We start from the raw sequence: 71,685 nt of genomic DNA, 5'->3' as shown, positions 1-71,685 counted from the left end.
TTCTCTGTCCATGGGATTGTTAGGTAGTTAGAATAGGAAAAAGGAGTCCAAAATGGCAGTGGCTAAAAGACAAGGAAAGGAAAAGCCCGTGAAAATAGAACAAAGGAATGTCCAAGGACCAGAGTAAGGACCTCAGGTAGAACAAACAGCACTCCTGGCTAGCCCAATTTACATAGGGCAGGCCCAGCAGGGAGGAAAGAACATATAAAAAGAGGAGCCAAAGGGCCAGAGGTCTCTCTCCTGCGCTTGCATGCACTCTCTGTCTCTCTTTCTCCCTCTCTCTCTCACTTCTCTTTGTGTCTTTTGGGTTGGCATGCCCTCATGCCTCAAGGATGTATTTTCCTTTTATTTTCTAAATAAAACGGAGCTGTAACACGGAGCTGTAACACAGACTGTCTGAGAGCTGTGATGCGCCGAGGGGTTTAACGTCCGTCGCTTCAAATTTTTGTTGTGACAAGACAGAACTGAGGGAATTACATGCTCCCCTGACAGGATTCTCCAGGAAAGAATACTGGAATGGGTCGCCATGCCCTCCTCCAGTGGATTTTCCCAACCCAGGAATCGAACTGGCATCTCTTATATCTCTTGTATTGGCAGGCAAGTTCTTTACCACTAGCACCACCTGGGAAGCCCAACTAAGACCTGGTGCAGCCAAGTAAATAAGTAAATATTTATTTATTTAGGCTGTGCTGAGAATTAGTTGCTATTCAGGCTTTTCTCTAGTTCTGGGAGTGGGAGATACTCTCTAGTTGCAGAGCCAGGGCTTCTCATTGTGGCGGCTTCTCTTGTTGCAGAGCAAAGGCTCTAGGGCACATGGGCTTCAGTAGTTGCAGCTCCTGGGCTCTAGAGCACAGGCTCAGTAGTTGTGGCACATGGGCTTAGTTGCTCTGGGATCTTCCTGGACCAGGAATCAAACCCATGTCTTCTGCATTGGCAGGCAGATTCTTTACCACTGAGCCACCAGAAGTCCCTGAATAAAATAAATAATAATAAAAGGATGTCAGGCACTCCTTCTGTTTACTTCTGGAAACTTTCAAGGGTATGATTTTAACAATGCTTTTTTATTATTTTCTTTTCCTTTTAAGAAAACATGAACATAGCTAATAGTGGGTTGGAGAAGGAAATGGTAACCCACTCCAGTATTCTTGCCTGGAGAATCCCATGGACGGAAAAGCCTGGTAAGCTACAGTCCACAAGGTCGAAAAGAGTCGGACACGACTGAGCGACTTCACTTTCACTTTTCAATTATTTCATTGTATCAAGTGAACATTCAGAACCAATGCCTGGGTGACGTGCTCCAGACAGTTTTAACAGGGAAGGCACCTGTATTTCAGTCCATCAGGGTGACCAGGTGTACTTTAGAGAATGATGGTGCTGCTTCTAAAGGCTGTCATTTATTCCCCTGACAGCACAGATTTCTATTTTTATAATAAGAGTTTCCAGCTGGTGGAGGCATTGTCTTGTCCAGATGAAATTAATGTATCATGAGAAAGTTCCAATGCTGGGAGTAAAGTGTCTAGTGGAAAGGGCACTTCTTAAATTTTTACAAAGTAGGGGATAACTCTGGTTACCGAGGTGAGGCTCATGGTGGGTAGAACTCTTTGGGAAAAGAAAGATCTTGGGTTCCATGTTGATCTGTTAAAATAGTTCAGTGGCATAGTCAGAAGGACTTGAATAGATTCAACTAAAATTGAGTTAGAGATGAAGATAAAGGAAGAGCAGCACCTAGACCATGGCAGTGATGTGATGTGGATGGAACCACCCAGGGACAGAGTATAGAGTCATAGGAGAGGGCCAGCTTTGGAGGAGATCCAGAATTTTATACAGAGCAGAGGAGGAGTCAACCAACAAGTCAGGTTGCAGGTACAACCAGAGTCAGGAAGAAGAGTCCTAGAGGGCTTCATGGAGGAGGTGGGAATTGAGCTTGGTCTAGTGTGTATGTGTGTATAGTTGCTCAGTTGCGTCTGACTCTTTGTGACCCCATGGACTGTAGCCCGCAAGGCTCCTCTGTCCATGGGATTTTCCATGGAGTGGGTTGCCATTTCCTTCTCCAGGGGATCTTCCCAATCCAGGGATTGAACTTGTGTTTCTTATGTCTCCTGTTTGGCAGGTGAGTTCTTCACCCTGTGCCACCTGGGATGCTCTCAGCTTGGTCTTAGTGGATGGTTAGTATCTGAGCACCTGGAGAGGAGAACAGAGGGAAGGCACTGGAGACATGGAATGAGATAAATAAAGCATGGAGGTGAGCAGGGGTCTATGTGCTTGTTTTAGGCAATCCTGATGAACCCAAGTGATGAATTCAGAACTGCTCCCTGTGGAGGCCTCCACCCTCCAGGATCCCAGGCCTGGAGGCAGAGGACAGACAACAGAGGAATGAGCTCAGCCCTGTTTCAGAGGAAAGGCTGATCCACAGCAGGAGATGCCGAGGGGGAGGGCTCTGTGGATGTAGGGATGTTCAGGCAGGGACCGTGCTGGGCAGATGAAGGCAGTGAAGGGTGGGGTGTGGGAACAGTGGGATCAGAGGCGCGGAAGCCATCAGAGCTTAGCCCAGTGTGTGCATCACCCAGAGAAAGGCAGCTCCCCCCAAGTCCCTCCCCAGGAGGCAGGTGGACAGAGGCCAAGCTGGAGACATAGGCTCAGCACTGGGCTCGCACCTACATTTCATTAATCCTTGAATAGGTCAAATCCCTTTCCCACCATCCATGGGGCTCATCGATTTTTGTGGTACAGAATTTCGCTGTGTTACAAAAAATCCATTTCCAATTTATAAGAGCAAGAGATGAAACAGCTGTTACTCAGCTTTTCTTTATTGACTGAGGAAGTGGGAAAAAAAAAAAAAAAAAACTGCTTCAGAAAACAGGAGAAGAGGAGGAAATTGCATGAATTCTTCAAACAGATCCCACAGACAAAATCCTTTCTCTATCTCCACTTTCCAAGTATTTGGTGGAGGGTCGGGGGGCGAGGTTTTGTCTGCTTCTATTTCATCTTTCCCAAGCCCATTTGACTCTGATGCTAGAGGTGGGCTGAATGGGTAATTTGTGCTTTTGGAAGAACATCAAACAGATGCAAGTAGCTCATTCCATCCATCTCTGAAAGACAGGGAGCTAATTAGGATGGGCCTGCGGCTTTGATGTGAGGCAGAAGAATCATAAGGAGTTCAGAACTTCTCAGTTCAGAGACATTTTCAGGAGAGCTAGCTCACAGTTGTGCTGTGATTCCAAACAGCAAAAAGAGCTGGACCATCGGGTCAACCAGATCTGAGAACCATGGCTTTAAGATGTGGGTAACTGCCTGAGTGCCCCTCCCCAAGGAAATGGCAATTCATGCCAGTATTCTTGCCTGGAGAATCCCATGGACAGAGGAGCCTGGTGGGAGTCAATGGGGTTGCAAAGAATTTGACATGACTGAAATGACTTAGCCCGCATGCACATAGCTGATTAACAACCTCGTGGTAGTTTCCAGTGAACAGCAAAGGGACTCGGCGACACATGTACAGAGACACAGGGATTTTTAATGATGTTGCAACTTTGCCATCAGCTTGTAGGTTGAGGAACCTTGATTCTGTAGGCCCATTTTACAGTTAATCCTAGCCCGAGAGGAAAAACCTTCATTATGATCCCTAGAGTCTGGAATGTTGGAGCCTGAAGGCATTTCTTTCCAAGAGCCCACAGTCCTGGAGGAGGGTTTGTCCTTCTTACTCACATACAGGACACCTGGCTGTTTGGGTTTTTCTGGTTTCCTAGTTGGAGAAGGCAATGGCACCCCACTCCTGTATGAGTTTGAGTGCTGCCTTCTCCATTTCTACAGAAAAAGGCGTTGATATTTCAGTAGAGGTGGCATTGAATCTGTAGATTGCTTTGAGAAGTGTTATCATCTTGGAATTTTGCTTCTGGAACATGTTTTTTTCAAGGTGTGAATTATTGAATTACTTGAGTTTTTAATTTCATGTTTCCATAAATACAACCTCACACTGATGACTAATCTTTATCTACCAAGCAGCATGTTCAATGACGCGGTCGACGTGTCAAGCACATGTAATAAGCTTCATAAAGTTACTGCCGACATAATTTACAGGGGAAAATCAACTCTCAAAACCTTCCGATAGAAGCAGAACATATTATGTCTTTAAAAGTAGATGTCTTTTCACAATGGTTCAGAAATTTTCAAATGGAGAGAAGAAACTCAAAAAATTGTTTACTGAGGTGTCAGATGTTCATTAAATGTCATGTAAAATTAGCAGGATGATACATCTGATTCTGAAGCTCTGGAAAAAGTACAAGGAAATCTGTGTTTGGGAGGAAAGTATACAACCACACACACACACACACATACACACTTGTATATGTACACGTGTATGTAAATTATATACATAATTTATATAGTTATTTGTATTGTATATGTAAGTTATACTTGTATATGTAATTTATACCTTATCTCATTTCTGATTTTACAATAGCCAAAGTATTTTAGCTTTCCATCAGCCTACTCTGAAATTTTGAAGCAAATTGTAATTTATATTTATAATACTAACTTTAATAAACGTTCTAATTTTTCCATTTAAGTTAATTTCTTACTTACAAAAACTTTTCTAATGAACATGATGTCAAATGATGTTATCAAAATATTTCAATAGCTGTGATTAAAAGTGGTTGCTAGAAAGATACAGAAAAAAATTTTTGCTAGAAAATTGTCTAATTTTTGAGGAGCGCTTTTGATTGATTGGGATACTAGTCAATCCTTGGTTGCAAGAGATAGAAACAGACTTAGGCAAGTTCATCAGAAGAAGAAGGATGTTGAGCTGTTGATGACAACAGTGAGAGGGCTGAGAATCAGTCCTTTTTTAAAATTGGAGGATAATTGCTTTACAATGTTGCATCAGTTTCTGCTGTACAACACAGTGAATCAGCTACATGTGTATGTATGCACCCCCTCCCACCTGGACCTCCCTCGCATCCTCTTCCATCCCACCCTCTAGGTCATTGCAGAGCACTGAGCTGAGCTCCCTGTGTTTTACAGCAGCTCCCCACTAGCTATCTGTTTTACACATGGTGGTGTATGTATGTCAATGCTACGCTCTTGATTCGTTGCACCTTCACCTTCCCTTGCTGTGTCCACAAGTTCATTCTCTACACCTGCGTCTCTGTTTCTTCTCTGTAAATAGGTTCATCAGTACTATTTTTCTAGAGTCCACATATACGCATTAATCAATAATTGAAAATGAACCAACTGATGAAGAATTAATCTCTCATATATATGAAGCAGCTCAGAGAGCTCAGTATCAGGGATGTAGTCCTGAGAAGTAGGAGGTGGGGCTGTGGACAGAGCCCAGCTCGGGGCCACTCGTGACCTGGCCAAGATGCTGTCACGGCTCATGTCTCAATGATCTTGGGGAGTTTGTGCCACAAATGCAAACCTCAGAGTCCAGGGGGAGGACATGCAGTTGGTCAGTGCACGGCTGTGTGCCCACCCTCTTGGTTGTAGGCTGGGAGAGGAAGCACGTGGTGTTGCCAGTTTCCCTACTGCTTCCCATGAAGACTTGTAAGGAGGCATTCCTCCCAACTTGAAAGAATGTGTGAATCAGGTGGGCACATCCTCAAAACTGTGAGCTATTTCCTGCACCCACACCTTGAATCGTCCCGAAACCATCCCTGTCCACGGAAAAATTGTCTTCCATGAAATTTGTCCCAGGGACCTCTGCCTCATACAAGGTGGGGAAGAAGGAAAGGGAAGAGAAAGAAGACCATTAAAATTATGAACAGATGTTCCTCGAGGCAGGGAAGGAAACATGCACAGAGGCCACACTCCCATTCCATTTTCCCGAGGATAACTCAGCTTTTCATTTGCATCTTAGCCTCAGTGAACTGGCCCATGTTCAGGTGTCACACAAGGCATGGCAGCCTAAAGACCAAGGGTTGTCTGGGCTCCATTCTCCTCTTCCTACTCCCATAGTGTAACAGCTCCCACTGTCTCCTCCATGGCAGGACCATGGTACCCCAGCAGACTCTGCAACCTCTCTTCTCTGCTCACTTTTTTGGCCACATGACCCAAGAATACGAATGGCCAAGATGGTGGTGATGTTGCTGTGTTCCCTGCTGGAAGCCTTCCTCTCTTGGTTAGGAAGCCTCCAAACAAGAAAAGCACTGACACTTCCCTGGCAGGCCAGTTGCTAAGTCTCTGCGCTTCCAGTGCAGCGACCAGCAATAAAAATATTTCACTGGGTCTGTCGAGAAGGCCAAGCTTTATCTTGACTGTCTTAGGGGCTCCAATTAGGCTGAGAATTAAGTTGACAAACAGTAGGTTTACAGAAGGGTGTGCAGATTCTTGGGCTTCCCTGATGCCTCAGACAGTAAAGAATACAACTGCAATGTGGGAGACCTGGGTTCGATCCCTGGGTTGGGAAAGCCCCCTGGAGGAAGGCATGGTAACTCACTCCGGTATTCTTTCCTGGAGAATTCAATGGACAGAGGAGACTTGTGGGCCACAGTCTATGGGGTCATAAAGAGCCGGACACATCTGAGCAACTAAGCACAGCACACAGCACAGTGCAGATTCTTGCAGGCACGTGGGAGCCTCTGGAGGCCTCGGTGCTCGTATAGCACGTTGAACAGAGTTTCCGTCATGGGGAAGAAACTAAAATACTCAGAGGCTAAAGGAAGGTCAAGGTATTTCATCAGAGTCTGTACAGATTTCTCTCCACCTCGACTCCCCTTCTCAGGGAATGGCAATGCTTCTTTTCTCTTAGAACCAGAGGGCATCATTCATAGAGGAGCTTCATTTCCTGCCTCCAGGAGGAAAATAGGTGATCTGAGCACACTTCTTGCACCTGCTGTCTTTCAGGTGCCTTTAGATCAAAATAATCCTTAAGCCAAAGTGGTCTGTTTGAAATGGCCTATTCTGCTAGCCTCCGACATGAGGCGTGATCATAAGATGGGTACCCTCGTTTTGACCTTAGATCTATTTATTTTGGCCAATGATGAGAAAGCACCATATACTGGTGGCTGATTCACCACATACATCAAAACCCTGGACAGTATCCCAAACTTGTGTCAGCACGAGTCTGTGTGCCCACACACAGTGAGGCCAAACAAATGGAAACACTGGAGTTTGGAGCAGAGGTTTGTTGCAGGGCCCTACAGGCAGAAGGGTGGTTCATGCCCTAAAAAGCCCCTAGCTCCCCCAAACTGCCTGAAGGGTTTCAGCAAAACCTTTTTAAAAGCAGATAAGGGAGGGGGTCTCAGGGTGTGTGATCAGCTAGCCCACAATTCTCTGATTGGCTGATGGGGAGGCTGCAGGTGGTGTCACGGGGTGAACATCATCAGTCCTTAGGCTATAGGAGGCCTGGGCTGTGTGCTCAGGGTCTCAAGTAGTTAACACCTTCCACTTGGTGGAGAGGGTGGTTAGTCTGCAAAACAGCTCAGGAAATGTGCATCAAATACTGCCGTCTATGTATTTCAGAGGAGCTGCAGCAGAGAGTGTTGGGGAGGGGTTCTGTCCCCACCCCATCCCCAAGGTCCTATGAGTCCTGCTCAGTAACAGTACCTCCAGCCGCTGCCCTGCATGTCCCCTGGACCGCACTCAGACCTTAGACCACATACCCCTGCTGGGACACAAAGGGATTGAACCTGGGTCTCCTGCATTGCAGGCAGATTCTTTACCACTGAGTCACCAGGGTGTAAAGGCTCAAAGCAGAAGCGATGTGCTGTTCATCCCACTCTTCAGGTCCGTTGGCCGGTTCCTCTGCTGGCTTCTCCTGGGTGGTTCCAGGGCTACATGCAGCCGTGGAGTCACCCAGACTGGATGGTTCACCTCATCCCCACGTCTGATGGATGGTGTCAGGCCAATAGGCCCTGATGTTTCTTGTAGGCCAGCATGACTGAGCGACTGACACTTCCTCTTTCACTACTTTCAGCTTGCTTTGCAGCACTTGCTCTGCAGATAACTGCTGTACCAACAGTGCAAATGTTCAAAGAGAGCGGAAAGCTGTAAAGAAGAGGAAATAAATAGGAACTGAGCTATTGACAACACTCCCCCGTTTGCCGATTTATTCTGTTTAGTGAGAGTTTGTGCAGATTCTGACCAGCATCGCTGAGAGGTGATTAGCTCCTTCCTGGGGGCAATACAATGCAGATCTCCTTATAGCAGTCACAGATCCTCTGTAGGCGGGAAAAGGGTCAGAAAGAAGAAAAAAATTTTCTTTCATATTTACCTGGGCTTCCTTATTTCATGCAAGAGGAGGATTCCTGCTGTATTTTGTTTAGAGAGACTTGAAAACAAATCATCCCCACAAAGACATAGTTTCATTTTACTTTAAAATTTAAACGTCTGAAACGTCTGTGAAAAAGCAACCATCTGCTCTGTTTAGCATCCATGAATGTCCTCTTCTATTAATTATTTAGATATATTAGACTGAAGAGATCAAAATATAAAAATAATAACAAGATCAGCAACGATTCGTTTCATTAGCTGTCAGACCCTGTGCTAAATAATTTACGCGCACTGTCTAAATTAATCATTGCAATAATTCAGTGAGTAGGTGCTGTTATGACCTCTTTTTTTGCACATGAAGAAACAAATGTCAGAGAAAATAAATGCTGTACTCAAGGTTGCCTGGCTAGTGAGGAGGTAGGCACTGACCTGGCCTTTCTCATCAATAACATGATCCCGTGCTGTTGGTGGTGACATTATAGGGTGCTGGGTGCTGAACTTACTGTATAGCAGTGAGCATCTGGGGGTTCTGATCCCCACCACATCTGGATCAATTAAATAAATAAAGCAAAGCAGGAGAGGGGTTCTCTTCTCTGACCAGCCACACTGTTGAAGCTCATCTCTTCCCACTAGACCACAAGATCTCCTGAATATTGTTAAAATTTGTTTTTTGTTGTTATGTTTATAGATCTCTCAAAAATATGTAAAGTATCAGGATAAGATAAGCTCCTCATTTTCTCACCATGCCGAGATAATCACTAGTTCTAATTATTTGGGCACTTAAAATTATTTTTAAGTCATGTATGTATTTATGTATGATATAAAGGTCTTCCCTAGTGGCTCAGAGGGTAAAGAATCTGCTCGACAATGCAGGAGACGTGGTTTCTATCCCTGGGTCAGGAAGATCCCCTGGAGAAGGAAATGGCAACCCACTCCAGTATTCTTGCCTGGAGAGGCAAGTATACTGAGGAGCCTGGTGGGCTACAGTCATGGGGTCACAAAGAGTCGGACATGACTTAGTCACTAAACAATAACAACAGCAGCCGGCAGTGCAGCCGTCTAGCAGGCCTAGTAGCTCAGAGGTGGGTGGGGAGGCCAGTAACACCGAAGCAGCACAGCAAAGTGAACAAAGGCTGAGGGACTAGAAGCTTGGATTAGATCCTGCTCCTGCAGCATACCAGTTTTCTATTTTTTTTTATTGCAGTATAGTTGCTTTACAATGTTGTGTTAGCTCCTGCTGTACAGTAAAGTGAATCAGCTATACACACACATATATCCCTTCCCTCTTCAGCTTCCCTCTCACCCCCAGCTTTCTCATTTTTGTTAAGTTATTTTGCCTTCCACTCTCTACAAATTCCCCTTATATCCATTGATTTTTCTGTTCCTTTGACTTTTGTGATCATTTCACACGTAGTGTCTCATTCTTCAAGGTGGTTTCTCCGGCACAACACCGAGGAGTTAGGATGGGAGCTGTGTATGTGTTGTGGGGAGTTTATGGGGTGTCGGCTTTCTCTTTGCATATGAGACCTGCTCCTTCCACTGGGCTGTGACAAACACAGAGACAGGCTGCTAATCAGGACGTAGAAATTGCGCTTGACACATGCAGTTCAGGGGTTTAGGGAACTGTTCTCGCCATAAATTTCAAAGCACAATTTCTCAAAATATTCAAGCAAAATGAGGCTCAAGAGTTGAGCCCTCAGGGTATGTGGGGAGTTCGGGGGGTATTTGAGCAGCAGAGTAGTGTCTCAGGGAGAGGAGGCTCTAAAAAGCCTGACACAGTACTTCCCTGGTGGTCCAGTGGCTAAGACTCCATGCTCCCAGTGCAGGGGGCCCAGTTTTGATCCCTATTCAAGGAACTAGATCCCATATGCCAGTACCTAAGACTTCACATTCTGTGAGCATGCTACAACCAGGAACCAGGGCAACCAAATAAATATATAAATATTGAAAAGAAAAAGAAAGCCTGACCTAAGAGTTCCAAGCAGAGGCTTTAAGTCAGATGGGGACTGCAAGCTGGACTCCGTCACTTCCTGATTGTGGGGTTGCAGGCTGGTGAATTAACCTCTATAATCCCAATATTCCTGAAGCTAATATAACTACTTAGAAGCTGGTTTGGGAGGACCACCTGTCCGCCATTAACACAATGCCTGCCTAAACGAGCTCTTGTATTTTGTATCTAAAATTGAGACTCCGCAGCTCCTTTCTGTAAATAACCAGATAATACATATTTTAGGATCGGTGGCTATTAGGTCTCTGTAGCAACTACTCAATTCTGTATGGAGTAGCCATGGCTAAGACATCAACACCTGAGTGTGGCTGCAGCCCAATAAAACTTTACTGACAAAAGGAGGCTGTGGGCTGCAGTTTGCCAACCCCTGCTCAGATGAGGGGTTGGTGGAGGTTTGCTGCCAGAGGACTTCCCTCCTGCCAGATTCTGTATACCTGGGGTTTTGTAAGCACAGCACGGAGCAGCCAGGGCTGTCTCCCCTGGCACCTCTGGCTTGAGGCAGGTGGAGTTGGGCTCCTGCTCCCCGCTCTTTGGCCTCATCTTTGACCCGGGCTGCCTCATCTCAGCATCCTTGCAGGGCTCCAGATCTGGTCTTCCCGAATCGGGCCTGCATTTCAATGACCTGGAAGCTGGCATCTTGTACCTTGTGAGGAAAGAAAACTGATGGCGAGCTACAGTGTGGGTCCCCTGTGACTCAGCACATCACTCAGAGGGAATTCAGGGCCTCCCGGCTGCTCACATCAGTCCTCACAGTCAACCCTGGACACTTCCCCTCCGGGATTCCTTCACATTCTAACCAGAAAATCTCTGGGAATTTCCTTCAGGGGCCTAACTAACTGATTTCCCTTCATGAGGAAAGGGCAGAGACACTAAGGATGACGTGACATAGTAGTGGGTAAGGTGACTTCAGTGTCTCCAGGCCTCCTCTAATCATTCATTTATTGTGTGTGCAGGCATCCTAAGTCACTTACTACTACTACTACTACTACTAAGTCGCTTCAGTCGTGTCCGACTCTGCGACCCCATGGACTGCAGCCTACCAGGCTCCTCCGTCCATGGGATTCTCCAGGCAAGAACACTGGAGTGGGTTGCCATTTCCTTCTCCAAAGTCATTTAGTTGTGTCTAACTCTTTGCAATCCCATGGACTGTAGCCCACCAGGCTCCTGTGTCCATGGGATTCTCCAGGCAAGAATACTGGAGCAGATTGCCATGCCCTCCTCCAGGGGATCTTCCTGACCCAGGGATCGAACCTGTGTCTCCTGTTTCCTGTATTGGCAGACAGGTTCTTTACCAATGAGTCACCTGGGAAGCCTTTATTTGTAGTCTCTAAGACTAAAAGCTCTGTCACTCTGGAGACAGTAAATTAATCAGTGTGCTGGCCTATAGGTAATGTTAGGACCCGTCTGCCTAATTTTGCCTTTTGTGCTGGAGGGCTTCCCTCCTGCCGGATTCTGTGCACTTGGGGTTTCCTGAGCATGGCATGGAGTGCCTAGGGCTGCCACTCCTCTGCATGTCCATGCCCTTTCTCCTGGTCTGGCAGGTAACCCTCTGGTGAGGACCGCTGGCCCTACCTCTGTTTCAGGCTGGCTGTGTCCAGGCTCAGAGTGGGAAGGCATACTGTTCTTACTCCTTTTACAATCTTCCAGTTAGATCTCAGCTCTGTGCCATTTTTTTTCTTGAGACGCCTCATGATTTTGCCCCTCATTCATTATTTTGTGCAACTTCTACAAATTAAAACAAAGGCGCATCTAGACAAATGAAAACATGTTTTATTTACAGGGAAAAAAGTCTGTACATTGTGTACACATAAAAATATACAAAACCAAACTAGAAAATATCAAAGTGTTAAACTGTGTACAAACACGTTTAAAAGGTGACTCCTGGAAAACCTCAAGCCTTAATTCATGTTGAAGAGTACACATTTCATTTTAAAAAGTATCATACAAAAAAATTCCCAAAGCTGTTAAAAAAGTTGACTGGTTTCCAAGGATTTTTTTTCCAAGAAAAATTTTACAAGGATTTTTATTTAGAGTATAACACGATGTGTGGTGTCATAAATGTTAGGTTTTAACAGTTCTGATGCAGTTAATTTGTGTGAAACCTAAGCTAGGAGACTATTTTCCATAGAGCCAAATAAGCATTTCTTCCCCTAATCTTGCAAAAACCATAAATTCTAGATCAACTTCTCATCAAAGGTCAGAGTTCAGTTAGGTTTCTGATGAGGACACAACCTTTAGGTTGTAATTCTACCCTCAGAGCACCTTGTAAATATTTCTGCCATACTTTTTAATGTAGCCAGAAGGTGTGAAATATGAGTGCATGGGAAAACTGGATTTTTTTGTTTCATAGAAAGACATATAACATTTGCTTACTTCTCTTAAAAAACTGGTGCTTGCATAATTAAAAAAATTTATTGTCAAGGTTTTAGAAATAAAGTTTGATGAAAAAAAATTCTTTAAAAGCAACCATGTATGTAGATACGTATATATACAATTATATAACTATATCTACATGCACACTTGTTATAACAAGAGTCAGAACTATATCAGTATCTTTCATTCCTTAAATTCCATTAGCCTGAGCTCATAGAGAAATTTTCTGGATTTCTTCTTACTAAAAGACTTCAGTTACTTAATAAAGCAAGAATCAGAATTTATAATTTATTCCCTCAACCGATTAATATCTTTCATTTACCAGTTGTATAAATAATGCCTGAGAGACAGACACACAGACACATGCAGAATAATTTCATGATGGAAGTATCCAGAGTATAACACACAAGTGTGAACTCAGGCACACTTTCCCTAAGCACTGAATTTCAATATACAACTGCCCTTGTTGGCTGTGGAACCTCTGGGTAAGAGTCCTAAACAATCAGAAAGTGAGAAGTCGACATATGCAATCTGGTTGAATATATTCAGACACTACGTGGCTTGCACACTCAGCCACGTGTTTCTTGGTCATCACCCTACCTCCTGGCTCTGCCTCTCGCCATAGTTAAGCAGCAGTGAGACTCGGTCACTTTGGCCACCAGCCTCAACCATGCACAGTGCCTTGATCTCTAAGAGAAAGGCTGGTCAGGGTGCTCTCATCATGACGTTATCTGTGCACACGAAATTCTCCATCACCTACTATCCCTCACGTGATCCTGATACCGCCAGACTGGACCTAATTAATTCTGTGGCTGTGAGTATTCCTGCCCCTAAGGGACAGCCCACAACATCAGGAATTAATCTGTTCCACCAGAAGGAACTGGCTCATGGTCATGTAACAGAGTGACCCCGGGTGGCTTTAAACACTTACTTTCATTTCCCAGCTTTGAGAAGGCTGATCATTATTTCAGCATGGCTTTGTCTAGATGCTATAGCTACTGTGATGACGATTACTGGGGAGCCCAAGGTTAATTAAAGGAGGGTGTGGGACATGTGGGGAGGGCAGAGCTGGGGTTCCCTGAGCCCTGCATACTGTGGACAATGACAGACCCTGGGACCAAAGTTGAACCAAAGCCCCTCGCCAGCCCTGACGGAGGAGGGTACTTATGCAATTCCTCCTGTCCACCTGTGGGCCCTTCGCCCTTAAGGTGATGCACAGGGCCAGCACTGGCATCCCAGGGGACAGCGTGGACGCTCTACCTATTAGACCCTCCCTTCATACCTGGGGAAGGGCTGGAGAGCCTCAAGGGGAGGACCTGAGACCTGGACCCGAGTGAGCTGTCATTTCTGGTCAACATTTCAGTATGACAACAGCAACAAAAGATGGAGTGAAGTTACCTCAAGAAGTGACGCAGTGTGACCTTCTTCAGTCCTGAGAGAGAAGAAAGGACCACCTAATGGCCTTGGTTTATGGAGCATTGCTTTACAGCAAGGGTGGAAGGTCTGGAAGGGGTGAAGCCTGAAAGAAATGCAGCGGGCACCATTTCCTTTAATTCCTTCATGGAAAGGCCGGTTGCTTATTGCAATGTGTGTATTTAGAGGGCTTAGTCACTGTCTGCTGACGAGAAGAGTCAACACATCAACTGTAACTGCCTAATAGATTCAAGGAGCTAAACAACTTAAACTCTTAAGCAGAAGAACGCCCAGCCTGCAATGTATGAATACTTGAACCACGTTGTCTCAGTGTTTTTTAACAGACCCTGGTTCCCAAGAGTCTTTAAGGCCATAATAAATCCAAAACCTTGAATTAAATGTTCTTTATCCTCTTCAGTCTTTCTTATAACCTCTGTGAGCTAAAGGTACATTTTAAAAGTGCTTGGGTTACAACAAAATGTATTTGGAGGCCTTTTAAGTGTTTTCTGAGGCTTCTGAACTTGAATATCTATGCTGACCCGCCAGCAAATTTCCTTCTGCCCAGAATCTCATGCCAGCAGAAGGGGCTGTTCTGGATACAAGGAGGCCCAGAGGGAAACCCAGTAGGAAGGTGAGTAAAGAAACTTCAGTGTCATGGGCATCTGAGGTCAGAGCCTGCACAGTCTGGGGAGGGCCCAGGGTGACTGGACCAGTCACCCTGCACCAGCCACTTCGCAGCGTCAGGACTCACTGAACACCGCACAGGGCTGTGTCCCTTCAGGAAACGAGGGAGAAAAGTGGCCTGCTCATGTCTGCTTGGATATTAGTTGGCAGGCTGGACAGAACTATCCACCCCTTATCATAAATCTGGAAGCGAGGCTCTCACAGTAGGCTTGTAGTGGATATTGTCACAATCAAAGCTTTTCGATGACCCCAAATTCACTGAGACAATAAGCCATAGGAGATGTCTGGGACTTGGGCCGATTTTTGCTGAGTAGACTGACCAGAGAGGCCAGTTTCTGTCAACCATTCTTGCTCAGGAAAAAAAAAAAAATCCTAGAACAAAAAAACCTTCTGTACTAAACTTTCCTGATGTTCACACACTTGTGGAGGACACATTTAAAGAAGCTGTGACTGTTCTGGCCAAGAAGTTGTAACTGGACCGTGGAGATAGGTGTTGGGTATGGATTGAAATTGTACGTTGAACTAAGGTATTCCATAATGTTTCTGTTTTACTACATTTATGGAAAAAAAATTTTTTTTTGATGCTTTTGTGACAAAAATTGAGATCACAACCAAATGAGCTGCTATAGCTAACACACTGGGCTGACTCTCCCCTCTCACTGTCTTTCCCTCTGAATCATATACTTTTATTTTTTATTTGTTAAAGAGCAGTGCTTTCACGCAAATGTATTTAATTATATGGCTTTGTTATGTTACTGACGCACAACAGATCTGTGAAGATGATGGTGGGATTCCTAAACATCTGACTGTAGGAAGAATCAGCGGAAGTCAGTGTATCACCGTCAGGATCCCAACAGATGATATGAACCTGTGAGGAAAACACATGGAAGAGACAGGTGTACAGCTCTAGAAGCACAGGGACAGCTCTAGGCTGGAAGGACCCCCACCACCACCACCATGGGGAGTCCTAATCGTCAGTGCCTGTAGACACGCAGGCCGTGTGGAGGGCTGGCGGGTGCTGAGGCCAGAAAAGCTGGGGCCTGGGGCCATGCTGCCCACAGCCGCCTGCTGCCCCATTCTGTGCACACCTGCCGCGATGTTCCCGCGTGCCTGGGGATTCTAGTCAAGCAAGGAAATGCTGCAGGAGAGCAAAGTGCCTCCCCTGGGTGCTGCCCGGGGCTGGCTTCTTCCTGGACTATCCAGGAAGGGGGCTTCATGCTTTTAGAAATGTGTCCTGATACACAAAACTGCAAAGCCTTCGGTGGCAGCTGGGAGCAGAGGTGGAGAAGACACCTCACAGGATATCCTGTGGGGTCTGCTGTTCCTATAAACAGGTCTGAGTGTAATCCAGACATTCGTCATCAACCCTAGGCTCTTTCATGACAAATGACATACAAATGACACAGCAGATGTGTCAGGTACTGTCCCGAAGCGAGGCTGCTTCCAGGTACAAACCACATCATCCATCAGGTGTGTCAGCTGAAAGCAAAGACCAACATTCTGGAGCTATTTATCCATTTCTTACACATTTTTTTTCCCTAGCTATCTTTGAAAATTTTTCTTTTGTATCTTTCCGGAGTTTCTTTGAATTCCATTTCTATGTTCTGAATGGTCGGACACACTCAATGGCTTAGAAAGGGAAGGATCCCCATGGTCAGCACAAAGTCACTGCTGCAGACACGGGGTCACGCCGCCTCCAGGGTGCCTTCCAGCATCTCCGGGATGCAGAGCCCGGCTGGCCCCTCAGGCACCTGGCGGGCAGCGCACGGCCTGCAACCCGGGCAGCACGACCTTGCCTTTGCGGTGCAGGTCACCATGGGTGCCCACGTTGAGCCGCTGCACCAGCAGCTTCTCGTAGAGCAGCGGGTGGTAGGCGCCCAGTGTGCAGGCGGCATCATGGTAGGGCTCGTGGTAGTGACACAGGTCTGTCTGCCGCACCGACGGAACGTATTCGTACACGTGCACCTCGCCACACAGGTTCATCATCAGCAGGATGCCTGGTGGGGGAGGGGGAAGCAGAGCCGTGAGCAACTCGGGGAGGAAGGGGCATCAGTCCTCAAGGTGGCGGATTCCACCGTCGTTTCTTCCTTGTCTACATGTCTCCCTGTCCTAACCATGTGTCTGCTTACAGTCTCTTTCCCACCAGACAGCAGAGGGTTTGAGGGTGAGGGCTGGGTCACTTATCCATCTTCTTGTCATTAGTGGCATGCACAGTATTGGTGGAGAGTTAAGGATCCATGTTTGTTGAATGACTATATGACCTACTTTCTTTTTTAAAATTTTAAATTTATTTTTTAAATGAAGGATAATTTGCTTTACAGAATTCTGTTGGTTTCTGCTCAACATCAACATGAGTCAGCCATAAATATATATATGTTCCCTCCCTCTTGAACTTCTCTCCCACCTTCCTTCCCATCCCACCCTTCTAGGTTGTCAAAGAGTCTTGGTTTGAGTTCCTTGAGTCCTATACGACCTACTTTCTTAAGGAGAAGTAATGGGGGGGGACATCTTTAGATGGGGTGGAGGGTCACAGTTAAGGCAGGAGATACCTGCTCTGTGCCCCCTGCCTTGTCAGCCCACCTTGTGACTCTAGCTTCCAGTGAGTGGCTTGTGTGAGGTCTGGGGACTGGGGCCGTGCTAAGACACGATGCTATTACACATTCACCCATCCAGCTGACCACTGGGGACCCGGGAATGAGAGAAGAAAAGACCAAGCAATCAAACTTAAGCAGAGGACAGTTGGGGCCAGATCTGCATCCCCAAGTCCAAATATACTATCTCATTCCACACCCAGATCCACCTGATTTACAACAGGAGGATTGTGATGTAACAAAGAAATGAGTGTAATGTGAAAAAAAAATTTATTATAAAATCATTAAAAGGAAAGAGATGGAGACACAGATCAAGATTCATATTAACAGTGTTTTTCTCACTGGAACTATCCATATTACTTTCTTTGATTTCTTTTATATTTTTAATATTTCAAATAGCTATAAAACTGCATCATCATAAGAGGAAGTCTCATCTGGATCTATGCTAAAAAGCGTTATTTTCCGAGCTCTGTTATTTTCCCCATCACCTCTGTTAACACTCTTTACATTTGATCTTAGCTGAAAGGGCGAGAAGCGATGTAGTAACACCTTTTAAACTTAAAATAATGTATGTGTGTGTGCTAAGTCATGTCTGATTCTGCGACCCTATGGACTGTAGCCTGCCAGGCTCCTTGGTCCATGGGATTCTCTAGGCAAGAATACTGGATTAGGTTGCCATTTCCTTCTCCCTTTTAGGAAAGGATAATCCTTGTTATGAAAAAGACATGAAATCACACAGTGAGTTCCTGTTACAGACAAGGCTGGTCTGCAGAGGACAAGCATATTTCTAAGTAATCAACTGTGTTTGCAGCATGAAAATGCTCACAACTGGGGAAAGTCCAGCACAAGGGCCTGGGGGAGCAGTGGGAAGGGCTTGGGGATGCAGAGAAAGGTTCCTGGGGGGCTGAGGGCTGAATCTGTAGGCACCACCTGGGGGGAGGGGGAGGGGAGACAGGATGACAGAGAGGCCCTGGTGTCCTGTTCAGAAGACATCAGGACGTGCTTTTACAGCCATGAAGCTGCTTGCGGCTGTGAGTAAACTCGGCTCCTTACAAGAGACACCGAGATTCTTCAGGTCTGCTTCTAGGAAATCAAGCTGTTCCCAAGAGCTATGTGGAAACATCAAGTCCCAGCTCAGTCCCCCTCCTTCCTCCCAGCTCCGCTGGCTCCCTCCTCCTCTCCCCCTTCCATGAGCCTCCCAGTGTGACCCAGATCCAGGTAGAGCCAGAGAGAACCAAGGACCAGTGCCTTCATATATAAATATATTTTAAAACAACTCTTAGAGCTTCAGAAATTTGCTAGGTATTTCATGGCCATCCCAACTGAAGGCCGACAGAGGTTTAGGAAGTGGGGTCCTTATCTTGAGTTATCTGCATTCTTCCTCCTGGTTTTTGCATCTCATTTTGTGTTCTTGTATGAACTTGCTTCCCTGGTGGCTCATGTGGTAAACAATCCTCCTCCAATGCAGGAGACCCAGGTTCAATCCCTGGGTCTGGAAGATCCCCTGGAGAAGGGAATAGCAACCCATTGCAGTATTCTTGCCTAAAGAATTCCATGGACAGGGGAGCCTGGCTGTAGTCCACAGGGTCACAAAAGAGTCAGCCATGACTGAACGACTAACACACACACACACACACATATGAACTTGTGAGTTCCTGTAACCATGAGCCTTGGTCCAGAGCATTCTAAAATTTAAGTTAGAGCCGATTCTGCCCCAAGTGTTTAAATGACAGGCAGTTGTAGCGGTGATATCAAATCGTCAGGGCAACACCTTCAAAGGGAGGGAAAAATCAGTTTGCAACTTGTAGGGTACATGTGAAGTGTGGGCAAGATTTAGAAAACCAAGTGGAGAATATTTTTAATTATTCAAAAATTTTTCAGACATCATGGTCATTTCATTTAGCATATGTATACTCTGCTTTTTAATTTACCAACCCTATATTACACATAAATTTGAGTTTAAATTTAAACTCTGCCATATAATAAATATTGAACATCACTATTAAATGTGGTTAAATCTGCACATCACTTTTCCTAGGAGTTTAGAGTACTTAGCCACACACAAAATCCTGAAATGAAATTTCTGCATGTGTTGCAAAGAGGAAGTGGGTGGACCATGATGTCTGGAGTGTGTGCCAGCCCTGGCACAGCTCAGGGCTAGAGTTGGGAGATGGGGTGTGAGGAGGAAAGACCGCAGGAGGTGGGGTTGGGACCACACTGGGAGGGACCAGGCTGTTAAGGACTGTTGGAAGCCTCTTCAGTTAAACTCACTCTGTATTCAACTGGGCACAGGCTGAGGACTGGGATTTATAAAAAGTTTCTTTAAGAAAAAAAATGTAGGGTCTACCCTGGTGGTCTAGTGGTTAAGAATCTGCCTGCCAATGTAGGGGACACAGGTTCGATTCCTGGTCCAGGAAGATCCCACATACCGTGGGGCAACTAAGCCTGTGCGCCACAACTATTGAGCCTGTTCTCTAAAGCCTATGAGCCGCAACAAGAGAAGCCACTGCAATGAGAAGCCCGAGTGCCACAACTAGAGACTAGCCCCTGCTTGTTGCAACTAGGAAAAGCCTGAAGACCCTACTAGAAGACCCAACACAGCCAAAAAATAAATACATAAATCTTAAAAAAAAAAAAGTAAACTAAACTAAAGAACGAATGTTTACATTAAAAAACAGGCAGCAGGCCCATGACCTACCATCCTGAGGATGACTGAAGAGAGTGTCTTCACTATGGTCTGAGACAAATGCCTGCACTGCCGGCAGCATCTCTTCTGACCTGCGGTGATGCTGCTCTATCACCATGGTGACGTCAACACCAACAACACGTGGGCCACAGACATTTTCTCTGCGCTATGCTGATGAGGGACCAGGTCTGAGTTCCCCAGCCTGCCTCTGGGTTTGATGACTTTCCAGAGGGACCTACAGGACCCAGCAGAGAGTCAGTGATTTATTACAAACCTGGCTCACACTGTCCAGACTCCAGAAGGATGCAGGTGCTGGGAAGAGGCCCCACTGCTGCATGAGCATCTGGGCACAGTGACCCACCCTGCCAGAAGGGAGGGTCTCCCCAAACCCGGGCTCCCAGAAGCCAGCCAAGGGTCAACCCTGCAGGCAGGAGTCCCTGGTGGTCAACAGGCAGGCCAGCGGGGCTGCAGCCTGTCTGCACAGATACCCTGTATGTATAAACTCACAGCATCACATTATTCCTCATCATTCCCCCAAGTCAGACCCATATGGGGAATTCACATCTGGCTACACTAAAAAAATTTTTTTTTCATTTCCTTTCTTAGGACTGTTCAGGATTACCCCAAGAGCAAAAATGAATACAAATCATCTCATGCTATCTTATTCAGTAAAGAATTTTTAGAAAAATCACTTAAGGAACTTTTATGTTACATAATTTCGTTTATGGACTATCCAAAAGGAACTGCTTTCAGCACTAATAAAATTTTACTGCTTTCAGTGTGGAGCCAGACTTTTTGATAAGTGGATCAATATTTAGACACTTTTTAATGTATTTTTCCAAACCAATCAAATGGGCATGCAGCCAGTTCCTAAAAATCTTTGAACATAATTCATGTTAAGTTTTTTGGCCAAGTTTTACAAATGAGTAGGGATTCATCTGAAGAAAAAAAAGTGCAACTTTTTATGGGCAATTATGACTCAAGAGCCATTCATCTGCCAAATTACAGGTTTTAAAATATTGTATAATTCAATATAATTATCTAACCAATTAAAAAGCATTTCCACTGGTCTTAATAAAAAGTCATAGTCTATGACTCAGCTTAACAAGCAGTGTGTACACTTATTTATTTTTCCAAAGCCTGGATAAAAAGCAAACTTCCACCTGCATGTTTGCATGTAATGTTCAGATGACCACAAATTCTGAATAAACAATTTTCTCCTAAAAAGACTCTACTTTTGGGGCTCCTCTGGTGTCCAGTGGTTGACAATCTGCCTTCCAATGCAGGGGACGCTGGTTCAGCACCTGCATGGGGAACTAAGAGTCCACATAAGCAACTAAGCCCACTCCACAACTAGAGAGCCCACACCCTGCAACAAAGACCCAGCCCAGTACAACCAAAAAAAAAAAAAGAAAAAGAAACCCAAACCTCTACTTTGCAGATACATAGATGTGTTTGATGTGTTAGAGTCTAACAGAACTTAATCATTTAGACTTTAATTGTGATCACACCAAATTATCTTACTTTGCACCTGGCAAAATATTTAAAATGATACCCCAAATTGTTAACAATAATAGGATTTTCTCCTTGATGAGTGTATCTTTTTAACATGGGGCAAAATAAGCTATGGACATAAATAGAACCTAATGCAAGTGATGGGAAAAATACAGGCTCTCATCAATTTTAGGTAATACTTGAACATAATTCAAATGAGAAATTTCTGAGAATATCCAATAAACCCTGCAAAACATGTTTCTGAATGAGGGGTGAGGGTGAAAAGTTAAGGGTATTGAATGTGCTGGTCTAATGGAAATGTAGTAGCTATTCTGTGGTTTCTCCATAAATTCATCATAAGATGGAAAATTATGAAAACTACTTAAGATTACTGAAAGAGCAAAAATGACATTTTAAGTGACATTTCCAGAAGATATCTGTAATTAAAATGTGGTTTCTATGGGGATGAGATGAATTGGGGAATTGGAATATATATACTATTGATACTATTTATAAAATAGATAACTAATGAGAACCTATTGTGTAACACAGGGAACTGTGGTGAATGGGAAGGAAATGGGAAGGAAATCAAAAAAAGAGGGGATATATGTATACGTATAGCTGATTCACTTTGTTGTATGGTAGAAACTAACAGGCCATAAAGCAACTATACTCCAATAAAAATTAATTTAAAAAAATATCAAAGACAATATTCACAATAGCAGCTCAACAAAATGAGTTACTTAAATTGTAAAAAAAAGTGGTTTGGAAATTTGCATTTCATGTAATAAAATAATAATTTAACAAGCATGTACTATATTAAGTAAAATCATGTAATGCATGAATAATACTTGAAAATCAATTTTTTAGCCCATTTATATTGTATTATTTGATGGTAACATACATTCGAGATTCACTGTTTATAGGGAAATGAAAAAGTTGTTCCTCGTCGACATAATAATGATTGGTTTTACACAGTCATGTATGAGATGTTAAGCGGCTTATTATTTTGAGTTAACGTGTTATTATTTTGTGTTACCATCTGAGTTTGGATGATATATTGGAAAATTAGAGTCCTGAATGCAAAATAAAGTGGAAAAGAAATGAAGTTATGACTTGTTTTTAAGCATATTATTCTTGCCTGTATATTCAATAGCCTGAAATTACAGCGTTTGCATCTCTGAAGTCTAGAAATAGTACTTATGCTATAAACAATTGAGGCTGCCTTTTCAAAAGGTGTGAGGGGGTGTTGGTGGTTTGTACAATGAAAGCAAGTCCCCTATTAGTGCTGGTCAGGCTGGTGCAGCAGGCCAGTCTGCCTGATGATGCTCAGCCCGAAACCCCCGGGGGTGAAGCTGGAGGGCCTCCTACATCAGACGGCAGAACCATCCAGCCAGGCTTCAGGACTCCGGATGAACTCACACGCCTCCCACACAACAATCAGTGTGTATGAAGGCAATGTGGAAACCATGGATTTCCTAGGAAATGACTCTCCATTCCCTAGGAAGGCCTCAGTGCTGTCAGAACCACCTCCCAGTACCAGGTAATGAGAGAAGGCCTCCAGCATCCAGACAGGGATGAAAAAGAGAGATGTTCTTGCCATGTGAACAAGTGGCTCCCAGTGGACTGAAGGGTCCTGACACTGTGGAACAAATGTTCCAAAGAAACGGGTCCTGTGGAGCATCCAAATTACCTGGATGTGTGCTGCTGCTGCTGCTGCTGCTGCTAAGTCACTTTAGTCGTGTCCGGACTCTGCGACCCCATAGACAGCAGCCCACCAGGCTCCCCCGTCCCTGAGATTCTCCAGGCAAGAACACTGGAGTGGGTTGCCATTTCCTTCTCCAATGCATGAAAGTGAAAAGTGAAAGTGAGGTCGCTCAGTCGTCCGACTCCTAGCGACCCCATGGACTGCAGGCCACCAGGCTCCTCCATCCATGGGATTTTCCAGGCAAGAGTACTGGAGTGGGGTCCCATACATCCCCAGGATGTATGCTATTTCTTTTTATAAAAAAAGAGTTTTTTTTAATGTGGATCATTTTTAAAGTCCTTATTGAATTTGTTACAATATTGCTTCTGTTTTATGTGTGTGTGTGTGTTTTTTTTTTTTTTTTTTGCCACGTGGCATGTGGGATTGAAAGCATACCCCCTACATTGGAAGGCAAAGTCTTCATCACTGGACCACCAGGGATGTCCTATGTTACTTCTTTTTAATTAAAAAAAATATAAAGCAGAAAAAACTCAGGTTGGTGCTCTGTGATGACCGAGAACAGTGGGATGGAGAGCAGGTGGGAGGAAGAACCAACAGGGAGGGGATATGTGTATGTTGTTTTGTCCCTCAGTCGTGTCTGACTCTTTGTTACCCCATGGATTGTAGCCCACCAGGCTCCTCTGTCCATGGGCCATGGACAAGCATACTGGAGTGGGTTGCCATTTCCTTCTCCAGGGGATCTTCCTGACCCAGGGATCGAACCCAGGTCTCCTGCATTGACAGGCAGATTCTTTACCACTGAGCCACCAGGGAAGCCCAGATACACGTATCAGATCAGATCAGATCAGATCAGTCTCTCAGTCGTGTCCGACTCTTTGTGACCCCATGAATCGCAGCACGCCAGCCCTCTCTGTCCATCACCAACTTCCGGAGTTCACTCAGACTCACGTCTATCGAGTCAGTGATGCCATCCAGCCATCTCATCCTCTGTTGTCCCCTTCTCCTCTTGCGCCCAATCCCTCCCAGCATCAGAGTCTTTTCCAATGAGTCAGTTCTTCGAATCAGGTGGCCAAAGTACTGGAGTTTCAGCTTTAGCATCATTCCTCCCAAAGAAATCCCAGGGCTGATCTCCTTCAGAATGGACTGGTTGGATCTCCTTGCAGTCCAAGGGACTCTCAAGAGTCTTCTCCCAATACCACAGTTCAAAAGCATCAATTCTTCAGCGCTCAGCCTTCTTCACAGTCCAACTCTCACATCCATACATGACCACAGGAAAAACCATAGCCTTGACCAGACGGACCTTTGTTGGCAAAGTAATGTCTCTGCTTTTGAATATGCTATCTAGGTTGGTCATAACTTTTCTTCCAAGGAGTAAGCATCTTTTAATTTCATGGCTGCAGTCACCATCTGCAGTGATTTTGGAGCCCCCCAAAATAAAGTCTGACACTGTTTCCACTGTTTCCCCATCTATTTCCCATGAAGTGATGGGACCGGATGCCATGATCTTCGTTTTCTGAATGTTGAGCTTTAAGCCAAATTTTTCACTCTCCACTTTCACTTTCATTAAGAGGCTTTTGAGTTCCTCTTAACTTTCTACCATAAGGGTGGTGTCATCTGCATATCTGAGGTTATTGATATTTCTCCCAGCAATCTTGATTCCAGCTTGTGCTTCTTCCAGCCCAGCATTTCTCATGATGTACTCTGCACAAAAGTTAAATAAGCAGAGTGACAATATACAGCCTTGACATACTCCTTTTCCTATTTGGAACCAGTCTGTTGTTCTATGTCCAGTTCTAACTGTTGCTTCCTGACCTACATACAAATTTCTCAAGAGGCAGATCAGGTGGTCTGGTATTCCCATCTCTTTCAGAATTTTCCACAGTTTATTGTGATCCACACAGTCAAAGTCTTTGGCATAGTCAATAAAGCAGAAATAGATGTTTTTCTGGAACTCTCTTGCTTTTTCCATGATCCAGCGGATGTTGGCAATTTGATCTCTGGTTCCTCTGCCTTTTCTAAAACCAGCTTGAAAAAAAAAAAAATAAAACCAGCTTGAACATCAGGAAGTTCACGGTTCACATATTGCTGAAGCCTGGCTTGGAGAATTTTGAGCATTACTTTACTAGTGTGTGAGATAAGTGCAATTGTGCAGTAGTTTGAGCATTCTTTGTCATTGCCTTTCTTTGGGATTGGAATGAAAACAGACATTTTCCAGTCCTGTGGCCACTGCTGAGTTTTCCAAATTTGCTGGCATATTGAGTGCAGCACTTTCACAGCATCATCTTTCAGGATTTGGAATAGCTCAACTGGAATTCTATCACCTCCACTAGCTTTGTTCGTAGTGATGCTTTCTAAGACCCACTTGACTTCACATTCCAGGATGTCTGGCTCTAGGTCAGTGAGCACACCATCGTGATTATCTGGGTCGTGAAGATCTTTTTTGTATAGTTCTTCTGTGTATTCTTGCCATCTCTTCTTAAAATCTTCTGCTTCTGTTAGGTCCATACCATTTCTGTCCTTTATTGAGCCCGTCTTTGCATGAAATGTTCCTTTAGTATAGCTAAAAAAAATTCTACTCTTTTTTTAAAAATAATACATGTGCCATGCATGAGGGGTAAGCATCTCTTTGCTGCTGCTCTGGACAAGGGGATGGTACACAGAGTACATCTCTGACACACATAAGGATGTCCTTCTGTGACCCGGAAGCACAAATATGGCCTTTGGTCAGAAGTCAGGGAAAAGGCAGTAAGTTGGTACTTCCAACGTGATCAACATACCATACCCTCTCCTCAGCACTTATATACACCTGGGAATTTATCTTAAGGAAATAGTTTAAAGGGAAGAAAAGTCTGCATGTTCACGTATAGAATAAATGATAGTATGTATTAGAATTGACACGTGGATGTAGTAACAATTCATCAATATGATGGATAACATCAAATGTCTTCCATCAGAGAGGTCCCTGCCCACAAAGCACAGTGTCCAGTAGGAACTGGTTGCTCCTCCAAAAGTTCCTTTTCTTCCTGCTGTCCTTCGTAACTTTCCCTGTGGTGAAGACGGTCTCCATCCACACTGCCCAGGGCCATAGCCACTGGGAACACAGGATTTTAAGAGCCTGAAATGGGGCTCAAGCACCGAGGGAGAGATTTTCCTCCTGTTTAATCCTAATAAACTTACACTTGAGCAGCCACCGGTGCCTAAGAGCTGCCAGCCTGGACAGGACGGAGCTAGAAAATGACCACAGGTGTGAACTGGCCCCATAAAAAGGTGTTGCTATGACTCTCCTTTCTCCCAGGACCGTGAGGACATTCACAGGAGCAAGTGACTCGCCTGCAATTGGAAAGCCAGTGACATCAGAGGACTGTCGTTCAGCCCAGCCCCCACTCCTGAAATGACCCCCAACTGCAATCCCCTCATCCTGGAAAAGAAGCCACACAGGCAAGCAGTGTCCCTGAAAACTCTAAATGCTCAGCACATAGCTGTGAAAGGAAGCTGGCCACAAGTGGTAGGATTTCTTTCAACAGCAAAAACACACGGAAATGTTGTTCCCCAGCTATGACTATGTCAGAGGAAACTTTCAAACTTCATATCGGTAGTAAGTGTGTCTGAGAGCCCCCACTGTGCTCCCAAGCTCTTGCTGTGATCAGATTTCCGCCACAGGAATTCCCAGGGAGACTTGATTGGATGGCCACGTCCCATTATGCTGTCTCAGCATCATTCCATCCTGTTTCACGTTCTTCCCTAGGTCAGCAGGATTCCGTGACACCACACGAAAGACAAATCATAGTCCACCCTGGTTTTTCTGACCTATTCTAATCCCAGATGTCTGCGCCTAAGACTGACACTTTGTAGTTTGTTCCACTCATACTGGAGCTCCAGAATCCTTATTTGGTAGCTTGGATTACTGTATCTAACCTGCCATTACTTTGCCAACAAAGGTCTGTCTAGTCAAGGCTATGGTTTTTCCTGTGGTCATGTATGGATGTGAGAGTTGGACTGTGAAGAAGGCTGAGCACTGAAGAATTGATGCTTTTGAACTGTGGTGTTGGAGAAGACTCTTGAGAGTCCCTTGGACTGCAAGGAGATCCAACCAGTCTATTCTGAAGGAGATCAGCCCTGGGATTTCTTTGGAAGGAATGATGCTAAAGCTGAAACTCCAGTACTTTGGCCACCTCATGCGAAGAGTTGACTCATTGGAAAAGATTCTGATGCTGGGAAGGATTGGGGGCAAGAGAAGGGGACGACAGAGGATGAGATGGCTGGATGGCATCACTGACTTGATGGACGTGAGTCTGAGTGAACTCTGGGAGTTGGTGATGGACAGGGAGGCCTGGTGTGCTGCAATTCATGGGGTTGCAAAGAGTCGGACATGACTGAGAGACTGAACTGAACTGAACTGAACCTGCCACTTGTGGTTATAATATAATTACGTATCTGTACCCTTTGCTCTGGGAATTTTGCAGTGTCTCCTAGCAGAATACCCAGAGTAATCGTTCACTCACAGAAAAAATAAAACATAACATGGACGTCCCTGGTGGCACAGTGGCTAAGAATCCACCTGCCAATGCAAGAGACACAGGTTCGATCCCTGGTCCAGGAAGATCCCACATGTCGCAGGGCAACTAAGCCCGTGTGCCACAACAAGAGAAGCCACTGGAATGAGCAGCTTGCACACCACAACTAGAAAGTATCCCCTCTTTCCACAACTAGAGAAAACCTGCACACAGCAATGAAGACCCAGCTCAGCTAAACATAAATAAATAAATATTAAAAAAAAAAAAACCTTAGAATCTGACAAAGTGCCTTGGAAACAAAGTGCATCAAAGGCATGACATAAAATGGGTGCGGGAGCTCTGCTTAAGGAAAATAACATGCAGTCATGAATTTTGTCTTGAGTTCTGCATAAAATATTTCATATTATCATAATACCTCAAAACTGCTCTAAACCCACAAGCCTCACTTTGCATGCTTCTTGGGCCTGTATTGCTGACCAACCCACGTCACTTCCATAAACATTCCTTTAGTCATGGTTACCACCTGTGCAGCCCAGTGCAGGTTGTATATTCATTAATACTAGGGTAGAGACTGCTATCAGTGTTTTATGGACAAAATTCCTATCCTGTGTTTCCACTGCAGCTTTCATATGCCAAGGGGAGCTAAGGTCTTTCTTAATATCACCCTATTCAGGTACCACCAAGACAATAACAGGACAAGAGGCTGAAACATGGGAAAAGAAATGGTTAAGACCACATTTGAGGATGAAAATCTGAGTGCAAACAATACACTAGGCCAAGTGTGATGCCCTTGTTACATGAAGTCCACTATCTTGTGGAGAGAGTGGTGCTCAGCCTGAGAATCCTGCTACTCAAAGCCCAGACCCACTGGTGACCTTGCAACCCCCGGAGGGTGGTCCAGTGGCCACGAACTCCCATCCTCGACCTGGCCCCACATCAATGTGCATGCGAGTGGTGGTGGTCCTGAGTGGCCCTGAGGTCTCCACCCCTTGAGTCTGGGGGGCCTCTGACGTCTGTGACCCACAGAGTGTCCTTGGGCTTCTGCCCTGAGAAAGCCTGCTTCCACTTCCTGTCACTGGAACACCTGCCAGGAGCCCTGAGCTTCCATCAAGAGTCCAATTACCATGAGGCCACCACCTACAGGCACATGGTCACCAGGCCAGCTGAGCCGCAACCCCCCAGGCATCCCAGCAGATGGGCCCAACAGGGGGAGCAAGGTCACCCCATGGGGCAGCTGAATGCCCACAAGTGACTCCATGAGTTTGGAACAAAGGGGTCACCCAGCTGGGCCCTTCCTGACACACTCCATCAAGAGAGAAAATGAAACAGTTCATTTCAGATCTTGGAATGTTGAGGTAGTTTCTTACTCACCCGTAGAAACTGAAACAGAGTCTTTGCACTCTTTTTAGTGAATCTATCTTCCCTCTAAAGACACCCTCTAGATGCTCTTATATAGCATGGATGTACCTTCACTTAGCATGAACCTACACCTGCTGCTACTCACCCAACGTGATAGCCACATACCGATAAAGCCAGAGGACGGTGGGTTGGGCTGGATCTTCTCCTTCGTGTTCTCCTGGATGATGTCCCAAAGCTGCCAGATAAACTTGGGGTGAAGAATGTAAAATGGCTGGTTCGGGTTTCTCTGACGATGCTGAACATAAGGTGTGAACAGGTTGTAATCTGGCTTCTTGTACCACTAAAAGAAAAAAACACACAGTCAAGGCAGAGGTCCACACTGTGAAAAGGAAACCGGGCAGTGCTGGGGTTGTGGGTATTTAGAGGCTGAGGACCAGGTTGGGAGGGGGGGTTAGGATGCCCCTTCTCTAGGCACTTCTACACTGGATGAGGGGTGAGTGAGTATAGGGGCTGAGGTCCAGCATGCGGGACTGGTGATTATTCTTTAGTAAAAGGAGGGAGAAGGGCTAGAGCAGGGTCAGCAGACTTTTCTAGAAGGGGCCAGGTAGTAAAAGAGATTAGGCTTTGGGGCCATGGGGTCTCTGCTACAACTCCTGGGCTCCACTGTATACTTACATGGAGAGCAGCCACAGATGGTACAATATGTGGCTGTGTTTCAATAAAACTTTATTTACAAAAACAGAGGCAAACAAACAAAAAAGAAGTAAAGAAAAACAAAAAAAAAAAAAAAAGAAGGGAAAAAAAACAAAAACAAAAAACAGGGCCAGATGGCCCATGGCCATGGTTTCAATCACTGTATTTCAGAAATATGCTTTCCCAATCTAATCTCTAGTGCAAAAACATGTCAGCTGTTGCCTGGGGTTGGGACCAGGTCTGGGAGGTGAATGAGTGACACACAGGACTCTCTGCAATGATGGGGAGATTCTGTTCCTTCATTGTGGTGCTGAATACAGGACTGTATACATTTGCTGCTGCTGCTGCCGCTAAGTCACTTCAGTCATGTTTGACTCTGTGTGACCCCATAGATGGCAGCCCACCAGGCTCCCCCATCTCCAGGCAAGAACACTGGAGTGGGTTGCCATTTCCTTCTCTAATGCATGAAAGTGAAAAGGGAAAGTGAAGTCGCTCAGTTGTGTCCGACTCCTAGCAACCCCATAGACTGCAGCCCACTGCCCAGCAACACACACATGTACAAAGATTACACATAAATGATTGCATGAAACCTCTTCATGGAGGGATTTGGTGGAGGGGCTTATGTAACTCAATGAAGCTATGAGCCATGCCATCATGGCCACCCAAAACCGATGGGTCATAGTAGAGACTTCTGACAAAATGTGGTCCACTAGAGAAGGGAATGGCAATCTGTCCCAGTATTCTTGCCTCAAGAATCCCATGAAGGGCATGAAAAGTCTTAAAGATAAGACATCAGAAGATGAGCTCACCCATGCACTCCATTGGGTGGCAATGAGTTGCACACAGCTTAGCGACTGAACAACAACAATTATATGAAAACATACACACTAAGGTTGATTTTTAAAAAGTCTTCAGAAGCATCTCAGGTGCCACCAGGAAGTGGGGTTTGGAGAAGGTGTGTGGGGAGGGGCTCATCAGGCTGACCACCATGCCTTCAAACAGACACCTCAGGCAAAAGTACTGGTGTTTCCGTTCAGTGGTGTCTGATACTTGGTGGCCCCATGGACCGTGCCTGCCAGGTTCCTCTGTCCATGGGATTCTCCAGGCAAGAATCCTGGAGTGGGTAGCCATCCCCTCCTCCAGATCATCCCAACCCAGGGATCAAACTTGGGTTTCCTGCATTGCATGCGGATTTTTTACCTTCTGAGCCACCAAGGAAGCCTGGGCTTGCATTACAATCCTACATTAACAGTCCCTGGTTGAACGTGGTCTGTGGCTTTAAACATTTTGAGAAGAATAATTTGAACTGTGGCCCCCAAACCCCGGGGGCAGTAAGAGAGAAGCTGAAGGGTCTTTGCCACCTCCTCCAGACCCTTATGGAGCAGAAGCAGAGCCTGGCCTCCCAAGAGTGGCACAGTCACTGCCCGTGTCCATCGATCAGACAGCTCATGCCCTGAGCTGGGAAGCTTCCAAATCAGGAGGAAACAAGGCCCACAGCCAGAGACTCTCATGGGTCCAAACCAGCAAGAAAGCTGTCAGAACTTAAAACCACAGACCCTCAGACTGGAAGGAAGCTGACATGTGCAAACACCCACTTGATCCTGGTTCTCGGTAGATGGTGTGTGTGAGAATTGATTAGAGAGCTCTCTCAAAATCACAGGTGGAGGCTGGATACAGCCAGATTCCTGGGAAGGGGCTTTGGAGATGTGCAGGATAAGACTTCAGGAGATGCTGATGTGCACTCCTGGGTGAGAATAGGTGTGTGTCCAGCCTCTGTCTCAGAATGCACGGTGACAGAATGCTTCTTCCAGAGGGACAGTCCACCATGGGCAGCTCTTTTGGAAAGTTACCCCCTGGTAGGGCTGAAATCTGTTCTCATCTTCATCAGAGGAAGCTGGCATCCTCTGGGGTCACGGAGAACAAGTCCACAGCCAGTGGCACAGCTTACAGCATTGCTCATGGGGATAAAGTGCAGCCCATCTTCCTAGCCCCCTTTCAAAACAGGTAGACTGGCTTTCCACGCCAGGCTTCCCCAAAGCACAGAGGTTGTGAATGTAATTCTCTTATATATGTATTTTTTCAAATAAAGAGCTGACTCATTGGAAAAGACCCAACTCATTGGAAAAGACCCTGATGCTGGGAAAGACTGAGGGCAGGAGGAGAAGGGTGTGGCAAAGAATGAGATGGTTGGATGGCACCACTGACTCAATAGAAATGAGTCTGAGCAAACTCTGGGAAATGGTGAAGGACAGAGAAGCCTGGTGTGCCGCAGTTCATGGGGTAGCAAAGAGTTGGACATGACCTAGCGACTGAGCAACAACAACTTACTTTTGGCTGTGCTGGGTCTTTGTTGTTATGCACAGGCTTTCTCTAGTTGCTGGGAGCAGGGGCTACTCTCTAGTTGTGGTGCTCGGGCTTCTCATCCAGGTGGCTTCTCTTGTTGTGGAGCACAGGCTCTAGGTCACTTGGGCTTCAGTAGCTGCAGCACATGGGCTCAGTAGCTGTGGCTCCCAGGCTCTAGAGCACAAGTTCAGTAGTTGTGGTACATGGGCTTAGTTGCTCCATGGCATGTGGGATCTTCTGGGATTAGGGATCAAACCCATGTCTTCTGCATTGGCAGGTGGATTCTTTACCCCTGAGCCACCTGGGAAGCCCACTCCCTTATATTTTGCTGGCTGGCAAGAATCTTGTTTTTTTTGCCTTTTTATACTGCTCATGGGGTTCTCAAGGCAAGAATACTGAAGTGGTTTGCCATTCCCTTCTCCAGTGGACCACATTTTGTGAGAACTCTCCACCACAACCCGTCCATCTTGGGTGGCCCTACACAGCATGGCTCATAGTTTCATTGAGTTAGACAAGGCTGTGGTCCATGTGATCAGTTTGGTTAGTTGACTGTGATTCTGGTTTTCATTCTGTCTGCCCTCTGATGGAGAGGATAAGAGGCTTATGGAAGCTTCCTGATAGGAGAGAAGGTCTGAGGCGGAAACTGGGTCTTGTTCTGATGGGTGGGGCCATGTTCAGTAAATCTTTAATCCAATTTTCTGTTGCTGGGTGAGGCTGTGTTCCCTCCCTGTTGCTTGACCTGAGGCCAAACTATGGTGGAGGTAATGAAGATAATGGTGACCTCCTTCAAAAGATTCCATGCACGCACTGCTGAACTCAGTGCCTCAGACCCTGCAGCAGGCCACTGCTGACCCACGCCTCCCCCGGATATTCATTGGAAGGACTGATGCTGAAGCTGTAACTCTGTTACTTTGGCCACCTGGTGAGACAAACCAACTCATTGGAAAAGACCCTGATGCTGGGAAAGATCGAAGGCGGGAGGAGAAGGGGACGACAGAGGATGAGATGGTTGGATGGCATCACAGATGCGATGGACATGAGTTTGAGTAGGCTCTGGGAGTTGGTGATGGACAGGGAAGCCTGCGTGCCCTAGGGGTCACAAAGGCAGGACTGAGTAACTGAACTGAACTGAATAATCTTGTTTATCCTCTATAAGATTAAGAAGGTTTGGAGGCAGAAGCCAAAGAGCTGCACACTCAGGAAAAACCTGTGACAGGCTCCATTTCAATGAGTTGTGGAGTCACAAAACTTAGCCTGTCCCACCAAGAACCTCCCATTTATTTCAAAATATCTTTTAAAAAATGGGAAGGTGATGTAATCATCCTACAATGGAAAAACCCAGCATGTAAGCAGTCCAATTTCCGGTATGACTAGGACTTTCCTAGCATCTAGATGTTGTACGTTTTGTTTTTTTAAGTCCTCCAGAACAAAAACACTTTATCGTCAGAGGGTTGATGCTCACCATGGAGCTACTGCAACTGGGAGTCAAACAGTATGAGCATATGTGAATTTAATTAGCGCCTATGATCAGTTTCATTCCGCCTGTCCAAGTTCAGTCCCTGACTTCTTCCTGTTATGTATCAGTCAAAGGCATCGTCTGACCTGCAAGGGTCAAGGCACCAAGGAAATACTCACCAGGTTAAGATTTGCAGAATAAGGAGCTGGGTCCCAGGCCACCAAGATGACATCTTTATACAATGCACTGTCCATGAAGTGATAGCTGGGGTTGGTTAGAATCTGCAAATATATACAAAAATCACTGCAAAGCAAGGGCTTAGGTCTTCAGAATTACTATTTTTTAAAAGGTGAAAACTTGTTTTTTATAATCTCATTTATTTTTGGCTGTGCTGGGTCTTGGTTGTTGTGCAGGCTTTTCTCTAGTTGTGTTGTGCAGGCTTCTCAGTGCGGTGGCTTCTTTTGTTGCAGAGTACAGGCTCTAGGGCATGCAGGCTTCAGTAGTTGCGGCACTTGGGCTCAGTAACTGCAGTTCCCAGGCTCTAGAGCACAGGCTCAGTAGTTGTGGTGCACGGGCTTAGTTGCTCTGCAGGATGTGGGATCTTCCTGGACCAGGGATTGAACCTGTGTCTCCTGCATTGGCAGGTGGATTCTTTACCACTGAGTCACCACAGAAGCCCAAGAAGTGAAAATTTAAAAGAGGAATTGGAAAAAAATGTTCCTCAGATTTTCTGGGGGAGGGAGAGAGGCAGGCTTTACATACTAGAAATTTAGAAAATATCTGGAGAAAGGAGGGGGGAGCAGTTTCCTTTTTTAAGAAAAGAGCCCTCAATGGACCCATCTAAAGATACCAGCTCTGGATTGAATCCCCTGGCTCCTTGGCTACCCCAAAAGCCTCTTCCTCAGTGGCTTTCACAGGTCATTGAGGGCGAGCTGCAGACTTAGAAGAACCAGAATCTTCAGGTGCCTCCCTGAGACAAACAGCCTCAGGACAAATGGAGCCCAGAGATCTGGAGACTGGGGCCCTCTCTGGCCCTGGGTGAGTCCTTCAATTTCATCTGCCCATCACCTTTTTAAAACTAGAGTTTGGTGGTGGGGTGGGGAGGGAGGAATGATGCATTGATTTGTCTCAGTTTTAAGACACTCTTCTTCACATCTTAGTATTTCTGAAGTTAGGGTGTATCTCACAGTGACAGGTGTCTTAATTTGCTGGAGCTTATCTTCTCCTCTTTGAAAAGCTGTCGTCAGACAGAAGAGGAATCTTCAATCAGTGGCGTCTCTGCATTCAGGAAGCAGGGCCTGACTCTCACCTCTCTCTCAGGCTGCGAGCCCAGGGCCTGATGCAGAACGCACACCTTTTGTTCGGTAAGAAACTCACTATAAATTTCTCATCACTCCATTTTTTACATACAGTTTGAAATGCTAGAAATTGTTGTGGTTTGTTCTGAGAATAATTTTGTTATGAATTTTGGAAAACATTCTTCTTAAGAACACACAAAAAAGAATCTTCCTTTTTAAAATTTTCAAATGACAATGACAAAGTGAAATTTCTGAGGTGTTCTGCTGCCTCTTGAATTCTGTATCTTTGTCTTTCTGCCCTCCACCCCAGATTTATTCTGTTTAACTTCCTTTTTCACAGTTCTCAGAACTCAGTGTGCTACCTATATATATTTCTACCTCGATTCTGATTTTTCCTTTTGATCTTATTTACTTTTTTTCCCTCTTCACAGCACACATGAATTCCCATGTCTCTGCATTTTTTCTCAGTAATTTTTTATTATTACAAAACCCTGAGATCATGGTCATTGAGAGCTGGGTGATTTCTCTTCATTCATCCAGTTAAGCTATTTACTTGTAAAACATACATCCATGAAAAGTCTACCCAGCTTACCTGGGAATTAATGATGCGGATGGTGGTTTTATTTCCGACATCTTTCTCGTAGCCACGTGTAGGAGCAGAGTTAAACCTCAAAACCGCATCATGAGAATCTGAGGGACACATGTGACAAAATGACTTTTTTTTTGCCTCTGCATAAAAATCAGCATTATCTAGAAAAATATCTTAAAGCAAATCTTTTAATACCTGAAACTGGACCCCAGTAAAGTTCAGACACTCCTTCCCCCTCTCCACACACATTGTTCGGTATACTGTTTATTTAGAATGAGATCCTGGCTGGGGGCAAATAAACATGAAACCATATCAATCCATTACAAGTGGTCCTACAGCATCTAAGTTATATTTAGATGCTTGGTATGCATTCATAGTCTTTAAGGACATGCTTTATGTGTGCAGGAAATGTCAAGATGTGTGTGTGTATCTAGACTGCTCTGTGGAGTCTCATGTGTTCCCTAGAAACAGGGCTGAAACCACAGTTAATCAGCTATAGGGAATTTCTATGGGTTTTCTCCAGTTTCAAAACAGTATGGAGGTTCTTTAAAAAACTAAAGCCAGAGCTACCATATGACCCAGCAATCTCACTCCTGGGCATATGTCAGAGAAAACTCTAATTTGAAAAGATACGTGCACCCCAGTGTTCACAGAAGCACTGTTTACAACAGCCAAGACACAGAAGCAATCTGAGTGCCCACCAACAGATGAACAGAGAACGATGTGGTACATCTATACAATGGAATGCTACTCAGCCATAAAAAAGAATGAAAAATGACATTAGCAGCAACACGGATGGACTGAGAGATCATACCAAGTGAAGAAAGTCAGACATAAAAAGACAAATCTATGATATTTTTATGTGGAATCTTAAAAAATGATGACAAATGAACTTATTCATAAAACACAAACAGACTCACAGACATGGAAAACAAGCTTATGGTTACCAAAGCGAAAATGAGTAGGGAAGGGACAATTAGGAGTTTGAGATTAACAGACAGACAGCACTATATATAAAATAGATAACCAATAAGGACCTACTGCATAGCACAGGGAACCATACTCAATATCTTGTAATAACCTATAATGGAAATGACTCTGAAAAAGAATATATGTATGTATAACGGAATCACTCTGATGTACACCAGGAACTAACACAAAATTGTACATCAACTATATTTCAAGTTTTAAAAAAATGATTCACCCATATATAGTTTGTAACACTGTATAAGGGTCATTTGGAAACTATCAGCTCATTAAGTCATGCAGATCTTTCAAATATCTATGTTTCATTATAAGGTATCAAATATCATATATATCACCATGGATACCATCACTTTTTAAGTTTGGGAAGCTTCAAAGCTCATGGTTGAAAGCTTTGTCACTGGCAATGAATACTGTTGGTTATGTTCCTAAAAGTGACAGGCTTACTTACTTCCTTTTTGAGAAAATACCTGCCAAATGTCCAAGTCTAAATTAAGTATATCTGTCTATCAGTCATCTGTCTCAAGTATAACTGTGTTATGTGATAAAAAGGGCTCGTTCCACTCACAGCTCAATCACAAGAGTGCTTTTCCACTGGGGGCTGGTTTGCAGAAATGCTTTCATTGTTATTTCCCATTTGGTCTTAAAAACACATGTACTTCAAAGACTGAAATATAATAAAACCAATCATTTTTACTGCTTAATCAAGGGCATCCATATTTGGAACTGGCACCCTTTCCTGTTACTGTTAAGCTTGGCAGCAAAGCATTCCATGAAGGCTAGTACCATTGGGTACCACTGCTTTCATCTGTTTTATCCACTGCTGCTCCTGCATCATCCTATTCAACTGCCAACAGCCAAAAGGACCTGTGAGTACTATAATGGAAATAGTTTTCACCTTGTGAACCCCTGAAAGGGTCTCGGGGACTCCAAGTGCAAGGTCACACACTCTATGAACTGCTGACCTGGGGCAAAAGTTGGGTGGCCTCCAGGCACTGAGAGGTAATCAGGGTGGGCACCAGGGCCAGAGGTAGGATGCTAGCACTCCTGGACCAGTTCTCTCTCTAATCCAAGCCCCCTCAACACAGCCTCCATCTAGAGGTAAGGTGAACAAACTGAGGAGGCCAGGCAGTGGGTGCATTTCTAACGGATTATGTAGAAACTTCAAATTAATCGATCACTGCAGCAAATGCCCCAGTTTTTAAAAGCTGGTGTTCTACACTGAAAGTGTTAGTTGCTCAGTCATGTCTGACTCTTTGCAATCCTATGGACTGTAACCCACCAGGCTTCTCTGTCCATGGGATTCTCCAGGCAAGAATACTGGAGTGGGTAGCCATTTCCTTCTCCAGGGGATTTTTCCCAACCCAGAGATCAAACTCTGGTATCTTGTACTGCAGGTGGATTCTTTACCATCTAAGCCACCAGGGAAACCCTGTTCTACACTGAGGTGTGTTTTAAGCCTCAGAAGGACTTGACAAGGCACAGGGCACAGAAACGTAATCTAGCTTCACTCTTCTGGAAGTGGCATGAGTTTGAAGAGTTAAGAGGTCAATTTCATGGAGGACATAGAGAGACAGGGACAGAGACTGAACCTCCTCCAGCTGTCAGGGAGCAGAAGGGACCAAGATGGGAGGGGGAGTGTGCAGAGCACGAGCTGTGAGAGTCCATCAGGTGGATCTTGCCTGGCTGTGCCTCTCCCAGATAATCGCCTTAAAAACTGAACTGTCCATTCACATTTAGAGGGAGAGGAACGGATCAGACAGGAGACAGGAGAAGAGAACAGAGTCAGTCATTTCTGGAGGACACATTTCCAGGCAAGAGCCACTTCGCGTTGACCTTGAGAACAGAGCCAGGCTCAGCGCATCACTGAGGAAGATGAAAACCCTGCAGGGAGCAGCCGGACAGAAGGCGCAGCAGCATGAAATCCAGACCCAGCCCCAGTCGCTGCATTCCCAGAGCCCACAACCCTTCCTGAGGGCAGGAATCTGTAGAGGGAGCCCACGCCCCAGTCTCTGGGGAACAGCCTGCCAAGAAGACAGTTCTTCTTCCTCCCAAACCTGCCACTCAGGTCTTTCTCACCTCATTGTGACTTTCACAATGTGCTCGCTCCAATCTTGGCTCTGGATCAATCTTTCCCTAATGAGACCCTGATCCATCATTCCTCCGCTTTAAGATTTCAGAGCTCTGCACCAGGAAGCCAGGGATGGAGTCGGAGTTTCTGAGACCCAGACTGGAGTTCAAACCCGGCTCCACCCTCTGTGTCTCTAGGTGCATTGGTTTCCTTTATCTACAAAATGGGAATTATCTTGTCTGTCACTTGGCATCACAAGGCTGGTTAACACATAAAAGCATGGAGGATGGGAACTTCTCTGCAGTAACAGGGAAGACCCTATACATTGCTGTTGTTCAGTCACTAAGTTGTGTCCAACTCTTTGTAGCCCCATGGACTGCAGCTCTCCAGGCTTCCCTGTCCTTCACTATCTCTCAGAGTTTGCTCAGACTCATATCCATTAAGCAGATGATGCCATCCAGCTATATGTGGTACCTACTATTATGATCATTATGTGAAGTCTAACTTCTGGAGAATGACATATGAGAGCATGGGGCTGACCTGCCACTGGTCCAGCTTATCTATTGGCTCTCCACCCCCAGCCCCTTGTGCTCTCCCACACCAAACTGTTTTTCTCATCCACCTGCTCTGCTGGCCTTCAGCCTGGATTTACCTCCTTAGACATCAACCCTCAAGGGGTGGCCAGATTCCAAGTTCATTTCTTCCCTGTCTATGTGTCTCTCTGTCCTAATTGCGATACCAGAAGTGTCTCTTTATAGTCTGTCTTTCCCACCAGACAGCAGAAGATTTGAGGGTTAGGGCTGGGCCTCATCCATCTTTCCATCACTAGTGGTGAGCACAGTGGCTGGTGAAGAGTTGGGGACCATGGTTGTTGAATGACTATATGACTGCTCTCTTGCTTTTTTAAGCAATGGTAATAGGATGCCAAATTTCAAGTTCACCCAGGAAGACATCCCCTCCCTGCAAGGCTTCTCTCCATCCTCCCATTTCCCACATGCTGGCCGGAATCTGAGTTTCAAGGAACAGACTTGATCTCGCATTCCAGGCGATGCCTGTTAGCTTAGGGCAGACGTGTCTTGTCTAGAGCGTGCTTCCCCAGGATGGCTGCTAGTGAGCTCACAAATAATTATTATTTACAGAACAGGTGAAAAAAGATCATCTCACGACTCTAGCAATGAGTGTTCCATGTTTCCAAAACAGTTCAGTTTGCTTTTCAGTAACATATTCAAAGTGGAGGTGTTTACAGCTGCTACACTGTTCTCAAAAACAATGACAAGGTAGCCTCAGTGCAACAGAATTGGGGAAACACCGTGGCGCCGCAGCAGCCAGAAGAGGGAGCTGCTGAGGCAACCCTGAGGCATCCCTGGTTCCCTTGGGGAGGGGGCCCAGGGAGATTTTCTAGCTCTGCCCTCATAAGACCAGAACCTCCTGCAAGTCTTCTGATCTTCACTTAGCCAATTCACAAGTACAATAGATGCTTAGGGGTTAAGATGAGTTTAGTTAAACAGTACAGCATGGCTCAGATGGTAGAGAATCTGCCTGCAATGAGGGAGACGCGGGTTCAATCCCTGGGTCAGGAAGCTCCCCTGGATAAGAGAACGGTTATCCACTCTTATATTCTTGCCTGGTGAATTCCATGGACAAGGAAGCCTGGTGGGCTACAGTCCGTGGGGCTGCAGAGAGTCAGACAGTATGAGCCACTAACACACAGCATGCCCAATTCCAAGCTTCCTGAAGAAACTGGCTCTGTGACTTTGTTCTCATCAAGAGAGGAGCTAACAACCGTGTATTGATAAGTGTGTGTACATTCAGTTCATGTCAGCACTGGGCATCATGAGTGCCGATGCTGAGATGCCAGCTTATGAAAATGAAAGGCTTCTTTCTTGTCTTTACAAATGGAATTGTGCTATATTATATACTCTTAAAAAGGCAGATACCAAACTGGATTCAAAGGAAATGAAGCAAAACAATAGAGAATTTTAAACAATTTCCAAGTGTTGGTTCTTCACGTACCTTTCTATGATTCTAAACATGAACCTTTGTGTGAGCGCAGATGCTGTCAATTAAATCTGGTTTCCAGAAACTAAGAAAGATATAACTGACACATCGTGTTCCCCAGAAACATGGAATTCCCAGTGCCATTCACACTCTCTTCTGAATTCTGAACAGAAAAGAATTTATAAGACTCTGGTCAAATAGAAGACAATTTACAAGACTCTGGTTGGGGATATTTGCGCCCGAATAAAGAGTGAGGGAATTCTGCCTGATGGATGAAAGCAATGCAAACACACAGGTAGGAGGCAGTGGGGCTTAAAACAAAGCAAAAATAAAAAAAACCAAGAGCAAGTCGGCGCCTGCTTTAAAGCATGCTGGTTAAATTCCTCCTTCCGTGATTAATCATGTCCTGGGAACCAGAGGGAAGTGTGGCTTTACTTCACCCCAGGGGCCCCTGAGCCAGAGCTCCGTCCTAATTGGAAGCAGCCGCTCTGCTCAGCTCTGGCAGCAAGTTTCTGTGACACTCGGACAACGTGATTATGAGCCTGCTTAATGTCAGCACAGGGACACTGGGGCTCCAGGCTGCAAGCCCAGGCCTGAGCTTTGTTTTTTTTTAACTTGTTAAAAATTTCAGATTCAGCTTCATTGCCGAGACCCTGTGGGAGTGGGTCTGGGCTGTGCAGCCTGGTGATGGGGCATCAGCCACTCCTAGAGGACATGGAAAATGCCCAGGCCCCAGAGATGGCGATGACTCCTTTCTGTCCAGTGGGCAGTGACCCCTGCAGATTGCGTCCAGGGGGGCTGAGCTAACACCGTCCACCGTGAGGAGTTACAGGGGCGTGGTTTTACATCTGGCCTCGAGGCCAAGGCTGCGTCCAGTAGGCACTTGATTTCTTGGCACCTGGTACAGAAACCTGCCCAGAGGAGGGGCCGCGTGTCTGCCTAAGGAGTGGAGGAGCTACCGGATCACTGGTGCTGCAGCTGGCTGGGCTGGTCACTGGGGGTGTCGAGGGCCTGAAACTAGACTGCAGTTTCTTGAGAAGAGTAACTGCATCTAGATGTGGGAACCCTCCTCAGTTGCCTGCCGCCAGCATGCCCCACAAATTTGGGGCTCCAGGCTGCAACAACAACCCTTACATGCATTTCCAGACAGCCTATCTGCCTGTCCAGTGGCCTTCAGGTTTCCCAGTTCCCACAAGGGCAGGGAGGAGGCCTTAAAATTAACCTTTCTCTCTACAGCAATGCAGGAGACACAGGAGATGCAGGTTCGATCCCTGGAGAAGAGAATGACTACCCATTCCAGTATTCCAGTAAGAATACCTATTCCAGTATTCTTGCTTGGCGAATCCCATGGACAGAGGAGCCTGGTGGCCTGCAGTCCATGGGGTCGGAAAGAGTCGGATATGACTTAGCGAGTAAACAACAATAAAAGGAGACCTCTGCTGGATCCACCTGGGTTCATTTGGTCCCAGGGAAAGAAGACCCAAGACTCTCCAGAAACACAGTGTCAGACTGGCCGCCCTGGGGGTGGGGGTCGGGTGGCTTCGGGGACCCACCTATCTCCTCGCCCAGAGATGAGTTGAGGATGGCGCCTGCCGACGTGACCACGGCGCAGGTCCGGAGCCCGCGCGGGAGCAGCCGGCTGAGTGGCACCGGAGGGACCAGTGCGCGCCAGCCGAGTGCCGAGAAGGGCGGCTCAGTGCCGTCCAGGGTGCGCACCTGCACGCGGCCCCGCAACGCGCACAGAAGCTCTGTGCGGCTCCGCCCGGATGCGCGGCGCCCCCGGAAGCGCACGCCGTGCTTGTTGGCGCGCAGGTAGGCACCCATGGCCTTCTGCAGACGCGGGTGCAGCATGCGCGCCGACGCGTCGCCCTTCCAGAGCCGTCGCAGCAGGGCCCGGGACATGGACGAGTACAGCCGCTCCCCGTCCTCGCCCCGCGCGCTCAGGCTTTGCCTCCGTGGCCCTCGCTTTGCCCGCCGTCCGGGGGCTGCGCGTGGCGGCCGAGCCCCCTCCGGGCCTGGGTCCCCAGGGGAGAGGCGCCCCGACGTGCCCGGAGCGGAGTCCTCCGGGGGAAAAGCGCTTAGGGACGTTCTCCCTGTCTGGGCCGAAAGAAACTCTTGTTCACGTTCAAAGCCATCTCCGGCCCATGTCCGCAGGGGGCCGGATGGGAGTCCCCGGGGAGACCCCCGCCGCGAGTCCGCGCCCTCGGGCAGGCCCTCTGAGGCCCCCATGATGGCCCGCTGCCTCCCTTGTGCGGGCAGCAGCCTCCGAGTCTCCAGGAAGGAGAAGGAGCTGGGCGCGGGCTTGGCTGGGCTGCTGTCGGTGAAGTAGAGGAAGATCACCACAAAGAGGAGCCCCCACGCAAACACCCCGCAGAGCATTCCTTGTCTCCATTGCTTCAGGTGCGGTTTCATGGCAGGTCCACAGGGTCAGCGCTTGTGTCCTGAGGTGGCGACCTGGACCTGAAAACAGAGGGTGTCACAGTGAGCCACGCATGAAAGCGCTGGGGACAGTCCATCCTAGAGGGTCTCTTGGGGCGGTTGGAAGGAGCATCAGAAACCAGGATGGCCTGGAGCTCCGGCTAAATTCAGCGCTCATATGCCCCCCACTCTGGATGCCTACAGAACAAGAAGTCACATCCCCTCAACCCAGGGTCTTGGGAGAAGGGAGGTGAGCTCGGTGTACCATGAACTACCCAAGGCACCTTGGTGATGTGTCTGCCTGCCCACCACCACGACTGCTTAATTCTCCCCCCCTGCCCCCCTTCCCCGACCCCTCCCCACAGCTGGTTCCAGATTTCAGTTTAGTGAAGCTGGCAGCAGGGCTCAGTCCGGGTCGCCCTCTCCCGTCAGAACACTGGCTCAGTGCTCAGATCCTGTACAACAAAGGGCCAAGTGCTTCTAAGGGAAGCTTCCCCACAGTGCCCCGATGGTCCCTAGTAAGTGATGGCCCAGCCACTGAGGCTGCAGGGGAAGGTTATGTTAGGGTGTCTGTGGACCTCAAAACACCCCCAGATGTTCACTCTCACCACCAGCCTCTGATAGAGTAAAATGGACAAATGTTGAAATTTTAAATAAGGGAGCAGATGAGGAGATGGGAGCAGATGAGGTTTTCATGCGAGGGCAAGGGGTTTACTTAGATAAGAACTGAAACCAAGTGCGCGATCCCTAGGTCAGTGTGATCACCTGAGGAAGCTACACAGAGTCTCTTGTGGAAAAAATGATGTGCTAGGGTGAGAAACCCACACGCCTTATGGCCCTGTAGCTGATTACAGATAGACATGGGTCCTTCGCTCTCTTCCCATGGAGAGGTGGGTCTGGGTCCCTCCCATTTGAGCAGGGGGAGTGCTCTGACCAGTTACCAGGCTCAGGTCCAGCAGCTTCCATGTCCTGCCTTTAAAATGCTCACGAGGGAGGAAATAATCACCAGCAGAAGCAGACATCTCTCCATGGACTGAGAGATGCCCAGCTGAGCCCTGGGTGTCCAGTTGTCCCAGCCCACTACCATCCTGGACTCCAGCCCAGTGGAACGTTCAGATGATTCTAGTTCTGTCCAGCCTCTGGCAGCAGCTGCATGTAAGACCCCAAGCGGGAACCCAGTGGAGCCAGTTAGCCCTCAGAACCAGGTATGATAAAGACACTGGTTTAAAGTGATAGAAGTTGCTCTTCTGAGCCACAGGTCTGCAGCTGATTCGTTACATCAGAAACGATCATTGGAACAGGCTCTGCTAGAAAAGCCAGATGAGAAGTTCCCCAGATGCCTTAACAGTCATGCACCCTTGAGACAAGTCCAGCCTCTCAGAGGGATTATGTGAAGAGCAACATTCACTGAAGTGTTTTTTAAGTTGTGGCTTCTTAAAAGCTGCTGTCTGCTTGACACATCAAAGCAAGGCTGTAGATTTCCTTCGCAGCCACACATCAAACCCACACACAGAGCATGGTCTCACCAAGCCAGACACACTCATGCCAGCGAACAAATGTACAAGAAATAGTGCCAGCAGTTAACTTGCTCTCTCTCAGACTCTGTGCTCACTTAACATGTTTCCTTTGTTATCTTATTTGGTCTTCCCAGCACCTAGTCAGGCTTCCCAGGTGGCACTAGTGGTAAAGAATCCACCTGCCAATGAAGGAGACGTAAGAGATGCAGGTTCAATCCCTGGGTTGGGAAGAGCCCCTGGAGGAGGAAATGGCAGCCCACTCCAGTATTCTTGCCTGGAAAATTCCATGGACAGAAGAGGCTGGGGGGCTACAGTCCATGGGGTTGCACAGAGTTGGACATGACTGAAGCAACTTAGCACAGTGCCTAGTAAGTAGGAAACACTGCTATGTCCATTTTATAGAGGAGGGGGTTGAAGCCCGGAGAGGTTAAGTAACTTGCCCAAAGCCACAGAGATAGCACGCAGTAGACAACACCAAAAAAGCCACCTGCTTACACTTTTAATGCTAAATTCTGACTCCATCTGATGGTACCAGATGAGGCTGTCTATTCTAAATACGCCAAACTGTGGGACTCTGAATACACATTTTCATTCCTGACTGTCTCGGCAATGTCCTGGTACTGGAAAAGCTCTCAGGGCTCACCACCAAGTTCTGTCCATAACTCGTGAGGGACAGCCAACGAGCAGCGTCCCCAGACAGACACTGCCTGGGGACCACACTGAGCAGAAACTGCTAAATGATCTTCCAAAACCTGTCCACTCAGGAGCCCGTGCTTCAAACTGTGATGCCCCAGACTGATGATCGAAAAGCTGTTTCCAGGATCTCAACATTTCTATTAGCAATCACAAAATTACCCTTAATAACAGTTATTCTGTGTTTCCTCCAGCTGAGCTCCATGCCGCATTGCTCTGACACCAACCACCACAGCTAGCAGGGCCCCCACGGGGAAAAGACTCAGTCCCACGCGATGGCCCCACTTGAGACACCAGCCTGGAGTGGGCTCCCCAGGCCACTTGCACTTCTGGCAGTTTGGCTACTGATCTGGGGGCTCCCTTAAGTTTGAAGATTTGCTAAAGAGACCGGCAGAACTCAGGAAAGCACTAATATTAATATACACCAGTGATCACAGTCTCTGGGAAAGGGATACACAGAGCTTGAGGGCTGGGTGGGGGTAGTCCCAAGGGCAGAGGTTCCAGGCTCTCTATACCTGGGGTCTAGGAATGTCACATGAGGGACATGAATGTGTTGACCAATCACAAAGCTCCACTGAGCCCTGACCCAAGTTTAGTTGGGGTTTCACTAGGTGGACATCACTGACTGAATACTTGGCTGTGTGACTGAATTCAAACTCCAGTTGCCTTCCCACCTCCAGAGAGGTCAGGCTGGCCCAAAGCCCCCACCATCTCATCACTGGATTGGTCTTTCTGGTGATTGCCCCCATCCTGGAAGGTTCACCAAGACTCACCTCTTTAGCACAACAAAGACCCTCTTATAACTCAGGAGATTCCAACGGTTTTAGAAGCTCCATTTCTAGACCTGGGACAAAGACCAATTCTTTGTACTACAGTAAGGCAGTAGTAGCTAATTTAAAAGGCAGTCTTTCTGCTCCTGGCTGGAAATCCTCATTACTGCTGGCTGCACTGGGAATAGCTTTGAGCTAATCCTGGCAGGTCACTAAAGAATAGGAAACAGAGGCTTCTTATTTCAGCATTCGCTTCAGAGTCAAAGTGAGGGGTGTGCACAGGGCTGGGGTTGGCAAAGCCTTGACTTCCTGAGGAGGAGCTGGGGGCCAGCACAACACCCAGCTGCCTCCATTCAGCAGGGTCAGGAGGCCATGGGAACTGAGCTGGCAGGGGACCTGCCACATCCCACGGCACACTCAGGGCATCACATGCACAGCCTGCTTTATATGGATATGCCTGACCCCCAGCAGAAGACTCGAGAAACCCTTTCCTTCATGGGGAAGTGAGAGATGTGAAAGGGGGGGAGGTGAGAGATGTGAAAGGGAGGGATGTGATGAGAGGATGTCTGGGGACTCAAAAGGAGGAAAGGAGAAGCCCTGCAGGATGGACGGAGCTGTAAGGGGCCAGGACCCTGGGGGATGTGGGGTTCCCTCCACAGGTCTCTGGGAGGTGGAAGGGCAGGTCTGTGAGGCCTTGGACGTGGAGAAACGAACATCATCCCAAGGTACAGGATGACTTCTCATCAGGTGAGACTTCCGCGCCTGATGCTTGGTAATAACCTGAAGGCATGGGTTCGCTGCCTCCGCTCTGGGTGAGGCTTCAGCTGTTAATAAACTGCAGCTGTGCCTGCAGCCTCTGTCACTGCAAATCTCTGCTGCCAGTTAAGGAAACGTCCTCCAAAATGATGAAATCTCAAGGAGGTGCAGATCCTCTGCCAGCAACAGGCTGCAGAAATCATTACATGTGTCATGGTCCCAGTTATTGGTACTTGTGCAAAGATCCAGGACACAGAGGTGGAGGATGCTGTCAGAGGCAGAGCCTGGATCAGTTTTTGCCTTAAAATAACCATACAGCCTAATAGGGTTTCCCGGGTGGCTCAGTGGTAAACAGTCCGCCTGCCAATGCAGGAGATGTGGGTTCGACCCCCTGGGTCAGGGGTCGAATAGAAAATGGAATAGAAAATGGCAACCTACCCCAGTATTCTTGCCTGGAGAAACCCATGGACAGAGAAGCCTGGCGGGCTATAGTCCACAGGGGTCGCAAAGACTTGGACATGACTGAGCAACTGAGCACATGGCCTAATAGGAAGAAATGTTGGATAAATGATAGAAAAAACATTTTTCCCCCATTAGTATAGTACACCTGAAATGCTATGATGATACAGCTCAAATGGATAGTGTCTGTAACTCACTGATCTATTTCATCAGCAGCAGGGGGACATGAATGGCACCAGGGACATACAAATAGAGGCTCATCATACAAATCATCGGTCCCCAGGCGGTGACAAAAAGGGGTTCCTTGATGGAGCACATGCAGCCTTTTCTGGGATGGTGTCTTTGACTGAGGCTGTTGAGGTCCTGCTGGCCAGGTAAGAAGCATGGCCTGTGCTGTGTGGATTTCTCTCTTTTCCTTTTAGGATTCCAACATCAGCACCTGGCCGTGCTAGGGTATAAGTTCCAATTGGGTGCTCTCTGCCTATTTCAACCAATTTTCTTTGTTCTCACCTTTTGCCTACTTTCTGTCGCCTTTGTAGCCAAGCTTCTAGGAAACGTAACATATGGACAAGGATTAGAGACAAAACAAAAAAGTGACCCACCGCAAGAAATCATTTTGATGCTTCTACCTGCTGTGGAATTCTGATGCCCAAATCTTATATACTAATTCTCAGAGAAATGAGTCCCATTTCTGCATGGATGTTCCTCAAGAGCACAGAGTATTCAAATGCTCCTTCAAGTCATTCAGAAAGAAATCACATTCTCAAAAAGGCACAATTTGTGATAAGTTGTCCGATGAAATTATGCAATGTAAGCACCGGCACAGACCAACACCACGATGCAGCTGAGGATTGCGTACATTTGTGCTCAGTCACTTCAGTCGTGTCCAGCTCTTTGTAACTCTATGGACTGTGGCCCACCAAGCTCCTCAGTCCATGGGATTCTCCAGCATGGAGGGAGCTGAGGGTTAATACCATCTTATTAAGGCTAAAGAGAAATTAGGGCTTCCCTGGTGGCTCAGTGGTAAAGAACCCACCTACAAATGTAGGAGATGTGGGTTTGATCCCTGGGTCAGGAAAATCTCCTGGAGAAGGAAATGGCAACTACTCCAGTATTCTTGCCCGGAGAATCCCATGGACAGAGAAGCCTGGCGGGCTACAGTCCATGGGGTCGCAAGAGTAGGACACAACTCAGTGATTAAACAATGACAACAACGAAAGAAAAGTTAGTTCTGGGCTTTGCTTCTTGAATACTGTCCTACCTACTCCCTGAGGTTGACAAGCTTGATTGCTGGTTTTCTTGAATGGAGAGTGTCTTTTCTTTTCCTTTTTTTTTTTAACACACACATTCATGGATGTGTCTGCCCCAACTGCCATTCGGCCAGGTTTTCTCTTGGTTTAAGAAACTCTTGTGCCCTTTTTTGTGTGTGTGTGTTGTCTAAAACCTAAGTATTTGTTTTAACACTGAGATAATAATAAAGAAGATGTAGTGTATGAGCTACAGTGAGGCACTCAAGCATCTTAATAGCCTTCAGGAGTCATTTTCTTTCAAGAATCATTTTTCTAAAATTAGCTATCATCACATCTTCAAGGAAACACTCAGCCTGCCAAGCACAGGAGGGGGCTGCCCTGGAGGCCTTCCCTTCACAGAGGACCTGCTTTTGTTTTTCATTGTTTATAAATGTGAGGAATCCTCAAGGCCAGTAACAGTCCACTCCTTTTGGCATCCTCTATCCATTTCAGCCCATTCGTAGGCTAATGTCGGAAGAATAGAAAGGAAAAGGTCAGCCAGGTCGAGCAGAACTCCTGGTGGGAGGAGAACCCCTTCTCTGTCTCTTAACCAGCAGGAGGGCAATTCATCCTCAGAGGGAAGGGCACCCCACTGCTGGTGGCTTCTGGTCAGTGACCCCAGGCCCTCAAAAGGGTGCGGCAGTCCCGGATGGGAGGAAGGATGCTACCGGGGCTGGACCACGGAGGGCGCTCGCTGGGCAAAACAAACCTTAGCACCAGGCTTCCTCTCAGGGCAAAATGTGGCGGCTGGGGCAATGTCAGAGCGGAAAAGCGTGAGCCATTTGACGTCCTATGAGCGGTTCCCAGCAAAGGAGACCCGTGTCGTGGGGTCATGTTAGGTCAGGCGGGGGCAGGGTGGATTATGAACAGCAGATGTCAGGGGGGTGGACCAGACCAGCATCACTCGCTGCTATCAGCAGGTGCCCCCACAAACCACTGTATCTATACTCTCATTTTAATTCTTCATTTTCAGTTTTACCAACTCCAGTATTCTTACCTGGGAAATCCCATGGACAAAGGAGCCTGGCGGGCTACAGTCCATGGGGCTGCAAAGAGTTGGACACAACTGAGTGACTGAACACACACAATGTTTATAACAAACTCCTTTTTGCTAAGTCACTTCAGTCGTGTCCAACTCTGTGTGACCCCATAAATGGCAGCCCACCAGGCTCCCTTTTCCCTGGGATTCTCCAGGCAAGAACGCTGGAGTGGGTTGCCATTTCCTTCTCCAATGCATGAAAGTGAAAAGTGAAAGGGAAGTCACTCAGTCATGTCTGACCCTCAGTGACCCCATGGACTGCAGCCCACCAGGCTCCTCCGTCCATGGGATTTTCCAGGCAAGAGTACTGGAGTGGTAATGCCATCGCCTTCTCCAACAAACTCTTTACAAACATTATTAATCTCATTTGGCTCTGAATGGTTCCCTTCCTCTACACCATTCCAGAGTCCCATCTTTTTCTATTATATCTCAAAGCTGGGGATGGTGCACCTTGCTTAAAATTTTAATGAAATTTTTTCCCCCCTCTGCCACAAATACCATGCTGAATTCTAGCCTAGGTCCCTGCAATGGTGGGATCATGTGGTCCCCTAAAATCCTGTTTCCCCTAACATCCTTTTTTATGTTCACAGAATCTACAGGGCTCTGAGCTGGCAGCCACTGGAGAGCCTTGCCCGGCTGGCCAACCACATGAATTCTGCCCATCAGAAGGGGAGGCCAGCTCCCAACACTTTCGGAGGAGCTCCAGGTGTAGAGGTCCCTGATCCCAGGGGGTTTGCTCTCTCAGTAGGAAGACAAAGTGATGATTCTGACTACCTTCGCTGTCCCAAGATGGGTGAGTGGACAGAGGAGAGACTGGGATTGAAGTCATCCTGGTTGCTTCCAAGAGGAGGGGACCAGAGGCGGACCGTGAGGGACAGAGTGGAGTTGGGGGCGGGGCTCAGTCCCTTCTGGCCAGGGGGGTGAGCCTGGCTGTCTGGTACGCACACGGGCGACCAGGAGTGGTGGGATACCCAGATGGACAGGGACATGACCTCTCATTGGGACCATCTTCCTCAGCAGTTCAAGGTCTGTCCTCTGGCAGCAGAGCAGATGGAAAATGGTTGAAAAGGCAGAGACTTGCTGGATTTAAAATAGATAAGCAACAAGGACCTACTGTACAGCAGAGGGAACTCTGTTCAATGTTATGTGGCAGCCTGGATGGGAGAGGAGTTTAGGGGAGAATGGATACATATATATAACTGGCTGAATACCTGAAACTATCACTACATTGTTAATCAGTTATACCCAATAGAAAATAAGAAGTTCAAAAAAATAAATAAGAGACAAAGGTTCACACGGGCAAGTGGCACTGGGCAGCTTTTAGCTCTCAGAACTTTCTGCAAGGGGGGTGGCAGGTGGTGGCAGGGCAGTGGGGTTGGGGAGCCTGTTTCTGGCTGTTCAGAGATGCACAAGCTGACTGCCAGCTGGGGTCTCTGGCTGCCTGAATCTGCTCTGGACAGAGTGGTCTGTTTGTTTTATGATAATCAGCATTCAGATATTTACACTTTATACCAGTAATGTGCCAAGGCTCACAGCTGAAGTAGCTCCAACACTCACGGTGATGGGAAGGATGGGAAGTGGCATACTGCCATGGAGATGTAAGGTTTCTCCCAGATTCGCGGTCAAAGTGTCAGTAGCCGGCAGGTGGTCCTTATGAGGGGGCCTCCAGCCAGCAGGGACCCTGCTTCCTCAAGAAATGCAGGCCTCCCTTCTTCATCTGAGAGGGTCCGGAGCATCACCAGCTGGAGACGGGATGCAGTGGTGGGGGATGCTGGCACCACCCAGGGGGCAGCTCAGGGACACCGCCCCCGAGTCCAGACTGCGGGTTGGACAGTGAGACCCACGACTCTACAGTGTGTAGCTGACCAGAAGGCCCTGAGGTCGGACAGCCTGTTCTGAGCCTTCTTGTCATGTTAGAAAAATCTGTTAAGCCTCAGCTTCTTCATTCAACATGCACCATACGTGTCCTAACCCTCATTGGTCTACAAGACTCACCACAGTACCTGGCTCACAGTGAGAGTTCAAGACACAGTAGTTTTCATTTCAGGTTTGGTATTGTGTAAAAGTAAAGAAGTGACACCGTGCAGACAGAGAGAATAGACTTGTGCACATAGTGGGAGGAAGGAGAGTGTGGGACAAACTGAGAGAGTCACATAGACATATATACGCTATTATGTTTAGATAGCTAGTGGGAAGCTGTTGGGGGCTCAGCTCGTGCTCTGATAACCTAGAAGGGTGGGTGGGGTTGAGAGAGAGATTCAGGAGGGAGGGGTTATATGTATACTGGTGGTTCGTGTGATAAAGAATCCACCTGCAATGGGGGAGACCTGAGTTTGATCCCTGGGTCGGGAAGATTCCCCTGAAGAAGGGAATGGCCACCCACTCCAGTATTCTTGCCTGGGTAATCCCAAGGACAGAGGAACCTGGTGGGCTATGGTCCCTAGGGTTGCAAAGAGTCCGACACGACTGAGGATGCACACATTCCCCCAAGAGCCCAGAGAAGAGGGCGCTTCGGAGACCGCCTCTCAGGAGTCTTCAAACAACCCACGAGGCGTGTGCACTCCATCAGAGCGGAAGTGGGCAAAAGCCACTTTCTCAAACTCCAAGCTCACGGCTCTAGCTCTGTCTGCACAGAGGAGTGCGGATAAATGTCAGGGAAGCACTGAGGCGAAAAGGAAGCTGCAAAACAAACCCAGCACATCCTACTGTTTATGTAAAATCTGACAACTCCAATACAAATGGCAGATAGAAGCTCCTTTGAGGAGGGAGGGAAGGGCCTGGGTGGGAGGAGGAGGGGTGTTGAGTTTCACCGCTCAAGCATGTCTGGAGTAAAATGGCAAAATATTCACAACCATGCAATCTGAGTTTGGAAACTCACTATTTCTGTTTTACACAGATTTCAAGTATTTACGATTTCAAACATAACAAAATTTGTCAACATAAAACTTGTCCTGAAAGTTGTAAAAACAAGAATAAGAATTCGTTAATTGTGTTTATATTTATGTTTCTGTTTCCCGATCTCTTTGGGTCATAATTCCTGCCAATACATCAGCACAAAATATAAATCTGACAGTGAATTCCAGCCTTGGTGAGGACTTTCATGTGACAGCATTATCAGTCTGGAAGAGAAAAGCTCAAAGCTAAAATGATTTATGGAAGCGTAAAAGAGCTTTAAGCTCACAGCAGGCTGTGAGAAAAACATTAATTTTTGTTTTAAAACACATATACACACTTATCATGGAGTCAAATAGGAAATCAACTTGAAGAATTAATATAAAACATGAGACTTTAAAGACACTTCTCTGTGTGGAGCTTTCAACTCTGCCCTGAGCTTCAAAGCCAAGTTTTCCATCTGCAGACCTCACCTCAGCAAAGGTGCGAGGGGCTAGGGTGGACTCAGTGGACCTCAGGAAAATCCAATGTGGTCTGGATGTTTTCGGTCCAGCCTGCTTTTCCAGATTTCAGTTTCAGAACCAGTAAAATGTTTCCAGGTTATGAAATAGTTTCTGAAGTTTCTCTGAGTTTCGGCCACCCGTGATAACATACTCTAGTTCCTACCTGCCTCTGGTCGCTGCCAGTCACTGGGTCACTGTGCCCTGGCTGAGAGCTGCACAATTGTTCTTGCATCTGGTGTGTGCATACACAAACACAGTGCTGATTTTCCATTGCTTCATTCATTCATAAACTCCACAGATACCTGCACACCTGACACATGCTGGATTCCAGGTATGCGATGTTAAACACATCAAACATACCCCCCGCCCAGGCCTAAAGTAATGTGGGAAAGACAGAACCAAGTTCACAAGTCTGGCAGGATGCTAGGCATCCTGACTGATTTTTTTCCCCCTTTTGCTGTACCTTCCTGAATTCACAGGGACAAAGAGCAGACCTTCTCTGACCCAGGATGACTGTCACTGAAGAACCAGCAGCCCTTTATGTTAATTCTCAGCTTTGAAGTTCAAAAGCTGTATTTCAAGGACTGTGGAGGGGAGGACACAGATTTGGAAGAATACTTTCTGAGCTGGTTTTCCCTTGCCCAAAAGGAGGTAAAAACTATCCCTCGTGGCTCAGATGGTAAAGAATCTGCCTGCATGCAGGAAACCCTTTTCGATCCTTGGGTCAGGAAGATCCCCTGGAGAAGGGAATGGCAAAACACTCCAGTATTTTTGCTTGGGAAATCCCATGGACAGAGGAGCCTGGCGGGTACAGCCCGTGGGGTCACAAAGCGTCAGACACGACTGAGTGAGTAGCACACACAGGCTGATGGAAAGGAGAAGGGGAATTGAAACAGGAGAGTGAGACACTCAAAATGCAGCTTCTGTGGAGTTTAGATAAAGCTGCATTTCTTGAAACCCGGGGATGTGGGTTGAAGATGCTGCATCAATGGGGGGTTAGGTTGTGACGGTGGTACTGCCCGTATGATCTCTCCACCCCTACCCCTCACACACTCATCTCCTCAAGCGCTCTTCTCCCCAGTGACCATGGTCATCTGCTCCGGGGCCAACCTCAGACCCATCCTGCAATGAACAAGGGAGCACCTGAGTTCCCCAAGATACCTTGAGCTCTGCGAGGATGACTCTATAGACTCATGGTCTAGGGAAATGCGGCACGCTACCTGTGAATACAAAGTTGGATGTGGTCACAGTGAGAACACAGATCCCAGGGCTGAAGTGCACGCCCTTGTTCTGTCTTCTCCTGTCATTAAGTGATGGAAAGAGATGGAAATATCTAAAAACCCACAAAAACCTCTTCCTCTCGCGACACATTCCATGTCATCTAATGATACTAAATAGATTGAACCATATTTTACATCCACAATCTTATAAAGTCCCACGGCTGAACAGAGTGCTGCAGGAATTAAACAGGAGGAAAATTAAGAATAGAATGACTATGCTGTAAAGTCTATAGAGTCATCCTCGCAGAGCTCAAGGTATCTTGGGGAACTCAGGGGCTCCCTTGTTCATTGGAGGATGGGTCTGAGGTTGGCCCCAGGGCAGATGACCGCAAGGTGGCTCCCAGGGCTCACAGACAGGACCCCCAGGGTCCGTGTTCCTGAGAAAAACCCTCGGCAAGTGGAGAGAAGCATGGGTGCCCCACGTGTTATGGTGGGACCTGCGCTCCTCAGTCAACGTCTACTGTCTTTGTTCTTAGCTGGAAAATTAGGAACAGCTGCTCTGAATGTCTCACAAAGTGATTGTGGGGACAGATTGAGACTGGGAGCCAGAGGGACATGGAGCTGGAAAGAGCCTTATTATTATTGTGCATCGTCTTCTCTTGGTGGTGAAGACACAGAGGTTACAGAACAACACTTCTGTGAGTGGTGCTACACATACGAGAAAAATGAGAAATGGAGACAATGGATGACACATTGGAGACAATGAAGACGTAGAGAACAATGGATGGACAGCAAGGGGGAAAGGGCCAGGGGGAGGATTAACTGGCAGATTGAGGTTGACATATATACACTATTGATACTAAATAGAAAATAGATAACTAATGAGAACCTACTGTAGAGCACAGGGAACTCTACTCAGTGCTCTCTGGTGACCTCAATGGGAAGGAAATCCAAAAGAGTGGAGATCTATGTATACATACAGCTGATTCACTTTGCTGTAGTCGCTCAGTGGTGTCCTACTCTTTGCAACCCCATGGACTGTGGCCTGCCTGATTCCTCTGTCTGTGGGATTCTCCAGTCAAGAATACTGGAGTGGGTTGCCATTCCCTCCTCCAAAGGATCTTCCTGACCCAGAGATCAAACTCTAGTCTCCTGTGTTGCAGGCAGATTCTTTACTGTCTGAGCCACCAAGGTAGCCCATAAAATAGAAAGCTAATGAGAGCCTACTGCATTGCACACGAAACTCTACTCAGTGTTCTGTGGTGACCTAAATGGGAAGGAAATCCGAAAAAGACGGAACATATGTATATATATTCACTTTGCTATACAGCAGAAATTGACACAACAGTGTGAAGCAACCATACTCCAACAAAAATTAATTAAAAAAATGAAACCTCCTGGCATCTGCTCCAGACTTGAACCAAAATCCCAGAGGCAGGGCCCACGTGCCTGCATTGCATGTTGGCCCTTGGATGGCTGCATGAGTGACTAAAACCTCAGAGCAGGAGAGAGAACAGGCACTGCCCTCCCATGCAGTCAGGAGGTGGTTTGGCAGGAATCCCCAAACTACCCACAGAACCACCCACAGATGCTTGTCTGACCACAGCTTCCTAATCCCCATCACCTCTCCCCAAACCAGCCACACCCACCTTGACCCATGCAGCCCTGTGCAGCCCTGGACCCCACAGGTGAGACTGGGCTCCCAGCTGAGTGCCTCTGCGAGGGCCATTTCCTCTGCAGGAAAATGGGGGCTGTCACCTCAGGAACCAGCTGGGGCACCCTTCCCTGGCTGCTTCCTGTGCTACCCAGCCCTGCATCCGTGCCTGCTTCTCCCACTGGCAAGGGACTTTTAACACCTGAGGCACAGATACATGAATAAAAGAAACAGCAGAGTGTAATTATGCTTACAAAAACTTTCCCATAGCGTTGAACACTACTGCCTTTGCAAATCATACCCAGATTCCCATTCTACAGAAGGAAGATGTTAAGGAGCTGAGTCACAAACACCAGTTCTCTCTCCTCTGAAAGGCTGAGTGCCATCACACAGCTCAGCCGGTCTTCCAGAGGATTTTTATTAGATTCTACACAGTTCATGTGCTTCCAGGCATGGGTGCTCCCAGAATGGTCACCCCTTCTTCCTTTTTTCCTTTTCCACACTCTCTACTGGATTCTGGAATGGTCTATGATAAACACAGCTTGTAACAAACCTTTCAAAAGGAACTTCTCTAAATGCCATCCCTGCTCAGCAATGTACAGGTAAAAGTTTTAAAATTGGCTCTCAGGCAAGGGGAGTGGGGAGAAGACCTGATTTTTAGCATTTGCCTTTCTATGGTGTAAGTATTTCCACCACAGCCAATTTGAATCTACTTATGTGTCCTTATTGAACTCAGAGGTGGGAACAGACACAGAAGCTCATCTCAGTATTTTTACTACACAGATGCAATAGATGCAAAGGACTCCTGAAGGAGAAAAGGCAGAAGATGTGATGAAACTTAGGAATCGATGAGTTTTGAGAGCTGACCATCTTTGTTTTTAATATAATTTAATAATTGGCTCACAAAATTCCTGGGGGCTTCTCAGGTGGCTCAGTGCTAAAGAACCCGCCTACCAGTGTAGGAGACACAGGACATGTGGATTCAATCCCTGGGTCAGGAAGATCCCCTGGAGGAGGAAATGGCAATCCACTCTAGTATTCTTGCCTGGAAAATCCCATAGACAGAGGAGCTGGGAAGGTACAGTTCACGGGGTCACAAAAGAGTCAGGCATGACTAAGCGACTGAGCACCCATGCACAGAGTTCCTGAACATTGGCAAGGGAGCTGCAGAAACTGGGGCACCTCACCCCTCCCAGAAGAAGTCTAACCTGCAAGGGTGTTCATGCCAGGGTTCCTGGTTGTTCAGACACCTGGAGGGCTTCAGGGTCCTTTAAACAGATGCAGAAGTACAAGTTTAGACCTTCGAGGAGGGTGCCATGTGGCTACCAGACAGCAGGTGTCTGTATGGCAGTGACAGGTGCACGTGGGTGTCAGTCCTGCTGGTGAAGGCTCGGCTTTGGGGAGAGGGTCTCCAGCGCTGCTGGCTTTCAATGCCCAGATGACAGGATGGTGATGATAAAGCTGGTTTGCTGTTTCTTCCCAGCATGTCCTGTTACACACATTCACATGTCTTGACTTTTATCTAGGTCCCGCCTTCTTGTAAGACTCTACATCATGATGTCCAAGCTCTGGGATCCATCAGCCTCAGAGGCTTTCGCTTCACAGGTGAGGGTGCTGAGGTTCAGGGGAGGGCACGAATTCTCAGGGGAAAGTGATGGGGGCTGGCAGCCAGGTTTTGTCTTTTTATAAAACCACTTGCTGTTCAAAGTGCTGAAGGCACTCTATTTTATTTGCTTGTTCATCTGTACAGGCACTGACTCATTTCCAGAGGGCTAATAAGATTCATCCTCCGTGACTTATGGAAACCTCTGTGCAGCCTGCTCAGTTCTGGAGGTGACACTGAGTGGCCTGGCTGCATCTGACCAGCTGCCTGTGTTTAAGCCTCATCCGATGGTAGAAGGAGTAGAGCTCACAGGCTCCAAGTGTGCTGTTGTGTCAGTGATAAACCTAAGAATGACCTGTGAGCTGGGCGCTATGAGTGCCTTAGTTTCATGATGAGAAACCGAGGTTAAGAGTCCATGGGACATTAGTCGGGCCAGCTTCACAGGCACACAACCGGGAGCCCTACAGGAACCCGGGTGCAAAGGGCCAGCCTTGGTTTCCTGCTCCCCTGTCGCTGTCTTGGAGGTCTTCAGAGTTGTGTCTTTGATTCTGTGTATTCTAAGTGAAGCTGGAAGGGAGACCAGGACCATGGAGCATGTGCTCCAGCAGAACAGAGGTGGAGTATTCTCTGTGCAACCACCAGTCCTTGCTACTCATCCATGTGCGGCAGCTGAGTTTTTGTGTGGACATAAGTTTTCAACTTCCCTGGCAGCTCAGATGCTAAGAAGTCTGCCTGCAGTGAAGGAGACTCATGTTTGATCCCGGGTTGGGAAGATCCCCTGGAGAAGGAAATGGCAATCCACTCCAGGATTCTTGCCTGGAGAATCCCATGGACAGGGGAGCCTGGTGGGCTACAGCCCATGGGGTCAAAAAAGAGCCAGGCACAGTTTAGCAACTACAACAACAACATCAACAACATAGAATGTATAAACCCAAGAGTGAACCCAAAGGTTAACTATGGACTTTGGGACATTATGATGCATCAATGTAGGTTCATCGGATTGCAACAAATATACCATTTGGGGTATGCTGATAATAGAGGATGCTGTGCAGGTGTGAGGCAGGAAGTCTCCATATGTTCTGCTCATTTTTGCTGGGAACCTTAAGCTGCTCTAAAAGTCTGAAATTTGTTTTAAAAAAATAAGAACAGAAAGAAGAAAAGAAAAAAGAATAATGACCACAAATTCCTCCAAAGTGGAGGCCTGGAATCTGAAACTTAGTCTGTTGGCTCCAGAGTTCATGTCTCTCACAGCGACTGCCCTCTACAGTTTACAAAGGGTCTCCCCATACTGTCAAGTCAGTGCCATATGGGTTTCAAATTAAATGTCCAGTTCTGACCTCCGGTGCGCTCAAAAGAAACTTTTCACAGCTCATAAATCGTTAGCACCTGCTATAATAAAGTAAGCATCAGTGTTCAAGTCTCCAAGCAGAGGTCAGGGGCTGAAATCCCCTGCCACGCCCCCACAGTGCTCTTGTAGGTATGGATGCAATGAGGTGTGTGTCGGAGAAAGAGATGGAGACGGAGGCTGATGGCAGGGAGCACGGAATCCGGCACGAGAAACGTCATCCGCCCTCCCTCAGGGGAGAGTCTGGGAGCTGCGGAGACCATGACAAGAAGCCAACTTAGTTCTCTTTTTAAGAAGGAGATGTCTGACCTCAGCACGTTCCTGTTCCCACACTTGTTAACTGTGGCCAAAGAGTGTAAACCAGGGAGTGAGTACAATAACAACCCTGTGAGATGCACGATTCATGGAAGGAGTATCCTCGGCCCCTCTCCTTGACTCCCCAGCCCTGAAGATAAAGAGGCGGTGGGTGGAACTCCACTGCTTGATGGCAACAAGCCCAAGTCTGCCATGAAAGGAGCGACTTTTACTCAATAAATATCTACAGGATCTACTGGAGGAATGTTTGAGCTGGCAACACAAAGGCAGACTACATAAGTTTCCACATCTCAGAGTCTTTTTTTTTTTTTCAAGTAATTAATTTATTTGATGGGGGATAATTACCTTACAATACTGTGATAATCTTGCTATACATTGACCTGAATCAGCCACGGGTGCACACGTGTCCCCCCATCCTGAACCCCCCTCCCACCTCCCTCCACACCTCATCCTTTTGGGTTGTCGCAGGGCTTTGGGTGCCCTGCTTCACGCATTGAACTTACACTGGTCATCTGTCTTACATATGGTAATATACATGTTTCAATGCTATTCTCTCAAATCATCCCAAATTATCTCGGCTTCTCCCACAGAGTCCAGTGTTCTTTATGTCTGTGTCTCCTTTGCTGCCCTACATGTAGGATCATTGTTCAGTTCAGTTCAGTTCAGTTGCTCAGTCATGTCCAACTCTTTGCGACCCCATGGACTGCAGCATGCCAGGCTTCCCTGACCACCACCAACTCCCGGAGCTTGCTCAAACTCATGTCCATCAAGTCGATGGACATGAGTTGGATGGTGATGCCATCCAACCAACTCATCCTCTGTTGTCCTCTTCTCCTCCTGCCTTCAATCTTTCCCAGCATCAGGGTCTTTTCCAATGAGTCAATTCTTTACATCAGGTGGCCAAGGTATTGAAGTTATAGCTGCAGCATCAGTCCTTCCAATGAATATTCAGGACTGATTTCCTTTAGGATTGACTGGTTTGATCTCCTTGCAGTCCAAGGGACTCTCAGGAGTCTTTTCCAACATCACAGTTAAAAAGTATCAATTCTTTGGTGCCCAGCTTTCTTTATAGTCCAACTTTCACATCCATACATGACCACTGGAAAAACCATAGCTTTGACTAGATGGACCTTTGTTGGCAAAGTAATGTCTCTGCTTTTTAATATGCTGTCTAGGTTGGTCATAGCTTTTCTTTCAAGGAACAAATGTCTTTTAATTTCATGGCTGCAGTCAGCATCTGCAGTGATTTTGGAGCCCAAGAAAATAAAGTCTGTCACTGTTTCTACTGTTTCCCCATCTATTTGCCATGAGGTGATGGGACCAGATATCATGATCTTAGTTTTTTGAATGTTGAGTTTTAACCTAGCTTTTTCACTCTCCTCTTTCACTTTCATCAAAAAGCTCTTCAGTTCCTCTTTGCTTCCTGCCATAAAGGTGGTGTCATCTGCATATCTCTCCCAGCAATCTTGATTCCAGCTTGTGCTTCATCCAGCCTGGCATTTCGCATGATGTAATCTGCATAGAAGTTAAATAAGCAAGGTGACAATATACAGCCTTGAGGTACTCCTTTCCCAATTTGGAGCCAGTCCATTGTTCCATGTCTGGTTCTAACTGTTGCTTCTTGACCTGCATACAGATTTCTCAGGAGGCAGGTAAGGTGGTCTGATATTCCCATCTTTTGAAGAATTTTCTACAGTTTGCTGTGATCCATATAGTCAAAGGCTTTGGTGTAGTCAATAAAGCAGAAGTAGATGTTTCTCTGGAACTCTCTTGCTTTTTCTATTATCCTCTCTATGAGGCTGAAGGTAAAGACCCCCCCGAACTCCGAGGGGACCCCCTCCCCTGACAGCTGCCCTTCACCCATCCTGATACACAGCTCAGCTGGACAGAGCAGGTGCCTGGCCTCTACACTTGGGAGACAGATCATCTTTATTTACCTGTTTGTCAGGTTTGCTTGTGTTTCAGACAGTAAGGAATCTGCCTACAGTGCAGGAGACCTGTTCAATCACTGGGTCAGGAAGATCCCCTGGAGAAGGGAATGGCAACTCACTCCAGTATTCTTGCCTGGAGAATCCCATGGACAGAGGAGCCTGGAGGGCTACAGTTCATGGGGTTGCAAAGAGTCTGACATGACTGAGCACACACACAGCACAAACAAGGGAAAGGCAGGACCTCTTGTAAGATCTGAATTATTCATCATCAGTTTCTAGGAGGCCACAAAATTGTCTTGACTTTGAGGTTCCCTGCCTGAGAGTAAATCTTCTCAAGCAGTCTATAACAGTTGGAAAGAAGAAAAACAAACAAGCAAAACACTCAGCCTACTGCGAAAGTCAAGGCTGAGTTTACACTCTCCTGAAATGTTGGGGTCCACTGGAAACCAGCTTCAATAACCCATGGTTCTGAATTCCCAGAAGAACACAGCACAAGTTGGTGAGCTAGTTTGATCACAGGCTTAGGCCTTCCTGACTGGCATCACGATTTCAGAACCCAGTAAGAGAATTTTTTACCCACTTTCAGTTACCAAAGACCTTGTCCAGGACAACAACATAATTAAAAAGTGCAGAGAAACCAACTGGTGATGCAAACCTCATTAAGTTGGCATAGCGTGACTCATGAGGAAAATTAAAAGGGCTCAAGGGTGTGCAGAGAGCTAAGGTCCTACTGTTTTCACAGATTTTCAATTTTAATATATTACCACAAATAGCAGTAGCACTGATTATTGTGGGAATCAACCCAGGCCTGTGACAGTGGATGGTGCTGTGCTAAGTCATATCTGACTCTTTGTGACCCCATGGACTATAGTCCACCAGGCTCCTCTGTCTATGGGAATCTCCAGGCAAGAATACTGGAGTGATCTGCCATGTCCTCCTCCAGGGGATCTTCCCAAGCCAGGGATTGAACCCATGTCTCCTGCACTGGCAGGTGGGTTCTTTACCACTAGCGCCACCTGGGAAGCCCAAGAGTGGATGGAGGTTCCTCCAAAGAGCTTCCTTTGCCAGGTGTGTATGTCCAGAACAGACCTGGGTCGGTGAGACTTCGTGGAGATCCTGAGTGTTGCTGGTGCTGGGGGTTGTCACGGGACGGAACTGCCGAAATGCCACAGGCAGCAATGCGGCTGCTAACAACCAACGCACATGTTGTCATTAAAATCCACTTAACTGGATTATGAAAGTGATTTAAAATGACTTCCTTGGGTGAGAGGAAAGCCACGCTTAGGTACCTCTCTTTTCATTTGTAAGTCATCCCTTGTATCTTAAGCATACTTAAATGGAGCAAGAACAGTTTATTCAAATGCTCCATGTATTTTTTTTTTTTAAACTCCATGTGCTTTCATTAAACTCCTGCAATGTTCTATTTACTACGGAGAATCACTTGAAGTCCCTAACTTCAACCACTGGTGACAGTCTTTATTTTCATTCTAGTATGGATTCAGAGTAATGGAAAGAGTTCCTTTAATTAACTGACTCACTCAGGGCTGCCCCGAGCCCTCACTCGACCTTTAAGGAAAGCAATGCAGAGCGCTTAGCACATAGAGGACGTAGTCTGGGAAGATGCTTGGAAAATACAGGAAGCGCCATATAAACTCTCACGACTCCAAATGCAGCTGACCCTCTGTCCCTCCCGGGAAGATGCCCTTAGTCTGGGTGGCTGTCTCCAGCAGGGAGTGCTGGCAGAACGTGTAATGGCCATGTGTGACACTCAGGCCAGGTGTGACACACTGGTGGGGACACAGCACAGTACTGTCTCTGGCTTCCCACCAAAGGTGTGTGTTACCTTCTCCACCTGCACCGGGAGGGCCAGAACTCAAAGCAGTGCACTTACAGTTCTTTGTGTTCAGCTGAGATTTGATACTTTCCTGCCCAGGGACCTTTCCCAGATTTTAATATCTGTTCACAGATGATTCATGGGCAAGCAGGAAAAAACTGCAGCCCAACCACAACCACCACCAGCCCATCCCTGGGGACCAGCCTTATTATCCCACCAGGGGCTGCTAATGTGCGTGGTTCTGATTGTTAGGATTTGATACGTTTATGGATCCGAGATGAGTGCTTTTGTAAACTCTCCCTGGGAAGGTCCTACCGAATTTATTTACTAATTACTGGCCAACTACACATGTCCCTCACTTCTGAATGCTCTGTTAAAGAAAGGAACAAAGATGCCCAACTACATCTGGGATCATTATGAAAAGAGAGGCGCTTTTCAGGTGTTCTCTGTGAGATTCAGGGAGGCATACAAATAATAGGGTTGAATGGTTTAACTCTGACTTCCTAAAGTAGCTAACAAAATGTGAGAAAAGAAAGGCCTGCTCCAGACCCGACATATTCCATGATGTCACTGCCCTGGCACCTGGAGATCATCAGATGCTCGAGGTTTTGCTTAGGTGGTAAAGAATCGTCTGCAATACAGGAGACCCAGCTTCAATCCCTGGGTGGGGAAGATCCCCTGGAGAAGGGAATGGCAACCCACTCCAGTTTTCTGGCCTGGAGAATCCCATGGACAGAGGAGCCTGGCGGGCTGCAGTCCATGGGGTCGCAAAGAGTCAGAAAGTGAAATTCACTTTTGTGTATCTTGGTGTGAACTTTACCATCTGTCCTCTGTTCTCCCCACACAAGCAAGGGGGCCTGTGACAGCCCCTGCGTTCTGTTCACCCTACAAACTGCCAGACACTAAAGGAAGGACACTTGGTTTTGAGGTACATAGGTGACTGGACTTGACTTTAAGCAAAAATGTCCTTGGCAAGCACACAGGATAAACAAGGGGAATGTCGAAATATCTAACTGCAACCCTCAGTACTGCTTTCATCCACCATGTAAAAACACAGTATAAAGCAAGCACACACCTGACCTTCCTCCTCTAATCCTGCTCTGAATCTACCTCCCCCTGCAGGGAACTTGAGTTGTGATACCAGGAGTCCAGTCACCTGGCCCAGCCCAGCACCCTAGATACCCTGCTGGAGATGCCACTGCAGGATCTGGTCCCAAGCATGAAACTCATCCTGCACCTACCCGGGTACCGGGAGATGCTGACGCTGTAAGAACCCTCACGCTGCACACAGAGAGAAAAGATCGCGTGTTCCCACACGCAGTCTTTGTTGTTGTGCAGTCGCTCAGTCATGGCCAACTCTTCTGTGACCCCCTGGACTGTAGCCCACCAGGCTCCTCTGTCCATGGGATTCTCCAGGCAAGAATACTGGGGTGAATTGCCATTTCTTTCTCTAACACACGGTCTACTTATAATAAACTAAGAATGCAGTTTAAACCCTAAACATTTTTGAGATCTTCCTAGTCCACTGACAATGTGGAATTCTCCAGAGATGACTGATACAGGAAGAAGAGTGTTCTCTTGGTCAGAAGGCCAGGGTCCTCATCCTGAGTTTGCTTCTCAGCAGCTGTGAATCCCAGCCAGGAACGTTTACTTGTCACGATTCACATTCTCTCTCCTCATATTTGACATAGAGTCACATCAGTCCCGGGATGTGTTCCTCCCATATTTAAGTGTGAATGTGTGTGAGGGTGTGCCAATGTGTGTGTGTGCTTGCGTCGTCTTTTAAAAGATAGTCCTCTTTTTTTTTTTTTTTTTTTTTGGCACTGGGACTTCTCAGGGGTATAGTTTTCCCAATTGTAAAATATAATTTACATAGTAAGACCCTTCTTCTAATAGGAAAAGCAAATTCATTCATTTAATCATGCACCTATTGGATTAACTGTATCATTTAGAAAACAAATTCCGTATTAATTGCACTTTTTCCTACCCATCTGTGGCCAGAGGTACAAATACAGGTTTTAACACACTGCAAAAGAGCCATCAATAGACTTTCAAGGAAGCTACTTTTCACATTAATTTCTGATTCATGAAAGCTATTGGGGTATCTACAAGATTTACCTTTTCCCAAATGTAATTTAAAGCCAAGTTATTCTACGCTCAGTCACTCAGTCATGGCCAACTCTTTTGTGACCCCATGGACTGTACCCTTTCAGGCTCCTCTGTGCATAGGATTTCTGTGCAAGAATACCGGAGTGGTTTGCCATTTCCTATTCCAGAAAGTCATTCTAGAAGCCACAATAATTAGCAACATGCAAGAACATGTACTTGAAAAATTTGTATAATTTGAACGCAGAAAACCAATGGTTCTAAAGTTAATATAGCATTCTTCTCTCAGGCTCAAATCCTAGAAGCAGGCTGGCATAGGACTAAGTATGTGAATTTTAAATTTCTGAAAACAAAGGCTTCTGATCAAGACACTGCAGGATTTTTCTTGACGATGTATTCTCTAATGCTTTAGCCAATATATTTCTAAACATCCCAAGAGGCTACTTTCTAGGCTTGCACTCTTTGACGACCCAATAACTCAAAAGTGTGTTAGTTGCTCAGGTGTTTCTGACTCTTTGTGAGCCCATGGACTGTAGCCTGGAAGGCTCTTCTGCCCATGGGATTTTCCAGGTAAGAATACTGGAGCTTGTTGCCATTCCCTTCTCCAGGGAATCTTTCCAACTCAGGGATTGAACCCAGGTCTCCTGCATTGCAGACAGATTCTTTACTGTCTGAGCCACTAGGGAAGCGTCAAAGCACAGGGTAATTCTCTTGAATCTTAGCTTATATTTTTCTTTGGAAATGTCACTGCTGTCACACCCCGTGAGCCTGAATTTCACCCTACTACTGCATGACCGGATATCCCAAATGGCCTGGGCCACCTTGCAGCTGCAACTCAGGCTTCTGTCTGCCTCCAGGTTCCAAAAGACACAGACTCCAGGTCCTGTGCTTGCAGCCTGGACAACCTTCTGGAGCCAGCACGCCTGGGTGGGGCTGGGAGCTCCCAGTCAGTGCCCTTCCTCTTCAGAGTGGTATCTCATGTTGCTGTGTGGCCTTTGGAGACACCCAAGTTCAGTTTAGTTCAGTTGCTCACTCATGTCTGACTCTTTCCCATCCCCATGGACCACAGCATACCAGGCTTCCCTGTCCTTGACCAACTCCCAAAACCTGCTCAAACTCATGTCCATCAAGTCGGTGATGCCATCCAACCATCTCATCCTGTCACCCCCTTTTCCTCCTGCCTTCAATCTTGCCCAGCATCAGGGTCTTTTCCAATGAGTCAGTTCTTCGCATCAGATGACCAAAGTATTGGAGCTTCAGCTTCAGCATCAGTCCTTCCAATGAATCTTCAGGACTGATTTCCTTTATGATTGACTGGTTTGATCTCCTTGAAGTCCCTTCTCAAGAGTCTTCTTCACCACAGTTCAAAAGCATCACTTCTTTGGTGCTCAGCTTTCTTTATGGTCCAACTCTCACATCCATACATGACTACTGTAAAAACCATAGCTTTGACTATATGGACCTTTGTTGGCAAAGTAATGTCTCTGCTTTTTAATATGCTGTCTAGGTTGATCATATACAACCTTTTCTTCCAAGGAGCAAGTGTCTTTTAATTTCATGGCTTCAGTCACCATCTGCAGTGACTTTGGAGCCCAAGAGAATAAACTCTGTCACTGTTTCCATTGTTTCCCCATCTATTTGCCATGAAGTGATGGGACTGGATGCCATGATCTTAGTTTTTTGAATGTTGAGTTTTAAGCCAACTTCTTCACTCTTCTCTTTCACTTTCATCAAGAGGTTCCTCAGTTCCTTTCTGCCATCAGGGTGGTGTCATCTGCATTTGGAGACATCCAAGCCCAAGTTCAGATCCCAGCTCTGTTCTCACTCTTGAGGCAGCCACTTCCTCCTTCTGAGCTCAGTCTCATAGCATGGCCCAGGTTATGGCCAAGGTGCCCCTTGATGCCCTGTGCAGACATAACAGCAGGGTGGGGCATGAAAAGTCTCAAAGCAGAGGCTCTGATTATTCTTGGCGTCACTGCTCTCCCCAGGACTATGGGCTGTTGGAAGGGATGTCCAGTATGGATAACTAAAGGTTCCTTCTCTTCTGAGCAGGGGAATTAGCTTTTCGATACGCCAGAAAACACAATTATCCATTCCACTTAATCCCCATGCTGGAAGACACCTTGGAGAGAGTTTAAGCAGAGTCTTCATCTGGCAGCCCTGAAAACCATGCAGGTCTGTGCAGAACTCGGGACCAAGAGGTCGCCCTCCTGCTTCATTCTCTGAGAAAGTCCAGCGCAAAACTGCTACCCCAACCCTCACACTTGTTAGAAACAACATCTGCCTGGAACTGGGGATTCTTTCCTGGAGAAGACCACAGCGGGCAGCGGAAAGCAGGAGGTGTATGGACAGGTCTGTTCAGACAAGTCCCTGAGAGTGGGTGGCGGTGCTCTGATGTCAGTCCATCCACAGGGCAATTCCATGTCAAAGCAGGAGGGACTTGGTGCTGGGAGGCAGACTGGAACCTGCCTACGGCCAAGGGAAGACAGTAGGCAGACCACTGCGGGAAACCCAGCTTTTACCAAGTGGCAGCTCTGGGATGGATGTGAGGGCTGGACCAAACTACTGGCTGAGGACTGCTAGGGCCAGTCTCACACCCTTTACATTAGGGCCACCACTTCACCCACAGGCCAGGTGTGTTCCATGCATTTTGAATTGCATCTCTTCCCCATCAATTTAGGGGGGGGCGGGACGGGGCTTAGAATTTAAGATCAGGATGGGATTTTGTAAGAGTCATAATAAATCCATGCTTCTGCCCAAGCCCCATGTTTACACATAAATCACTCAAAAGTAGAAAAATGGCAGATGTAGTAATCCACAGTCTGATGTTTATGCATAAGAGTAGCTGGTCACATCTTCCAGCACACTCAGGGTTTGGACTTGACACCAACCTGTTAAGAACATTGAAAACTGCTGTGTAAATTACACCTGCAAAGTCCTGATTCCAAAATTAGTATCTGATTCTATGTAATTATTTCTCTTACTGTCAGTTGTCAATTTAATCCCCTAGTTCTTTTTAAAGGAGTGTCCAATGATTAAAATTGCAAAGCTTGACATACCCCTACCTTGAAGGCACTATCTTTGCTAAGACATTCAAGCAAGAAAAGTAAAGTAGTTCACTTAATTTAAGCAATTACAAATTAAGATGATATAATAGAAGATCCAGGAGGGAGAAAAAACACTGTATACTTAGGTGAATATTAAAACAAAGGCTGTCCCAATTATTAATGCATAAAACATTTTTTATGCAAAAGCATCAAGAATGAGACAACAAATCCAGACATTAATTAAAAGTTTCTCAAAGGTCAAATATCTCCAAGTTTCTGGAAAGGAACTTGTCATTGGCTTACCTAAGTAACAGGTACAAAAGTATAGAAATAAATTGGTATTTATAGAAAGACTTAAGCACTGAGAAACACTTGGATAAACTGTAGACACAGAGGATAAAACTCCAGTTAGTATAAGCATGCACACACTTCATCATCTCAGGAAAAGGAGAAGCTCAGAAAAAAAGAGCTCCAGAAACAAACATCTACAGGAATTTCTCAGCAACCACTTCACTGTTCAACTTATCTCACAGGCTGGCCACAAATCCTTCCCCAGACCCAACTGATGTGTTCACCCCATGAGTAAACTTTTCCCTCTTAATTATTCTCATCAGAGACTGAGCAGCGCTGCCTGCTCTTCTCTACATAATAAATCCATTCACATATTTTCAGATGTGAAATTATCTCAGCTTTGAATCCTACAGTCTAAATGTCCTCAATTCTTTATCTTTACTTCCCAGATCGCAGGTACCACTTACTACATTCAGCAAATGCTGGTTTCTGCTGAGCTCTCTCCCACCTTTGGCCCTTCTTGTCTGAACTTTGGGGTTCAGAACCCCACTAAGAGCTGAGGTTTATTACACAGTCTCTACAGAGATTTAGCACAAAGCTTCAGAAGCTTCACCTGCACCAAGCAGAAAGGAATACCCCCAGTTTACCTCACTCACAACAAAAATTTTATCAAGAATTCCAATATGTTTGAGTGACTTTTCTTACACTCAACTGTAAAATTCAAGGCAATTCTTCCATTAGTTTCCAGCATTCTCCACTCCCTACTGCCAACAGTTTTCCTGATGCATGTGGGAAATGCGAGCCTTCAAGGGTTGGAAAAATTTTGGTTGCCAGTTTCAGAAAAATAGCAGGGTAAAAATAAGCTCAAGGCCACACATCATTTCTCCTTTTAAAAGAAAACGTCAACCCCAAGTTTGCAACAACAGCATTTCAATTTTTGAAAACCACGGGTCATGAATTTTATTTCAATATGGCAAAGTATGTCGAACAAAATTAAAAAAAAAAAAAGTAACTATCGAGTAACCCGCCCGAGGCATTTAAAATGTGCAGAAAGTCCTTAAAATGCTTTCCGAGTCCCCCAGCAATGTCCTCACCAAGCATACAGCCGACCGAGCTGGGGATCAGCTGGCCCCTTCCCGGTCAGAACGCCAACCGCACACAAAGCAAAGATTCCGACCAAATATGGTTTGCCTCTCCTCAATTTTTCAGCCTGATCACTAAAAATACGTTCACAACCAATCCAGCCAAGCATTACTCTTCTCCCAAAGTGCTTCTCGGATTATAAAACAGCTTTGAAAGTTCAGCCTGACAAAACAAACACGGTACCAGGGGGAGAGACCTGGAAGGCGTTCGCAAAAAGTCTCATTTAAATTCCTGGAAAGCACGGCTCTTCAAACAGCTATTCGGATCGCTTTGGAAGGAGGCAGCAGCCGCTTAGCTCCAGCCAGGAGTTTCACTCCGTTCCATTCCCCTGCATCGCAAAATCCGAAGGAGATGGACGTTGCATTCCATACCCCCGAATGCATCAAACCTCCTTTCGGTACATGGTGGAAAGTGGGACAACTCCGAAGCCGCCCTCCTCGCGCCAGTGCGCAAGAACGAACACCCCACTGTTCAGGATTCACAAGATCCTTCTGCCCCAAACGTTTCAGCTACAGAAAACTAGAGATCAGTGCAACGCACTTTAGACTTTAAGAAGCGCAGTTGTGCCTGCGGGTGGGGCCGAGAAGACAATTAAAGACCTCGAGCCCCTTCCAGAGCCAAAATTAAAGATCAGTGTCACTGAGGGGCACACTGTGTCCCCCTATCCCCAGAGCGCAAGTCTTCCGGTGGGCTCACCTCTCGAGGAATTTCCTGCTTCTCCCCCCAAAACTGTCCTCAGCGCTCCCCCTACACCCCACCACAGGTCTGGGAGCGGATCGCCGAGTCTAACTCGGTGCCGAGTTGCGCCCGGCTCCGGCGACCCAGCGGCAGCCGTCTGGCACCGACCGACCCCGAGCCCTCGGTCGCCCACCTTTTCCGTACTCCGCGCCTCCCTGCGTCCGACCCCGCGGCGTGGAGTCGGGGACGAGCGTGTCACATCTTCTTCTCCCGCGGCCGCTCGGGTGCGCGCCACGCGCTCCCACAATTGCATGGACTGGAGCAGAGAGCCGGGGCCCGGGCGCCAGACGTGCGCGCGGCTCAGCGGCTCCCGCAGCAGCAGCCCGCCTCCGCCGAGCAGCCTCCTGGCGCCGCCCCAGAGACCCAGCGACCCGCGCTCCCGTCCCGGGCGGCCGGCGGGGTCTTCTCTGGTCTTGATCGCTCGGTGCTGGGCGGCGAAAACGAGCGCGGGGGACTCGGCCTCCGGGCCGGCGCGATGCGCCTCATTGTTCCAGGCGGCGGCTCCCTGCTCCCAGCCCCCGCGCAGAGCCTGCGCCGCGCCCCGCCCAGCGCTCCCCAGCGCCCACCCCTTGCCCCCCGCCCCTCCGCCTCCGAGGCTTCCTCCGGCCTCCCCTCGCTGCCGTGCTCACCTAGCGGGCGGCAGCTGGCCTCGGGAAGTTCCGCGACCACTCCCCACTGCTTGGCGGCGGCGGCGCAAAGGGTACAAGGTGGGCGCTCCCCGGCTGCGAGCCGAGCCCCGCTGCTGGCACAGAGTGATCGTAGACTGGGGCGTCGCGGTAGCCTGTAAAGGCACGCCTGTCCGCGCCGCCGCTGCCAGACAGTCCCGGTCCTCCGAGGGTCACCTGCACAGGCTCCGCCCGGCACCGCGCGCCGCAGCCGCTGGCACTCGGGCCTGGCCGACGGCGGGGATGCTGTGAGCTGTGGGGCCGGGGTCGGGGCACTAGGCCCCGCGGAAGTGAGTCTTTGTGCGGCCCCGCTGCGACACACTCTACCGCGGCGCCGAAGGCCGGGCTACCTGCGCGCGAGGCAGCGCCCAGGAGCGGGCCGGGTGGGGCGCAGGGGAGCGAGCGCAGCATCCTCCCGGCCCGCAGGCTCCCTTTGTTCCGCCCGCTCGGCCGGCTCCGGGCCGCCGCCCGGCCCTCGCTCCCGGAAACTCCTCGGAGGCGCAGGGGTCGGGGTTGTAGCGGGAGTGGCCACCTGCCCCTGGGAATTCCCTAATGCACCCTCTGCCCGGCCATCCCCGCCGGGCCGGCAAAGTTCTTCGGACCGCGGCCCCCAGGCTGCAGGCCCGGCGCGCGGAGAACAGGCGCTGGAGCCGGGGGTGGGGCGGCAGATCGGATGTCCCTCTGCCAGCGTGCGGAATGTCCATTTGTCGCCGCGGCCCTCGTCCCTTCTGAGGGGACCGCAGCTGGTCCCTGGGACCAAGAACACGACGCGCTTTGTTTGCTGGTAAACACGCGCCTTTGAACTTCAACGCGCTCCCCGCGTGCGCGAAGGAGGCGGTAGGCAGTTCCCCACCCTGTTGTCCTCCGGCGGCCCCAGAGGGCTGTTGGGGTGGGGGTGGGGGAGCCACCTGGTAGTGGCCGTCTCAGAGGGACAGGTTACCCCCCGGCCCTCCACCCTAGCTCCCAGCAGGAGCTGACAGTTTGGAGATA

At 47.2% G+C, this 71,685-nt stretch overlaps 1 protein-coding gene across 2 annotated transcripts; it reads right to left on the bottom strand.

The window, feature by feature from the left end:
* Positions 1-11,963: 11,963 nt before the first annotated feature.
* Positions 11,964-70,819, bottom strand: ST6GAL2 (ST6 beta-galactoside alpha-2,6-sialyltransferase 2). 2 transcript variants are annotated; one of them, XM_006055972.4, is made up of 6 exons: positions 70,660-70,819; positions 42,021-42,927; positions 35,418-35,515; positions 33,707-33,808; positions 29,201-29,375; positions 11,964-16,680 (listed from the first exon to the last, which is right to left on the bottom strand). In XM_006055972.4, the coding sequence occupies exons 2-6, from the start codon at positions 42,877-42,879 to the stop codon at positions 16,427-16,429; spliced, it is 1,488 nt and encodes a 495-aa protein (XP_006056034.1). In that variant the 5' UTR covers positions 42,880-42,927; positions 70,660-70,819; the 3' UTR covers positions 11,964-16,426. The 2 variants fall into 2 exon arrangements, with proteins under 2 accessions (XP_006056034.1, XP_006056033.1); XM_006055971.4 differs by lacking the exon at positions 70,660-70,819 and adding an exon at positions 70,164-70,513.
* Between the last annotated feature and the right edge of the window lie 866 nt (positions 70,820-71,685).

This window comes from Bubalus bubalis, chromosome 12 (assembly GCF_019923935.1).
Source record: "Bubalus bubalis isolate 160015118507 breed Murrah chromosome 12, NDDB_SH_1, whole genome shotgun sequence".
Classification (NCBI taxonomy): domain Eukaryota; kingdom Metazoa; phylum Chordata; class Mammalia; order Artiodactyla; family Bovidae; genus Bubalus; species Bubalus bubalis.
The sequence above is the reverse complement of the archived record's forward strand: the minus strand, read 5'-3'. Positions and strand labels throughout refer to the sequence as shown.

Bases quoted from the DNA above. Each gene is read 5' to 3' on its own strand.
- ST6GAL2 (XM_006055972.4), bottom strand. From the start codon at position 42,879: ATGAAACCGCACCTGAAGCAATGGAGACAAGGAATGCTCTGCGGGGTG. The intron at 29,376-33,706 runs GTGAGTATTTCC...TTTTTCTTTTAG, and splicing joins ATTCTGCAAATCTTAACCTG to TGGTACAAGAAGCCAGATTA. The intron at 16,681-29,200 runs GTATGTGGCTAT...CTCCCCCACCAG, and splicing joins ACCGTCCTCTGGCTTTATCG to GCATCCTGCTGATGATGAAC.